At 39.6% G+C, this 72,089-nt stretch overlaps 1 protein-coding gene, 3 long non-coding RNA genes and 2 pseudogenes across 7 annotated transcripts in view; 5 read left to right on the top strand and 1 right to left on the bottom strand.

Annotated features, from left to right (window-relative positions):
* LOC103407227 (probable LRR receptor-like serine/threonine-protein kinase At3g47570) overlaps positions 1–3,013 on the top strand; it is a 3,379-nt gene extending 366 nt beyond the window's left edge. Inside the window, exons 1-6 of the mRNA XM_070820251.1 lie at positions 1–85; positions 242–327; positions 849–907; positions 972–2,402; positions 2,460–2,581; positions 2,778–3,013. The exon at positions 1–85 is cut by the window's left edge and continues 366 nt beyond it. Coding sequence (XP_070676352.1) covers positions 1–85; positions 242–327; positions 849–907; positions 972–2,402; positions 2,460–2,581; positions 2,778–3,013 — 2,019 coding nt within the window. The remainder of the gene's footprint in view (positions 86–241; positions 328–848; positions 908–971; positions 2,403–2,459; positions 2,582–2,777) is intronic.
* A 16,384-nt stretch (positions 3,014–19,397) lies between these two features.
* Positions 19,398–21,929, top strand: LOC103427622 (probable LRR receptor-like serine/threonine-protein kinase At3g47570; annotated as a pseudogene).
* Positions 21,930–23,824: 1,895 nt separating this feature from the next.
* On the top strand, positions 23,825–31,705 carry LOC139195324 (uncharacterized). Its single transcript, XR_011580139.1, has 4 exons — positions 23,825–23,900; positions 31,206–31,281; positions 31,358–31,493; positions 31,652–31,705. It is a non-coding gene; the product is annotated as an uncharacterized lncRNA (long non-coding RNA).
* Positions 31,706–34,244: 2,539 nt separating this feature from the next.
* Positions 34,245–49,469, bottom strand: LOC139195323 (uncharacterized). The gene is made up of 2 exons (XR_011580138.1): positions 49,338–49,469; positions 34,245–35,200 (listed from the first exon to the last, which is right to left on the bottom strand). It is a non-coding gene; the product is annotated as an uncharacterized lncRNA (long non-coding RNA).
* A 1,107-nt stretch (positions 49,470–50,576) lies between these two features.
* Positions 50,577–53,505, top strand: LOC103408477 (probable LRR receptor-like serine/threonine-protein kinase At3g47570; annotated as a pseudogene).
* Positions 53,506–54,997: 1,492 nt separating this feature from the next.
* LOC103408452 (uncharacterized) lies at positions 54,998–59,483 on the top strand. Of its 4 annotated transcripts, XR_003772706.2 has the most exons (9): positions 55,123–55,241; positions 55,606–55,714; positions 55,811–55,883; positions 55,972–56,065; positions 56,171–56,245; positions 56,679–56,745; positions 56,859–57,010; positions 58,244–58,651; positions 58,740–59,483. It is a non-coding gene; the product is annotated as an uncharacterized lncRNA (long non-coding RNA). The 4 variants fall into 4 exon arrangements; XR_011580143.1 differs by lacking the exon at positions 55,606–55,714 and having other exon boundaries at positions 55,117–55,241; XR_524955.4 differs by lacking the exons at positions 58,244–58,651; positions 58,740–59,483 and having other exon boundaries at positions 54,998–55,241; positions 56,859–57,123.
* Positions 59,484–72,089: the final 12,606 nt, after the last annotated feature.

Below are 72,089 nucleotides of genomic sequence, written 5' to 3'. Positions count from 1 at the left end.
GGAAATATTCCTATATCATTGTCAAATGCTTCTAGACTTCAGGTGCTTGAACTTTCTGAAAATGGCTTCTCTGGGACATTCCTTGGTGAGAGTCTAGGAAACTTGAGAAGCTTAATTTGGCTAAACATACATGACAATCGGTTAGGAAATAGAAAAGTTGGTGACTTGAATTTTCTTAGTTTCTTGGCTAATTGCACTAGTTCGGAGTTTTTGAGTCTAATCTATAATAATTTTGGAGTAGAAATTCCGGGATCCATGTTGGAAATTTTGAGTAGAATTTCATTGTCCCACATTGCTCACCACCACAATGTTTCCTCACTTTATAAGGTTTTGTCCCTTGTAGAAAGTGATTGGAGTGATAGACCTTGGAAAATAAAATTGGGCTCACCCTTGAGGTTGGGCTTTGAGATGTGCTAATTAATATAATATAATATAATTAATTATCAAAAGATGGACTCTAATAATTAAATACTCTAATTAATTATTTTTGGATTTAATTAATTATTTTTAATTAATTTCGAATTTAATTATTTTTATTATTATTATCTTATCAACAGACTCATCCACTCATCTTTTCAGATGAAGTCTGAAGTGTGAAAGTACGCAAAAAGAAAACACACATATGATGAGATGTCTCCCAACAGTCACATCTCATTCTCATACATGCTGCGAACAGGAATAATCACTCTATATATACATCCATCTGCATGATATTTAGAACACAGAAAACATAAATCTCCTTCTATAATCCATATCATTCTTATTGAAAGTACCACAAAGAAATTCGCCAGAAGTTAAGTTTTCCGGTGCTGGAATTCTAGCTTAATCGTTGAATCCTGGTGAAACAGACGTCCGGAGAACTACAAGTACTGAGTGGGGGCGGAATTTCTGTTTCAAGGACATTACGGTACGCAAGCCTCGATCTTCAATATTACACTGTTTATTTATTAGCATATATCAATTTATCACAGATTGTTGACATATATCCAACAATCCATAGCCAACCTTTCGACCCAACCTAATGTTCTTAGTTTGGGGGGAAATTTTATACATGGAAACCTTCATAGGGGAATTGGAAACCTTATAAACTTGACTGCTTTAGAATTAGAAGATAACCATTTGAGTGGCAATGTCTCGCATGAAATTGGGAAGCTAGAAAAGTTAAAGGAACTGTATTTGGATGTTAACCAATTTTCTGGGTCAATCCCATCATCCCTTGGTAATATGACTTCATTGTTATACATGAACATAGACTCAAACAGGTTTGAGGGTAGTATACCTCCAAGTCTTGGAAATTGTCACTACCTATTAGATCTTTACCTTTCCAGTAACAACCTTACGGGAACCATACCTAAAATGCTTATGGAGCTTTCAACCCTTTCAATTTCTCTAGACCTGTCTGACAATTATTTGACTAGTCTGATGCCCTTTGAGGTGGGTAATTTAGTGCATCTCACGGAGCTAAATGTATTAAGAAACAATTTATTAGGTGAAATCCCACGCACCCTCGACTGTTGTACTAGTTTGGAGTGCTTGTATTTGCAAAGTAATAAGTTTGAAGGAACAATTCCTCAATCTCTTAAGAATTTGAAAGGCTTGGAAAAACTTGATATTTCAAGCAACGACTTGTCTGGGCCAATTCCTGAATTCATAGGCAAGCTTGGTGCTCTCAAGTATCTCAATCTTTCGTATAATGATTTTGAGGCCAAGTTGCCTAAAGATGGTATTTTTGCAAATGCTAGTGGTGTTTCTGTTCTTGGAAATCATAGGCTTTGTAGTGGCATCCCACAATTACATCTACCTCCATGCCCCCCAAAAAAACACCATTCATCTCGAGGACTACACTCCCCAAAAGTAGTCATCCCCATAGCATGTGTACTTGGAATCATAATTGCTCTATCATGCTTCTGTGGTGCTTGTTCAATGCTAGAAAAGTCAAGAGATAGACTTGTAACTTCACATTCTTATCAGGATTGGAAATCAAGTGTCTCCTCCTTACAACTCGCTGAATCAACTAACAAGTTCTCTGTGGATAATCTTATTGGTTTCAGAAGTTTTGGTTATGTTTATAAAGGGATAATTCCTAATGATGGAACAGTAGTTGCGGTTAAGGTACTAAACCTTCAACAACAAGGAGCTTCCAAAAGTTTCATAAATGAATGCAAAGCTTTAAGGAGTATAAGGCACCAGAATCTTCTCAAGATCATAACTGCGTGCTCGAGCATTGATAATCAGGGCAGGGACTTCAAAAGTCTAGTTTTCGAGTTCATGGCAAAGGGAAGTTTAGACTCAACGTTGTATCCAAGATACAAGGAGGAATCTCCAAGCAAAAGAATGAGTTTTATGCAAAGATTGAACATTGCCATTGATGTTGCTTCTGCATTAGATTATCTCCACCACTTGTGAAACGGCCATTGTTCATTGTGATCTAAAGCCGAGCAACGTACTTCTTGATGAAGATATGGTAGCCCATGTTGGGATTTTGGTTTAGCAAGGTTCCTCTTTGAAACATCAAATGATTCATCCTTCAGTCAAACACTGTCATCTCAGCTAAAGGGTTCTATAGGCTACATTCCTCCAGGTATGAGTTTCTATCATTCTAACTTCCTTTTTATGTTCTTAGTAAATTATTACAAAAAACCAACTAATTAATTTCTATTTATGAAAAATACATTACTTCCTCTTTTTTTCTTGGAAAATAAGTATCATATAAATCTAAAAAAGATATTGTTCTAATAGTAAATTGCATACGACATATTGTATGTATGTCCTGACAGAGTACGACATAGGAGGCCAAGTTTCCATACTTGGAGATGTTTACAGCTATGGGATACTATTGTGTGAAATGTTCACAGGAAAAAGACCTATTAATGACATGTTCAAGGGCGGTTTAACCATTTACCAATTTGTAGCCTTGGCTTTGCCAGACCATGTCATGGATGTTATTGACCATTCAATTATTCTCAACCTCGAAACAGATGGTGGCGTCAACAATGACATAGTGCGAGAATGAACTCCATCCAGACGTAACAATGGTGGCTCGATGAAAGCAAATAAATTAAAGGAATGTTTGGTCCCATTGATGCAGATAAGACTCTCTTGATGTGCAATGTCACAAAGGGAATGGATGCTGATGGACGCGGTTGTCAGAAAAATGAGCGCAATCAAGGACTCTTACCTCAGAGTTTAAGAAAACTTGAGAAGGACAAAGCATGCTGCTCAAAGGAGAAAAGACATGATCACTCATCAATAATATTTTCCACTCTCTACTCACCAAAGTTTTCTCTCTGTTTTTGCTTTCTTTCTCTTGCTACTGCCTTGGATTTTGTCTCGTTGATGTTTGTGGTGTGTTTTGCTTATATGACTTGAAGTTTTCGAATTTTAATTTGTGTGGTATTTTTTAGAATTTTAATGATTAGTGGTTTTTGTTGGATCAATTTTTATTTTTTTATTTATTTATTTATTTTTATGTTCTTTGTTGAATGGCTAACTCTACAAAAAGTAGTCCCAAACTGCTATCATTTTTTATAGAATTTGCAAATGGTGTTAGGAGTGTGAAAGAGAAGGTGGATTGTAACAACATTGCTAGTTACATTTTTATTTAATCCCAGTGTTTGTTGTTATCGGTGTTCTAAAAATGTTATTTTGCCATATTCATAAGTGAAAACATAAAACAGATTCACTTGTAAACGAGAAGCAGAAAGTTGCATGATGGTAAGAGCTTAACATTAAGGTTTAGTGCAAAGGGTGGTTTGGAGTGAAAGGGACGCTCAAGTTAGGAGCATTTTTCCGTTGTAGTTGAAGGCCTGGGATTGATTTCCCACTCCATAAAATCGCTTGTGTAAAACAAAACATTAAATTTAATATGAATATTGCTAACATTTCTTACAATATGTTTTATTAGAAAAGAACATAATGATTTTTTCTAAAATGTCAATAACAATACTCAAAATATTTAGCATTGTCACTTAACTTCATAGTTAGTAAATTTGCGTATAATATCCTTATTATATATGTACATACGTATTTTAACAAGTTTTGTTTTCCATACACGTATAAATGATTTGTTAAATTGTACGCTTTTTAAAACTCCAACGTACTATACATATTTTTCAGGTTTAAAACACGTTTTTTTTAATACATAGATATTTTTGCACTAAAACTTCTCACTTCCAAGTGAAGAGAAAGATTTAAAACACGTTATTTTCACACGTTTTTCAATTCACACATTTTACCCATAGTTTAAACTTATTATTGATTAATAAATATTAAAATTTTAACCAAATTTTCAAAGTATTATTTTAGTAAAATTGTACACCGTGCGTATTTTTCACATACCATACCTTTCACTAACTACGCTTAGATCATCCCTAACATTTGGAGTAAAACTCAAATGTTAGGTTTTAAACTTACTCCAACTTGCTCCAACCCTTGGGGCAAATATTAGTTTTTACCCAAACCTCATTTATAGGGCAAATTTAGCCTAGGATTTCTTCGGGTTAGTGGGGCTGACCCCACCCTATATGTGTACTTTTTTTAATTTTATATTTATAAATTCATTGAATTCAACGGCTAAGATATAATATGATCAAAACCAACGGTACAACAACAACAAAACATTTTCTTACTAAGTGAGGTCAAATATATGAATCCTAGAATGACATTGCGTTCGGTTCTATGTCACGTCTTCCTTTAGATCTAAGTACTCTAAGTATTTTCTTAGAGTCTCATCCAAAGTCTTCCTCTACCCCTTTGGCCCTGAACCTTTGTCTTGTAATCGCATCTTTTAATCGGAGCGTCAGTAGGTTTTCGTTTCACATGTCTAAACTACCGTAATTGATTTTCTCTCATCTTTCCTTCAATTTCGGGTATTCCTACCGTACCTCGGATATCCTCATTCCAAATCTTATCTTTTCTCGTGTGCCCACACATCCAACGAAGCATCCTCATCTCTGCTACACCTATTTATGTACGTGTTGATGCTTCACCGCCCAACATTCTGTTCCATAAAGCATTGTCGGCCTTATTGTTGTACAATAAAATTTTTCATTGAGCTTCAATGGCATACGATGATCACACAACACGCCGAATGCACTCTTCCACTTCATCCGTCTAGCTTGTATTCTATAGTTGAGGTTTCCATCCAACTCTCTACTCTTTTGCAAGATAGATCTTAGGTAGCGAAAGCCGTCACTCTTTGGTACTTCTTAATCAAATCCAACGGTAAAAAAAAAAAAGGTTAAATTACATAGTAGCCCCTCAGATTTGAACTCTATTACAACCTCATACAACATCTTTAAAACATTTCACTTTCATATCTCACGTTCTATTTTATTTCAAAATAATACATCCGTTACAATTTCATCCATTGATTCGTTAAGTGCTGAAGTGGCTGCCACATTTGTGCCATGTGGCTGCCAAATGTGTGCCACGTGGCAAATTTATTTATTTATTTTTAATTTAAAAAAAAAAACCTTAATCTTCTAAATTAAAAAAAAAAACCAAAATACTTGATTATCCCCTCCCCCCTCCCTGCAAAACTCATATCCCATTATCCCCCCAACCCATTATTCCCCAGATCTCATTATCCACCCCCAACCCATTATTCCCCAGATCTCATTATCCACCCCCATCCCATAAGACCCTCGTACCTGCAACGCATCCCATTTCCCCGCAATCCCCCCTTCCCAGATCTTCATCTTCTTCCGCAACCCAGAAAAAAAAAAAAAAAAAAAAAAACCCCTTTCAGTTCGTCTTTCCCCGTCCTCATCCCCTCTCTTCTCCCCTACCTTCATCTTCTTCCCCTGACCCCTATCTGCAACCCTAGAAAAAAAATAAAAAATTCAGATCCCGACCGCCTCGTGAGGTGAAAATGGGAGGAATGGGTGTAGATTTAAAGAGTGAGGTGTGTAGAGGAGGGATGAGGGTGGGATGAGGGCTTATGGGATCTGGGTTATGGGTTGCAGGTATGAGGGGCTTATGGGATTTGGGTTCGCGCGGGCGGGGGAGGGGGGTGGTGTTTGGGGTGGATAATGGGATTTGGGGAATAATGGGTTGGGGGGATAATGGGATATGGGTTTCACAGGGGGATAATCAAGTTTTTTGGTTTTTTTTTTTACTTCTTCTTCCAAGGTTCAGGGGTTGGGGGGATTCGCAGGGTTCAGGGGATAATGGGTTTCAAGTTTTCTGGTTTTTTTTTTTTTAATTTAGAAGATTAAGGAAATTTGCCACGTGTCACACATTTGGCAGACACATGGCACAAATGTGGTAGCCACGTCAACACTTAACAAATCAATGGATGAAAAATGTAAGGGATGTATTATTTTGAAATAAAATAGAACGTGAGGTATGAAAGTGAAATGTTTTAAAGATGTTGTATGAGGTTGTAATAGAGCTCAAACCTAAGGGCTACTATGTAATTTATCCAAAAATAAAAAAAAAATCTAAAAGTCCAAATTTAAATCCAACTGCTAAAGTAATTAAAAAAAATCTTTTATGTGTTTTATATTCTTTCATAATTTTTCACAAGTTTCAGGATGTCGGTTTAGTGATTTTTCAATATTTATCGGAATTCATAAAATTAAATTAGGATAGTCTATATAATTTTTTTTAAATGTTATTTTAAGAAAAAATTATCCTAAATTCATTCTTTAATAATCTCAAACTAAAAGTTTTATCCATAAGAGTGGAAAGAAAAAAACTATTTATGAGTTAAAACATAAATTTTTTGGATTAAAATTGAAAGAGTAACTAGAAATTAAAATTGGAAAATTTTGGAATTTTGTGGGTTTTTCTGTTTTTCTGCTTTTGGGGCAAGGAACTGCTTTTCAGTGATGATGAACTTTCGCATTTTCTTGAAATTACATTCTCTGTTAGTTCTTACTCTGATGAATTGGTGTTACAAAAGTAAACCGCTTCTATTATTTTCGTGCATAGTTGTTAAAGAATTTACAAATATTTGTAGCTGATATATTTGGCGTAAGTTTCGCGATTTGCGAATATAAACACCCTGCAATTTGGCATGAAATTGTTGAAATTATGCAGATTTGCAATTGGGTTAGTCTTGAAATGTTTGAATTTGTAGCAGCGTTATCCGTTGATGCAGGAGCATCTAAGGGGCTCTCGAAAGCTGAGTCCGCTAGCCAGATAGCTGGCTAGGGTTGTAGTTAATTTGGGAGTTTTAGAGACCGTTTGGTACTCTATTTGAGTTCAAGGTTTTAAACTCAAAAACTGTTTATCAATTCCCCACTCATAAACTTGTTTAGTAAGCCTCTATTGTGTGCAACCAATTCATCCAGCATCATCTCTAACAATAAGTTATATTAATTATAGATTAATCCCCCTCTATATATAAGGATAATACTTGCATCCCCTTTGGGGGATGAGCTCATTTCTCCAATTGCAAATTTGCCTTTGGCGAAAATCGAACATAAGACCTCTCACTTACCAGTGAAGAGGAATACCACTAGACCGCAATACTAAATGACGACCGAGGATTGAACTTTTAAATTTTTGAGAAATTACAATTTCTCAATAAGTAGGGCAAAGTCTTCAAAGTCAACACATCAACCAGTCAACCCAAAATGAAATCTCAAAACTTCAATTTCCACAATGTGACTTAAGTAAGGTTTTAATCATCGGTTTTTCTTTCAAAATTTCCTCAAAAAGGAATTTCTTTTGTTTAGTAATTACTAATTCAATAGTGTCCTTTACACAATTCCCATTTTCTGAACAATGAATGACAAGAACTTAAACTTTTGCATATGTTTTTATTTGAGTAACAACTTACATGAAAGAGCGTTATTAATTTGAAATACTGCACATAGTAGCGTCCCAAATCAAGTATTATATATCTCATGGGTATTAGGATGGGAAAGGCACCCAAGAGCACTAAGGTAGTGGCCTAGTGGGGTGTGAGTGAATGCGACCCATCGTCTCCGCTTTCTTCCACTTCGCTATGTTTTTCCACTTGCCCCTGCCGCCAGTGTTGCATACCAAACCACACTTAGCCGAGAAAAACATGAACATGCATTCATAATAATGGAGAACAAGTGACTAATTTTATTATGCATCCACTTCCACTACTTCTCAAGAAAAATTCCGAGTTGATGATTGCTTTATTCCAAGTCCTCGGCCACCCCTCTTTGAATATGGCTCGCTTAGTGCCTAGACTTAGATTGGGTTGGTTAACTCGTAAAACTAAAGGTATATTAAAGGAAAAGTCTTTTGTTACTTAGTAATATTGTTCAGAGATATTTCTCTTACAAGAGGTCTTAGGTTCCAATATTAGGAGTGACTTAGCTAGTAAAAAACATATGCCACGCTTGTTTGAAAAGTTTATGGTGAACCACTAAAAAGGTACATTAGGCTCACTAAGATAGAATTTAACTAATTACAAGTTTTGAGAATTTGATGTGGTCAATCATATCCATTAAAAAAATGGTTGAAATGTCCAAAATAACATTAAAATGTCCAAAATAATATTCAAGGAGATAAAAAACTTAACGGAGTTAGGATGAGATAACAAATTAATGATTTTCAAAACTTAATAGAGTAATGCTACACTTACCACATTTTGCATGCTACATTTGTATCATCTCTCTAATTTAGGTAGGACCCACCAATCATGTGTTAGGATTTTGGCCATATCGCTTGAGCGAGAGATTGGGGTCTTCGGCGAGGTTGAAGTCGAGATCGAAGCTGCGGGAGATCATGGAATGGAAGAAGCTGGAGTGAGAGGACTGAAGAGAGTGTAGAGAGTGGTAGTCGAGGAGCACCAAGAGGCGGCGATGGGTTAGGGATTCCAGAAAGAACGAGAGGCAGACAAAGGGGAGAAGTGTGAGGATGGTGACCAAGACGGAGAGGCTCGTCATTGTTGGTCTTCCTTCTTCTTCTTCTTCGATCTCTATGTGGTTAGGGTTTTGCAGAGATGGTGATGGAAGGATTAGGGGAGGGATGGGTATGGAGGGACTAGGGGAGGGAGGCAAATTGTCTGCCCTCCTGTTTGGGTGTCCTTCCTATCCCCTCCTATTTGTGCGGTCACGGTTAAGCCACGTCAATATTTTATATTCTTATTGTTTTTTATCTTATTATATATATAAAAACATTAATATAAAATATTAACGTGGTTTAACCGTGACCGCACAAAATAGGATGGGATGAGAAGGGCACCCAAACAGGAGGGCAAACAATCTGCCTCCCTAGAGAGGGATGGGTTTCAGATTTAGGTTTACTTTTTACTTTTTTAATTTTTAATTTTTAATTTGTTTTAAGTTTTTAATTTTTTAAATTTTTATTATTTACGTGGACCCATATTGACACGTGATGCGAAATATATATGCACACAAATTAAACCCTCTTTTTATCAAATTAGTAAAGTATGTAAGTAGGGATCGTTCTAGGCCGGGGATTAGGAGGGATTGCTAAATCACTTGGAAACTGACTTGAAAACGTAAAAACAAAGTTTAAAACACTAAACTAGACTCAAAAAATGCAAAATTATACTTTAAAATACTAAGATAAACAAAAAGATTCAAAACAGCAAATAAACACTCAAAACTGCCTTAAAAACATTTTCTGGACAGTTTTGAACACCTAACACAAAATTGGACGAATTTTGGTTTTCTAATGGACTAAAACACTTAAAAACATAATCTAAGACAAGTTCTAATTAATATGACTCAAAGAAATAAGATGGGGTTGATTTTGGACGAAAATAATTAAATTAAGACAAGAACAAAGTAAACAGATTCTTAGACAAATTTGGGTGAATCAAAACAGATTGTAAATGAATTTGAATGAAACTTATGGATGGAAGGCTAGCTAGGAGGTTCTTCTCCACACATGTCACACTTGCATACAAAACGATTTCCAGTTGCTTTTCGATAAACTATGAATACTTAACGCCCCAAATTAACCGTGAATTGCACTAATTAACCCTCAGTTTTTCCACAAGTTATTAGGTTGGATGATTGCATACGACAACCCAAAACATTCCCTACAAGTTCCCTACATGAATTGCATAATAGAGATACAAGCAAGAATCATTAAGTTCTATGAAAAACATAAGCATTGACAAGGCACTCGTTACTATGATTTGCATGAAACTTATGCCAAGAATTTACTTAACGTGATTGTGACTAGCAACCTTCACTACTTGTGAATATAAGTTCATAACGATTAGGTGAAACTCCCTTATATTCTAGCGTCAAATTCATGCATGAAAATTAAGCGTGCACTCTCAACCAACATACACAAATCAGTTTTTATACGAACGGATAAGTAAATTGAATTCACAACTTATGAATCACAACTGGATGTAATCAAATCATATTGCAAGCATGAACATAGTTTCGAATCACCCCCTAACTAAGAGGGGTTTAGTTCCTCATACTTACAAAGCAAAGATGCATAAATTTAGACATTAAAAACAAAGATAGAAAATACCTAGAAACGCTCCAACACTCCCAAGGCTTGGGCATAGGCACGGCACAAGATGTTCCTTCTCTTTCCTTCCTTGCAAGCAGCGGCACTAGAGGTTTTGGACAGTTTTGGGTGGTTTTTATGGTGTAGAATGGATGGGGAATGGTATGGAAAGGTTTAGGATTGATGGGTGGTGTGGCTAGGGGTGGTTTTTGGCTGAAATTAGAGAGAATGGTGGTGGGAAGTTTCGGCTAAGATGGATCAAAATCAGTTTTGTTGATGAATATGGGAGGTGGTATTTATAGGCTTGAGAGAGAACCACTCCATTTCCTTTGCATGTGCAGCTTGTGTGAGTGTGTGTTGTCACGTTTCCCCTTTACATTTACACACACATGCTTCATCATTTCAACCACCAAACACACACATTTTCTGCCATATTTTCCTTTACATTTACACACACATGCTTCATCATTTCAACCACAAAACACACACAATTCCTACCCATGTGTGTGTGTTTCCTTTGCCCATGTGTGTGTGTTTTTCCTTTGCATTTGTAGACACATGTTCTTCATTATTTCAGCCAACAATCCACCCATTTTATGCCCATGTGAGTGTGTTTCCTTTGCCCATGTGTTGCCTTTCTCTTTTTATTAGCCAAATCTGCTTAGCCCTTTTCTGACCTTTCAGTGTTACAATGCCCATAACTTCTTCTAGAAAAATGAGATTAACAATCCGTAAATTGCTCCAGAAAATAGACATCCGTAGCTTTCCAAGCATATAAGGCTCATTCTCTCATTCATTCTGAGCTGTTTGTAACATGCTTCCAAAGTCAGAAAATCTGCACAGGCAGTTTTGACGAATTTGTTACTTAATAATTCACTTGTGCTACTTTTCTTTTCTTTGCTTGATAAATCACACAAAACACAAAAACATAGTAAATAGCTCAAAAATATAAGGAACTAACTAAGAAAAGACAAGTGAATTTTATGTAAAATATATATAAATATGAGCTTATCAACACGTGGCACCCACTCATTGTCCACATATGCGCCACATCATCAATTAACGGCTGACTTAACAGTCAACTTAATGGAGGTACGAAACTGTCCCAAAATTAAGACTTGAGGTATGACTCTAGAATGAAAAAAACTTCATATACCAAATATTGAAAATCAAGAAATTTCAGGATAGTAAATTGAGATTAACTCTAATATTTAATAAACAACTTATTGAATCACATTATTGCTAGCTCATTATGAGGCTAAGCCTACCCACTCCCCCTTAGTGTAGATAATATCGTTTGTTAAAAAAAAATTATTTGACAACTAATTTAATTATATTATTATTCATGAAAGACATTTTTTTATAATCGGCATTACACGCATGTTAAGATGTTTTGAATGTGTTTAAAAATAGAGAAATTGAATCACATTTTTTATAGCCTATTGTGAGGCACTAATTAAAAAAAACACAAAAAAAATTAATTATTAAAAAAATACTGTTAAAATGATGAAAATACCTCTTCCTTATTTGATGCATTATTTTGGGATGTTTTTGAAGTTTTTTGTCTTGGGGGCGTTTTTGTCTAAATATTTTTGTTGAAGCTTGGAGACACCAAAATACTATTTACCTTTTCCATTCTCTTAAAAAAACATAAAAAAAAAAAACTATTAAAATGATGAAAATACCCCTATCTTATTCATTATTTTGATATGCCTTTGAAGTTTTTTTATTTTAGGAATATTTTTGTTAAAGTTACTGACACCAAATCACTATTCACATTTTCATTGGTTTTATATGTAATAGAATAGATATTAAATATTAATATTATATTATATTATATAGATAGATGTGCAGGGAAGACTTCCAGTCAAAAATTCAATTCATAAACCAATCTTATAATTCCAAAGTGTTAACTTATATCAAATGCCACGAGTTTAATGAATTGTTCGTGGGTTTTATGTCACATCCCCCTAGGTCCCCATCACATTCCGGGCTTGACTTCACCGTAACACGATATTATCCGCTTTGAGGCCCAACCACGCTCTCATGGTTTTGTTTCTAGGAACTCACTCGAAAACTTCCCAGTGGGTCACCCATCATGGGATTGCTCTCGCGCGAACTCGCTTAACTTCGGAGTTCCGATGGAACCCGAAGCTAGTGAGCTCTCAAAAGACTTTGTGCTAGGTAGAGATTGGAATATACATATAAGGCTTATAGGATCCACTCCCTGGATGATGTGAGATGTTACATTTTAACTCTCTACCATTTTTCTACATATTACAGGAATCGGATCCCCTCCGGATCCACCAAAATTGAGCTCACTAATCAATGAATTCGAACTGTTGAAATTTGATGCAACGGCTATAATTATTATAAATTTTAGGGGGGCTTCTTGTTTGTAGTCGTTGGATCAAATTCCAACGGCTCAAATTCATTGATTAGTGGACTCAGTTTTAAAGGATCCGGAAAGAATCCGGTTCCCATATTACATATATATTGCTGGTTTGGTGTCCATAATTTATTGAATTATATACGTTCACCAAAAAAAAAAAAAAGAATTTATTGAATTATATACTTATTATAAAATTTAAGGTAAATTGAAAAGAAAAGTTTTGTATTTTAAAAGGACAAGAAGCAGTATTGGAGAAAAATTGGGTGCAGCTAGCGTATTAGTACCAGACAATGTCATTTTTATCCCCATTAATTATCACACTAGACCCAGTAAGTTGTGGATTATGTTGGTCTAACTCTTCCATTTTTTCTTAAATATAAGACAGGCGGAGGAAAAGATGTTTGCCACTTAGTAATATTGTTTAGTGATATTTTTCTTATAAGAGATTTTAAGTTCGAATCTCAAGAGTGACAAGTTCACAACCAATTATTCTCTCCTCCTTAGTGTGTAAATATATTGTTATATAAAAAATATTTGTTTTTGAGAGCAACGATAACCAATTATTCTCCCCTCCTTAGTGTGTAAATATATTGTTGTATAAAAAGTATTTTTTTTTTGAGAGAAACGATAGCTTTAATAGGTTATATTGTTCAATATTAGGGGGAGATGAAGATTTAACCCGTATCAAGATGTATAAGTATTATTACTTTCCGCCAGTGGAATTAAGAAAAAATGTGAGTGCATTTGACCCCAATAATGACATTTTTCTCTCCACTAATTACCATCTATTGCCGCTCTTGCTTTTTCTTACTCTTCTTACTCTGCCCTCACATTTAAACCCCATCTCTCTCTCCCTTTGTGCATATTCTTTTGCTTTCCACTTGCCCCTCCCTCAAGAACTCCAGGGGCGTTTGTTTACCCTTCTTAGCCTTCACTGGATTGGATTGGATTGTAGTCTTGTGTTTGGTGGCTTGCGGGACTAGAGTTAATGAGATTAACTGGGACTTGCTTTCACTAGAGGTGTCGCTAGCCGGTCTTCACGAGTCCCCCCCCCCCAAAACCACAGGATTATCTAGGAACTTCGTTTCGTTCTGCTTGATTCACCTCCTCGACCTCAATTTCGACGGCATCTCACTTTGTCCTGCTTGATTCACCTCCTCGACCTCGATTTTGATGGCAAGGACTTCGGGCATGACTTCATCTCTGACGCCGAACTCGTCAACTGCAATTCATTTTTCTAGATAAAAAAGAAACAAAATCTGCAAATTCCCGACGAGCCCACATCTCAGATTTCCCGACGAACCCACAACCTTGATTTCCTGACGAACCCACGAAAGAACACTTGGTCGATATGCAGAAATGGGTTCTCCATTTTCTTCGATTGAACTTGAATCAAACCCAGAAAACAGAGAGATCGATCTCCGCCTGAAGAACTTAAGATCTGAGAACGATCTTCGCAATTTGAGATCTCTCCGCTTACCTACAACTCCAGCTCCCACGTCAAGCGTTTCATATTAGGTGAAACAAAATAAATACAAACGGAGAGAGGGGAGAGAGGATAGTGGTACAAAGGTGAAACAGGAAAAAGGAAAGGGGCGGCGTAGAAAAAGGAGGGAAATGGGAGAGTGGAGGGCGACACTGGCGGAGTAAACAATGAGAAAAAAAAATTGAGATGTATAAAGATTAGAGAAGAAGATGACTCTAGAAAAATGGAAAATGATAAAAGGTCGTACCCAGTGCACAAGGCTCCCGCTTTACGCAGGGTTTGGGAGAGGTGAATGTCGGCTAGCCTTTCCCCCATTTATGGAGAGGCTGCTCCCAAGTCTCGAACCCGAGACCTACCGCTCATGGAAAATGATAAAGAAATAATAAATATTAATTGATATAAGATTAAATTACTAATAAAATATCAATAGATATAGATTAAATAATATAATATTATAATCCGGCTTCCTAGTCCGATATTGCAACAAACGCTTCACTAAGCTAGTCCAGCTTAGTCTAGTCTAAGCCAGTCCAGCTTAGTCCCTGCAGCTAATCCAGTCCGAGACAGTCCGGTGCAACAAACCCACCCTCAAAGTGTTAAAAGGACTAGAAACAGTATCAGAGAAAACGTGAGAGCATTTGGTGTAGTAGTACCAAACAATGTCATTTTCGTCTCCACAAATTATCACTCTCCAGATCCCATATATTGTGGACATTTGTTGGTCTAACTCTTCCATTATTCCTTAAGTATAAGACACGCGGTAAATGAAAAGATGTTTGTCACTTAGTAATACTGTTTAGTAATATTTTTTTTACAAGAGGTCTTGAGTTCGAATTTTAGGAGTGACGAGTTCACTACTAATTTATTCATTCCCCTTTAGTACTATGATGCATAGACTTTATTGTTTTCTACCACTAAAATTAAGAGAAAATGTGAGTGCATTTGACACCAACAATGATATTTTTCACTCCACTAATTACCATTGATAACCACTCTTGTTTTTGCTTCCTCTCCTTTCGTACTCTGCCCTCATATTTAAACCCCATCTCTCTCTCTCTCTCTCCCTGCGTATTCTTTTCCTTTCCCTTTCCAGTTGATAGTTCACAGTCCACACACACCAACATTTCTAGCTTTTGCCTTCAAAGCCTTTTCTTATTCAAAATTTCTCAATCTCTTTTTTCTGAATGTAACGAACTGCAATTAATCGTGACAAAGAGGCAACAGTTATGTCAGCATCCCCTTATTCGTAACTGCACGGTGACTAAAGCCATTAGTGACCGAGTAGGCACCCAGAAACGTTACTGTACCGGCCAAAGGTTACGAAAACAAAAAGGTAACTACTGCTTGTTTTGTTTTTATTTGTTTGTTTGATATGTTTGTTTTGTATGTATGATTTGGGAGAACTTCTGAAGATAGGTTGAGTGCTCTTTCATGATATTGTTTGAACGATTTTCATGATGCTATTCAACACGTAATCTGCCTCTCTCTTTCTCATACATTAAGCTTCAACTTTATATGAATCTTTTTTGTAAGTAATTAAATAAAACATGATTCTTTCTGAGAAAATATAGTCCCCAAGTCAAATGGATATTACTAAATACGAATACGTGATATAAGTTTAAGATAAAAGGTATTCATTGAGTTCTACAAATATAACCAATACATGCGTCATCCAACTGTTGATTAAGATTGTCAAACTTTATCTAGTATATTAAGACAGAAACAAAACCCAAACAGATACCGAAAGCCCAATTTTATAGGTTTTGCTTTGCTTTTAGCAACCCGACAACAAATAAGGATTCACGGTGAAACGCAAAATATCCGGAGCCAAAAACTCAGTAAAAAAGCAAGGAATCGATAACCCATTAAGAAAAAACAACAAAGAAAGCCATTAGGTTACCATAGTCGAGCGTTCTCGTTTGCCTTGAAATGGGGGTACCACCTTACACATGTATGTATCCAAACCAGACGCAACGGCTCGTATTCTAGCACTGACTTATCAAACACAAAACACACAGCCCTAAGATCCTGTATTACAATTTGGATTTTTCTTACGCATGCATACGCTACAAAAGTAGTATAGTTATTTAAAACAATATCGAAAACCCTTACTGAAGCACATTAATAATATAACTAATGAATGTGATTCGAGAAACAAACCCTGTTCGACCGATCAGATCTCGCCCCAACACATCACCCGGTACACAAAATCCACCCCCCCAAAAAAAAAAATTGATAAGTTACCTACTTAATAGATTAATGTAGACGGACATGAATTTGATTAGTAATTAATAATCTTTATTTAACCGGTATTTTTATTCCTACTAACCAATTTGAATAGCTTAAAATAATTTTTCAGAAAAGTTTCGGTCAGACGACCTTATTTCAAACACATTGCTCTGTTCTTCCTGAGGCTGCGGCACAACACCTCCACCAACATTGATTTATAGAATCTGTTGTCCAGTGTGGCTTATCAAGCAGATGAAATAGACTTGAGTTTTTTAGCCCCACAGACCCCTAAATTAACTTGAGTATTTCAGTTTTTTAACCCCACAAACTGAAATAGACTTCAGTTTTGTTCGGGCAGAATTCAAAACTAGAAATTTAATCTAAGAATAATTTTTTTTTTTCAAATTCGAATTTGGCTTATCACTACCAATCCATAATTCAATATATGAAAAATGAGAAATTAGATCGATCAGAGAGGATTATAACCGATCTCATTCTTTACTTCCCACATTCCCAAAAACTTCTATAATTTTTTCATTTGGTACAAATTATGCAGCTCTTTACTTACTTCTGGTAAACTAGGAAGCCAATGCAAGTGGGACTTAAACCTTCAAAAGCTTTACTTACTTCTCTGGTTAATAATTTATCCAATTTCTCTAAATTTCTCTCAACTCGTCCTTTCTAATATGATTTAAACGGGATTAAACATCTAATAGTAATTAATAATTAGGCAATGGCCTTCTTCTGTGCATGATAATCATTTTCTTAAGTGAATATGTTCATTTCTTGCCTAAACAATCAATCACAAGGATTTGAAGTGCGCATGTCTCTCTTTAAGAGGACTTAAGTTTGCTTAGAATGTTGTCGTGGCGGTATTGAAACTAAAATTATACAACGGTGCGTAATTTATTTGAGATACCATGCATACCGACGTCCCTTTTCTTATTCACTCATCCGTCAGCCGCTTTCTTCTGCTTTCCACTAGACAAAGAGCAGCAATAAAGATTTTTTATTAAAGTGCTTTCACCTTGATTAAACCTTATAATCCAGGTATATTCTTAACTTAAATGTTTTTTAAATTCATTTTAAATTAATTTTCATATCACAAATGTACCCAATAATATTAATTAATTTATTGCTATTTTTATGAAATCTCATCCCTTCCCCAATTTATGGATTCAATTATATCTAGTGGGATGAAGATTAATTGGATGGAATATAATTTTTTAGTTTTCAACTCAACATTTTATACATATAAAAAAATAAGAATTCTTTTATAATTAAAATAAGGATAACAAAATGTACCAATAACTTGGTGCGTATCAATTAAGGTTAACACAAAGCACTAATAACTTGGTATGTACGAAATAAATAATTGCATAATGTACCAAAAGTAATAATTTATAACTTACCAAACTATTAATACGTACCCTAATGAAATTTATATAACGTACCAATAATGTAATAAATGATTGGTACATTATATTTAATATATGTGCATCCTATATCTCATAAATGTATGTTAATAGGATATTTGATGTATTAGGAGAATGAAAAAAAAAGTTTAGTTGAGCTGTAAAAAAATTATTTTCAAACGAATTATAATACATAAGATAGGATATTTGTTGCGGTTTTAGGAGATTTGTGATATTAATTTGTGAACTAATTGGTAAATTAAATCTCATAAAAATCATAATTTTTTAATTAAAAATTAGTAGAAAAATGTATGATCAAAATTTTAAAAGCTATAGATGTTTGATTCAAAATATTTAAAATTGAGGCACTTATATCAAAACCCCTTTTATAAAACTCAAGGTATGTTATGGGGAATAATTTTTCATTTTGAAGAGACTATAAACAGTTGTGGAGAAAAAGCGGGTGCATTAGTACCAAACAATGTCTTTTTTCTCTCAACGATTATCTTTTGTGAACTATGTTGATCTGACTCTTCTGTTATTCCTTAATTATAAAACACGGCGGGAGCTTTATCATTTTTGGTCGTCATAGCTGCTATCTCAATTGAAAAAAGGGTTCTGATTAATTTCCTCTGTGCAATTTAGAGCAAACATGGAGCATTCACGTACCAATGGAAAGCTTGTTTTATTGAAATTCCTACATGGTTTCATTCTTTTATGGATGATCACATGTCCAGAATCTGCAGCACTTCACCACCCTACTCTGCTTGGAAATGAATCTGACTGCTTGGCTTTGCTTGATTTCAAGAAAAGAATAACCGGAGATCCTCTCAATGTCATGAGCTCATGGAATCATTCCATCGATATCTGTTGTTGGGTTGGGGTTTCTTGCCACCATTCCACCAAAAGAGTCTTAAAACGTTGAACCTAGAAGCTCAAAAATTGGTAGGCTCCCTACCACCTTCCATTGGAAATCTTACTTACATCACAGGACTCAACTTGGGAAAAAACATATTTCATGGTGAAATTCCTCAAGAAATAGGTCGTCTAAGAAGCTTGCAATACCTCAACCTGTCTCGCAATTCTTTCAGCGGGAAAATTCCAACTAATATATCGCACTGTGCACGACTAAGAATGCTTAATCTTGAAGTCAATGGGATTATTGGGTCATTTCCAATCCAGCTTATTTCATTGTTGCGTTTAACACATTTGAGGCTTTCAAGTAACAATCTCACTGGAACCATCCGACCTTGGATGGGAAACTTTTCTTTGTTGAGTAGTCTTCACCTTGGCGAGAACAGATTTCAAGGAAGCATACCCAATGAGCTTGGGCACATAACAAGCTTGGAGGAGTTCGTAGTTGAGGTGAATGATCTATCTGGTATGGTCCCTTCCACAATCTATAATATTTCTTCCATATACCTTTTTAGTGTTGCTGAGAACCAATTGCATGGAGAGCTACCACCAAATCTCGGCACAATGCTTCCTAATCTCGTACAACTATACCGATTTGAACAAATTCCGAGGAAATATTCCTATATCATTGTCAAATGCTTCTAGACTTCAGACCCTTGAACTTGGTGAAAATGGCCTCTCTGGGACAGTCCCTGGTGAAAGTCTAGGAAGCTTGCGAAGCTTAGTTTGGCTAAACATTTATGGCAATCAATTAGGAAATAGAAAAGTTGGTGACTTGAATTTTCTTAGTTTCTTGGCTAATTGCACTAGATGGGAGATTTTGGCTCTTGACGGTAATAATTTTGGAGGAGGAATCCCGGGATCCATAGCCAACTTGTCGACCCAACTTAATATTCTTGGTCTAGGGTTAAACTTGATACATGGAAGCCTCCCTAACGGCATTGGAAACCTTATAAACTTGAATATTCTAGCATTAGACGATAACCATTTGGGTGGTAGTGTCCCGCTTGAAATTGGGAAGCTAAAGAAGTTAGAGTAACTGTATTTGGATGCTAATGAATTTTCTGGGTCAATCCTGTCTTCCCTTGGTAACATGACTTCATTGTTAAACCTTTACATGGAGTTCAATAGGTTTGAGGGCAGTATACCTCCATGTCTGGGAAATTACCATAACCTATTAGATCTTTCCCTTTCCAGTAACAACCTTACGGGCACCATACCTAAAATGCTTATGGAGCTTTCAACTCTTTCAATTTCTTTAGACCTGTCTGATAATTATTTGACGGGTCTGATGCCCTTTGAGGTGGGTGATTTAGTGCATCTCACGGAGCTAAATGTATCAAGAAACAATTTATTAGGTGAAATCCCGCGCACCCTCGGCAGTTGTACTAGTTTGGAGCGCTTGTCTTTGCAAGGTAATAAGTTTGAAGGAACCATTCCACAATCTCTTAAGAATTTGAAAGGCTTGGAAAAACTTGATATTTCAAGCAACAACTTGTATGGGCCGATTCCTGAATTCATAGGCAAGCTTGGTGCTCTCAAGTATCTCAATCTTTCGTATAATGATTTTGAGGGCGAGCTGCCTAAATATGGTATTTTTGCAAATGCTAGTGGGGTTTTTGTTCTTGGAAATCATAGGCTCTGTGGTGGCATCCCACAATTACATCTACCTTCATGGCCCCCCCCCCCCCAAAACACCATTCATCTCGAGGACTACATTCCCCAAAAGTAGTCATCCCCATTGCCTGTGTATTTGGAATCATAATTGTTCTATCATGCTTCTGTGTCGCTTGTTCAATGCTGAAAAAGTCAAGAGATAGACTTGCAACTTCACGTTCATATAAGGATTGGAAATCAGGTGTCTCCTACTCACAACTCGTTGAATCAACTAACGGGTTCTCTGCGGATAATCTTATTGGTTTGGGAAGTTTTGGTTCAGTTTATAAAGGGGTAATTCCTAGTGATGGAACAATAGTTGCTGTTAAGGTACTAAACCTTCAACAACAAGGAGCTTCCAAGAGTTTCATAGATGAATGCAAAGCTTTAAGGAGTATAAGGCATCGTAATCTTCTCAAGATCATAACTGCATGCTCGAGCTTTGATAACCAGGGCAAGGACTTCAAAAGTCTAGTTTTCAAGTTCATGGCAAATGGAAGTCTAGACTCAATGTTGTATCCAAGATATGAGGAGGAATCTCCAAGCAAAAGAATGAGTTTTATGCAAAGATTGAACATCGCCATTGATGTTGCTTCTGCGTTAGATTATCTCCACCACCATTGTGAAACGGCCATTGTTCATTGTGATCTAAAGCCGAGCAACGTACTACTTGATGAAGATATGGTAGCCCATGTTGGGGATTTTGGTTTGGCAAGGTTCCTTTTCGAAACATCAAATGATCCCTCATTCAGTCAAACAATGTCATCTCAGCTAAAGGGTTCTATAGGCTACATTCCTCCAGGTATGAGTTTCTGTCATTCTAACTTCCTTTTTATGTTCTTAGTAAATTATTACAAAAAAACAACTAATTAATCTCTATTTATGAAAAATATAGTACTGCCTCTTTTTTTCTTGGAAAATAAATAACATATAAATCTAAAGAATATGTTGTTCTAATAGTCAATTGCATACGACATATTGTATGTCTGTCCTGGCAGAGTACGGCACAGGAGGCCAAGTTTCCATACTTGGAGATGTTTACAGCTATGGGATACTATTGCTGGAAATGTTCACAAGAAAAAGACCTACCGTTGACATGTTTAAAGGCGGTCTAAGCATTTACCAATTTGTAGCCATGGCTTTGCCTGACCATTTCATGGACGTTGTTGACAATTCAATTATCCTCGACCTCGAAACAGATGGTGATATCAACAATGACATAGTGCGAGAATGAACTCCATCCAGATGTAACAATGGTGGCTTAGTGAAAGCAAAGAAATTAAAGGAATGCTTGGTTTCAGTGATGCAGATAGGACTCTCTTGTTGTGCAACATCACCAAGGGAGCGGATGTTGATGGACGTGGTTATTAGAAAAATGAGCGCAATCAGAGACACGTACCTTAAAGTTTAAAAAGACTTGACAAGGACAAAGCATGTTACCCAAAGGAGAAAGGTCATGATCACTCATTAATAATATTTTCCACTATCTACTCACCAAAATTTTCTTCTATTTTTGCTTTCTTTCTCTTGCTATCGCTTTGAATTTTTTCTCGTTGATGTTTGTGGTGTGTTTTACTTATATGACTTGAAGCTTTTGAATTTTAATTTGTGTGGTGTTTTTAGAATTTTAATGATTAGTGGTTTTTGTTGGATAAATATTTTTTATGTTCTTTGTTGAATGGCTAACTCTGCAAAAAAGTAGTCACAAACTGCTATCAGCTTTGATAGAATTTTCAAATGGTGTTTGGAGTGTGAGAGAGAAGGTGGATAATGCTGAAATGTCCCACATCGATTGTATCAATGAGAAAATAAGAGTTTAAATATCTTAAACTCACTCCAACTAATACCGGGGCCTTTTGTGATAAAATCATACACCTGACGGATTGTGCAGGTGGTAATTATCAAGTTGGGGACAATATCGGTGTTGTTGGAAGTGGACCCTTGGCCCGTCTCTCTGATAATTCTACAGATACTAAGAAGCAGAAAGTTACGTCAACTTTCTCAAATTCTTTAAAATTAATTTCTAATTGAATACACATGTAATGTTATAAACTTCTTTAAAATCCTAATTGAAGACATCCGGATCTCTAAGGATTTTAATAAACTATCTTAAAATTCTAATTGAATACATCTTGAATTTCAAAGAATCACTTAAAATCTTGATTGAATACCCCTAGATTCATTACAAGAATTAAAATCCCTCAAAATCCTAATTGAATACACCCCCCTAAAACTCCAATGCACAATACATTTTTTTTTTCACGTTTAAAACACGTTATTTTCACATCTCTTTCAATAATACATATAAAATTCATGCATTTTATTCATATTTTTAACATATTATCAATTAAATAAATATTAAAATTAAAAAAATGCCTAAATTTTCAAAGTATTATTTTAGTAAAGTTATACACTTGCTTCACTTACTATACCTTTTACTAATTATGCTTAACTTTTGACTTTTTTATTTTTACCACTTTTGTTACATCCCTACTCGGGTTTCATCACATCTCGAGCTCGACTCCGTTGTAGTACGATATTGTTCACTTTGGGTTCCAACCACGCCCTCACAGTTTTGTTTCTAGAAATTCACACGAGAACTCCTCAGTGGATCATCTATCCTGGGAGAACTCGCTTAACTTCGGAGTTCCTTCGGAATCCGAAGCCAGTGAGCTCCCAAAAGACCTCGTGCTAAAGGAGGTGGACATGTACATATAATGTATAGAGGATCCATTCCCTTGGACGATGTAGGATCGAACAACTTTCACTTTAGTTTTGAGTCCTATTTAAGCATGCCAATTTACCCTCCCACCACAAAAATAAAAAATTATAAGACTAATGAAAAATGCCTCACCAACTTATTTTTATCCAATAATATCTAATGAACGTTTTTTTATTTGTAAGGACAATTACAAATTTTATGAAGAAATAGCTTTAACTTATTTACTATATAGTTACCGCGGTCAAACTAAATTCATTTACGATACTATCACCACAGCTATCTTGATTTTGTTATTATTATTTATAGTAATTCATTAAGCGTTTTTTATTAAATTATATAAAGCCATTTTGATAAAAGTGAAGTAATAAACATAAACACTTTTTAATTTTTACACTACTTGTTAAATTTTGTCAATTGTTCTTGTTTGCTTTATTAATCTGATTATTAAAATTAAAAATAGTGAGAAGTCAGGGTAGGTGAAAATCATCTACCCAATAATAAATAAGAAAAAAAATAACAAAAATGAAATTGTTGTATGAATTTTTAATTGAAACTTAAAAGAAAACAAAACATTAGCCCTATTCGATTCTTTGTGTCATTTGTGCTCTCCTCTCTCATACAGTAGCAGCCCTTCATCCGAGTCCTCTCCAGCTATATTCAGTAAGCATTGGTCCTTTAGCTACTCGTTCTTCCTCTCTTGCTTTCGCGTATGTAGAAACTGCTGCTCAATTTTGAATTTTTTCCGTCTGAAATTTAAATTTCTAGCCGAATGCGCATTCGATTAGCCGTTTTAGGGGCTCCTTTTCTGTTCAATTCATGAATTGTTTCATCTATTTACACAGCCTTTTTAAATATCACAATTTGTTTTCTGTGATGGGAATTGGGCAAAATCGCAAGCGCCCAGAAGCTGAAAGAATAATTAGAAATTAAAAAAGGAAAAAAATATGGATTTTTGTGGGTTTTTCTGTTTTTGTACTAATGGGGCAATGAACTGCTTTTCATTGATGATGAACTTGCACATTTTCTTGAAATTACATTCTTTGTTAGTTCGTAATCTGATGAATTGTTTACAAAAGTAACCCACTTTTATTATTTGGTGTAAGTTTCATGATTTGTGAATATAAACACCCTGCAATTTGATGAAATTGTTGAAATTATGCAGATTTGCATATTGGGTTGGCCTTGAAATTTTTGAATTTGTAGTAGCGTTATCAGTTGATGCAGGAGCATCAAAGGGGTTCTCGAAGCTAAGTGAGTCCGCGAGCCAGATAGTTGGCTAGGGTTGTAGTTAATTTGGGAGTTTTAGAACCCGTTTGGTACTTTATTTGAATCCAAGGTTAAACTCAAAACTATTTATCAAATTCCAACTCAAAAACTTGTTTGGTAAGCCTGTTTTGCAAACAACTACAACAACAACAAAGCCTTTTCCCACTAAGTGGGGTCGGCTATATGAATCCTAGAACGCCATTGCGCTCGGTTTTGTGTCATGTCCTCCGTTAGATCCAAGTACTCAAGTCTTTTCTTAGGGTCTCTTCCAAAGTTTTCCTAGGTCTTCCTCTACCCCTTCGACCCTGAACCTCTGTCCCGTAGTCACATTTTCGAACCGGAGCGTCAGTAGGCCTTCTTTGCACATGTCCAAACCACCGGAACCGATTTTCTCACATATTTCCTTCAATTTTGGCTACTCCTCTTTTACCTCGGATATCCTCATTCCCCATCTTATCCTTTCTCGTGTGCCCATACATCCCACGAAGCATCCTCATCTCCGCTACACCCATTTTATGTACGTGTTGATGCTTCACCGCCCAACATTCTGTGCCATACAACATCGCTGGCCTTATTGTCGTCCTATAAAATTTTCCCTTGAGCTTCAGTGGCCTACGACGGTCACCCAACACGCCGGATACACTCTTACACTCCATCCATCCAGCATTCTATGGTTGAGATCTTCATCTAATTCTCCGTTCTCTTGCAAGATAGATCCTAGGTAGCGAAAACGGTCACTTTTTGTGATATTCGCTAGATTGCTCCGGTCATTAGTGTGGATAAGTATATAAATGGATAGAGATAGGAAAGCAAACATAAGCTGTACGTGGTTCACCCAGATTGGCTACGTCCACGGAATAGAGGAGTTCTCATTAATTGTGAAGGGTTTACACAAGTACATAGGTTCAAGCTCTCCTTTAAGGAGTACAAGTGAATGATTTAGTACAAATGACATTAGGAAATATTGTGGGAAAATGATCTCGTAACCACGAAACTTCTAAGTACCGGAGTGTGGTATCGTCTTAACTTTCCTTATCTGTCTCATAGGTAGATGTGGCATCTTCTCTAGAAGTACTCTTCCTTCATCCAGGGGTGGTATCTGTAACTGGTGGAGATGCACAAGGTAATGTATCAATGTCACTTGAAGCTTACTTGTAGTTTCAGGCTTGGTCAAGCGCGATACAAACCATGTAGTAGGAGTCCCCCAAGTCGCCGAGCTAGGGGATCTGCTGAAAGAGGTAACAGACAAGGTAAGCAATCAGAGCTCCGACTGATTGTTCACATTCTCCCTATCTTGCAGGCAGCATGAAGGATAAAGAGAAGAAAAATGAGAAGAGATGATATGGGATACTTTTGCTTTTGAAGAAGTAACTTTCCACAGGCTTATTCTTGAACTGGGCTGGAGGGTTTTCTGGTTTCCTCCAGAGTATAAGGCCGACTGAAGAATTTGAGGGTCAAAACAAGTCCATCAAATCTAGAGTACGTTCGACCCTGTTGATATGGGATACTTTTGCTTTTGACAGAGTAGTGGATGTATCGGCACGTGTGCTGTTACGCTTGTCTCCACATGCTTCCTTGTATCCTTCTCCCTTGCCCTATCTGTTCCTCAGGCAGATGCGGTATCTTCCCTGGAAGCATAAGATGTTGAAGATGAGTACTCGAGAGCAATGCCAAGTAAGTAATCAGGTAAGGGGTTCCAGGCAGTCAGTTCCTGGCTGGAAGCTTGATTCCAAGTGCTGACTGATTGCTCTCTTTCTCCTTGTCTTGCAGGTAAGAACAAGGCCAAACGAAAAGACAGGGAAAAAGCATGATATGGGATACTCTTGCTTTTAACCCTGATGATATGAGATATTCTTGATCTAGTATAGCTTGTTTACAGAAGTATTATCGGGGGGAAAGAAAGCTGAATATTTCGAAAGGCTTCGTTGGGAGTGCCCTCTCAGATAAGAGGAAGGGTTGAGCATTTTTGCAGGTCTGCCTGTCCGTTGGGGATGGAGGTCGACATATATAGGAGTCTCCCTAACATCAAGTAATAATGCTATTCCTTTACCCTGCTTGGTCATAGCACGGTAGTGGGAACTGCCAGCTTCACAAGTTTTAACTCTGTCAGAGCACTTTGAAAAAGTGGTCTGTGGTATCTGGAAAGCTGATGTTGCGTGTGAAGATTACAGACAAGCTTTATCCCAGGAGATCCGGCTCTTGAAGTTGGGAAAGTGGTGCCTCTTCGGTTTTTGAACAAGCAATCCTGTCGGGGATCTGGCTCTCGAGATTCGGAGAACGATGCCTCTTCGATTTTTGAGAAAGCAATCCTGCTGGGGGTCTGGCTCTCGAGATTCGGAGAGCGGTGTCTTCGATTTTTGAGAAAGTAATCATGTTGGGAGTCTGGCTCTCGAGATTCGGAGGGCGGTGCCTCTTCGATTTTGGAGCAAGCAATCTTGTTGGGAGTGTTTTCTCGAATGTGAGTAAAGGTTGGGCATGTTTGCTAGTCTACCTTGCCACGAAGCACAGAGGTTGACACAATGGGACTTTCCAATTATCCAGCAGTGGTACTGTTCCTTTACCCTCTCTTCAATTTTTGAGAAAGTAATCATGTTAGGAGTCTGGCTCTCGAGATTCGGAGGGCGGTGCCTCTTCAATTTTGGAGCAAGCAATCTTGTTGGGGGTGTTTTCTCGAATGTGAGTAAAGGTTGGGCATGTTTGCTAGTCTACCTTGCCACGAAGCACAGAGGTTGACACACAGGGACTTTCCAATTATCCAACAGTGGTACTGTTCCTTTACCCTCTCTTCGATTTTTGAGAAAGTAATCATGTTGGGAGTCTGGCTCTCGAGATTCGGAGGGCGATGCCTCTTCGATTTTGGTGCAAGCAATCTTGTTGGGAGTGTTTTCTCAAATGTGAGTAAAGGTTGGGCATGTTTGCTAGTCTACCTTGCCACGAAGCACAGAGGTTGACACACCGGGACTTTCCAATTATCCAGCAGTGGTACTGTTCCTTTACCCTTGTGGGTAATAATATGGTAGCTAGGCCTTCAAAATTTATGTGTCTAAACTTTGTTAGTGTTGTTTCTTTGCTATTCTTTTACCCTTCTTGGTCAGAGCGATGTAGTGAGAGCTGCAAGCTTCACGTGTCTCAACTTTGTCAGAGAACTTTGGCAAAGTTATATGTGATACCCATGAGCTACTGTTGCGTGTGGGAAGTGGGTGATTGAACAGTACGATTCATGTACTTTCTACTTCGCCAGAAATCTTCGACAGAATGCCCATAATTTCCGCAAAGCTGAGTGTGCGTGTGACAGGTGCTGACAAGGCTGGAAAAGTAGTCTCAACTTTGTCAGAGAACTTTGGCAAAGTTATATGTGGTACCCATGAGCTACTGTTGCGTGTGGGAAGTGGGTGATTGAACAGTACGATTCATGTGCTTTCTACTTCGCCAGAAATCTTCGACAGAATGCCCATAATTTCCGCAAAGCTGAGTGCGTGTGACAGGTGCTGACAAGGCTGGAAAAGTAGGTGCCTCTTCGATTTCTGAGATCGGCGCTCGTGGTCTCTGAGCAGCCCAGCTTTTGAGAAAGCAAACCTCTTCGATTTCTGAGATCGGCCCTCGTGGTCTCTGAGCAGCCCAGCTTTTGAGAAAGCAAACCTCTTCGATTTCTGAGATCGGCCTTCGTGGTCTTTGAGCAACCCAGCTTTTGAGAAAGCAAACGCCTCTTCGATTTCTGAGCAGGCGCCTCTTCGATTTCTGAAGCTTCGTCGAGTGCAGATTTTTATAGGGGCTGACATTAAGTTCCAAAGCACACTTGAATATCCACCAGTAGAAGCTCCATTCTTGCACTTCTAAGATCTTGATTTGTCCGACCTCTTCTCTCTTCAACACCTTTGAAAATGTCTGGCCCCTCCGACCGTCGTTTTGACTTGAACCTTGTTGAAGAGGCAGCCCCGCCTTCTCCAGACAACATATGGCGCCCATCCTTCGTCTCCCCTACTGGTCCTCTTACCGTTGGGGATTCCGTGATGAAGAATGATATGACCGCTGCGGTAGTGGCCAGGAACCTTCTCACTCCCAAAGATAACAGACTACTTTCCAAACGGTCTGATGAGTTGGCTGTTAAGGATTCTCTGACTCTTAGTGTTCAGTGTGCAGGTTCTGTGTCTAATATGGCCCAACGCCTATTTGCTCGAACCCGCCAAGTTGAATCATTGGCTGCTGAAGTGATGAGTCTCAAACAGGAGATTAGAGGGCTCAAGCATGAGAATAAACAGTTGCACCGGCTCGCACATGACTATGCTACAAACATGAAGAGGAAGCTTGACCAGATGAAGGAATATGATGGTCAGGTTTTACTTGATCATCAGAGATTTGTGGGTTTGTTCCAAAGGCATTTATTGCCTTCGTCTTCTGGGGCTGTACCCCGTAATGAAGCTCTAAATGATCAACCTCTGATGCCTCCTCCTTCTAGGGTTCTGTCCAGTACTGAGGCTCCGAATGATCCCCCTCCTGTGCCTTCTCTTTCTGGGGCTCTACCGACTGCTGAGACTTCTCCTAAGCAACCTTTGTGAAGGCTCCCTCTTGTTTGTTTATTTTGACTCAAGTATATGTACATATTTGTAACTTATCGGGGACATCAATAAATAAGCTTTCCTTCATTTCAACGTATTGTGTTAAATCACCAAAGCCTTCTTCGCTAAGTTCTTTGAATTTTCTTTTGTTGAAGCTTGTATGTTGAAGCTTTGTGAGTGGAGCATGTAGGTTGAGGTAGTGTTCCCTTAATTTCCCGAGCAAGGACAACTTCTCGGTTGGAGACTTGGAAAATCCAAGTCACTGAGTGGGATCGGCTATATGAATCTTAGAACGCCATTGTGTTCTGTCCTGTGTCATGTCCTCCGTTAGATCCAAGTACTCTAAGTCTTTTCTTAGGGTCTCTCTCAAAGTTTTCCTAGGTCTTCCTCTACCCCTTCGGCCTTGAACCTCTGTCCCATAGTCGCATCTTCTAATCGGAGCGTCAGTAGGCCTTCTTTGCACATGTCCAAACCACCGTAACCGATTTTCTCTCATCTTTCCTTCAATTTCGGCTACTCCTACTTTACCCCGGATATTCTCATTCCTAATCTTATCCTGTCTCGTGTGCCCACACATCCAACGAAGCATCCTCATCTCCGCTACACCCATTTTGTGTACGTGTTGATGCTTCACCGCCCAACATTCTGTGCCATACAGCATCGCCGGCCTTATTGCCGTCCTATAAAATTTTCCCTTGAGCTTCAGTGGCATACGGCGGTCACACAACACGCCGGATGCACTCTTCCACTTCATTCATCCAGCTTGTATTCTATGGTTGAGATCTCCATCTAATTCTCCGTTCTTTTGCAAGATAGATCCTAGATAACGAAAACGGTCGCTCTTTGGTATTTCTTGATCTCCGATCCTCACCTCTAACTTGTTTTGGCCTCCATTTGCACTGAACTTGCACTCCATATATTCTGTCTTTGATCGGCTTAGGCGAATACCTTTAGATTCCAACACTTCTTTCCAAAGGTTAAGCTTTGCATTTACCCCTTCCTGAGTTTCATCTATCAACACTATATCGTCTGCGAAAAGCATACACCAAGGAATATCATCTTGAATATGTCCTGTTAACTCATCCATTACCAACGCAAAAAGGTAAGGACTTAAGGATGAGCCTTGATGTAATCCTACAGTTATGGGAAAGCTTTCGGTTTGTCCTTCATGAGTTCTTACGGCAGTCTTTGCTCCTTCATACATATCCTGTATAGCTTGGATATATGCTACTCGTACTCCTTTCTTCTCTAAAATCCTCCAAAGAATGTCTCTTGGGATCCTATCATACGCTTTTTCCAAATCTATAAAGACCATGTGTAAATCCTTTTTCCCATCTCTATATCTTTCCATCAATCTTCGTAAGAGATAGATTGCCTCCATGGTTGAGCGCCCTGGCATGAACCCGAATTGGTTGTCCGAAACCCGTGTCTCTTGCATCAATCTATGCTCAATGACTCTCTCCCAAAGCTTCATTGTATGACTCATTAGCTTAATACCCCTATAGTTCATGCAATTTTGTACATCGCCCTTATTCTTGTAGATAGGCACCAAACTTCGACTGTGAGTAACCGCTGATGATGTTGCCGAGATTTGTTAATACTTACACTTTTTAGTTACAATCTTACGAGAAGAATACCTTACTAAGCTTTCATATCTTTGAATTTCTTTGGACATTGCCGACAATTATTTGACTGGTTCACTGCCAAGTGAAGTAGGTGATTTTGTACATCTCGCAATGCTAGATATATCGAACAATAAGTTATCAGTGAAATCTCCAGCAGCCTCGGCAGATGTGATAGTTTGGAGCGCCTGTACTTGGAACACAATAAATTAAATTCCCCACATATATTTCTTTACATCAGTTTTGAGTGCCTAACTGGATTTGGGAGAAGAGACAGAGTGGGTGGCGCTGTGGTGGACTGGTGGGAGTTGAAAAGAGGGGGGAGAGACAAGGGAGAAGAGAGGAGGCAATTTAGAAATTTTACATGGATTTATGGTTAAATTTGTAAGAATTGTAAAAGGTATGTTGGCTATTCTACATCGGTGGTGAAGGAAAAAAGGATGAGTTTAAATATGATGACCTCACTCTAACTAATATTGGGGTCTTTTGTGATAAAACCCCACACATAGTGGATTGGGCAGATGATAATTTTCAAGTCGGGGACAATGCCAATGTTATTGAAGTGGGGCCCTCGGTCAGTTGACTTGTTCCGAAAAGGTATGCTAAAATTTCCCTTTTCTGAACAGGTAATTTTCTCTTTCAACTAAATTAAGATTCTACTCCTCTCTATCAGAATTTAGATGTGTAGGTTCCCGGTGCTGGAGTGGAAGACGATGCAGCATCTCGATTCACAACATGTTGGCTGCAGCACAAATCTGTTGCAGCCTCACGTTGCCCTGTTTTGTCGATTTGGCCCTCATTGTAGATTTGTGCTTTCTTAATCTGTTGCTCAATTTTTGTTTTTAATTAATCTTGTTTAGGGATTAAGCTGACATTCAATAATTCAAGCTCTCTTGATTTTCATTAGATTAAATTACGGGTTTAATTCGTATTTTCTTAATTTGTTCATATGGGTTTGCACTTGCAGTTTTAATCACGAGGCTCTTCGGGAGAGCAAGAGAGAAATGGTTAATGCTACCAGTGACTTAACTAGTAAAAAAAATATGCCATGCTCATTTGAAAAACTTACGGTGAACTACTAAAAAGTTACTTTAGGAACATGACTTATTTTGGAGGGAATCGAGTGAGAAATTGAACGACTAAAAAGGTACATTAGGCACGAGTAAAAAAAGGGTTGAAATGTCTTAAACAACCTTAAAATGTCCAAAATAATCCTGAACGGATCGAGTGGGAAGCTGAAATATCCGAAATACTCTTGAAAACAAGTCATGTGCAAGACACGACTTGTTTTGGATGGAAAGTTTAACGGAATTAGGGTGATATGACAACTTAATGATTTTCATAACTTAATAGAGTAATGCTACACTTACCACATTTTGCATACCACATTTGTACCATCTATCCAATATGGTAGGACCCACCAATCATGCGTTAGGATTTTGGCTCGTCAAAGTTAATGTCCTATTTTATTTAGGATTGTATTAGGGAAATTAATGGTACACCGATTCTTCTCCTAAAAGGGAATAACCAAAGTTTACTTGTACAATTAGATTGGAATCCTGGAAGATATCTTGGAAAAGGAAAGAAAGTGTCCTTTCGTATTCCATATAGAACAGGAAACGTAATAAAAAAAAAAAAAAAGGGGCATGTAAACCACACCGTATATTTATAAACAGGGTGCGGCAGCCACTGAAAAGCCAAAAACAGTCGATGGCAGAGGAGAGAAAAGCTAGAAATAGCCGTTGGTAAGGGAGAGAAAAGCTAGAAAAAGAGAAAAAAGAGACTGGAAAGAGAGGGATTAGTTCAGGGTTTGCAAAAGTACAATATACTCTATTATTAATCAAAAGAAGCTGTGATTTCTACCCAGGATTAGTTTAGTGTATTGCCGGATACATGAAAGAGCAAGATCCAGAGGGAGTCAAAATTTTAACATTATGTGGATCTCATCTCTATCAAAGATGTGGTACAAACATGATATGATAAAAATAGTATTTTTAAACTTAATACAACAAATTGCATAAAATTTTAGTTCATATAACAAATTAAAAAAAACATATAAGTTTTTATCACATTTCAAAAAAGTTCTTATTTATTTGAGATACTATACATAGTTATATTTCAGATACCGCCAAGTGCTTCTCTTTGGCAGGCAACAATCTTATCCTATTTCTTATTTTCAATTCAAAATTTTAGTAGGCAGCGAATGTGACCCGTCGTCATCTGCTTTCTTCTACAATGTGCAGGGGAGACTTCCAATCTCATAATTCCAAAGTGTTAACTTATCTCAAATGCCACGAGTTTAATGGATAGTTACTGGGTTTTAACTCTGCCATTTTTCTACATATTACATATATATATTACTGGTTTGGTGTCTAGAATTTATTGAATTATATACTTATTACAAAATTTAAAGTACATTGAAAAGAATTGTATTTGAAAGGACAAAAAGCAGTACCGGAGACAAAGTGGGTGCAACTGGTTTATTAGTACCAAACAATGTCATTTTTATCTCCATTAATTATCACTCTAGACCTAATAAGTTGTGGATTATGTTGGTCTGACTCTTCCATTTTTTTTTTCTTAAATACAAGACAGGAGGCAAAGGAAAAAAGATGTTTGCCACTTAGTAATATTGTTTAATGATATTTCTTTTATAAGGTCTTAAATTCAAATCTCACGAGTAACAAGTTCGCAACCAATTATTCTCCCCTTCTTAGTGTGTAGATATATTGTTGTATATTAAAAAAATTGAGAGAAACGATAGCTTTAGTGAATTAAATTGTTCAATATTAGAGGGAGAGGAAGATCAAACCCGCATTAGGGTGTATAAGTATTATTACTATCTGCCAGTGGATTTAAGAGAAAATATGAGTGCATTTGACCCCAGCAATGACATTTTTCTCTCCACTAATTACCATTGATTACCGCTCTTGCTTTTTCTTCCTCTCCTTACTCTGCCTTAATATATATATATATATATATCTCTCTGTTAAAAGGACTAGAAACAGTAGCGGTGAAAAAGAGAGAGCATTTGGTATTTTAGTACCAAACAATGTCACTTTCGTCTCCACTAATTATCACTCTAGATCCCATGTATTGTGGACATAGGTTGGTTCTAACTCTTCCATTATTCCGTATGCATAAGACACGGCGGTAAAGGAAAAGATGTTTGTCACTTACTAATACTGTTCAGTAATATTTTTCTTACAAGAGGTCTTAGATTCGAATTTTAAGAATGCTAAGTTCGCGACGAATTTATTCGCTCCCCTTTAGTGTGTAAATATATTGTTGTATAATTCTTTTTTTTTTAGACAAACGATAACGTTAATAGGTTAAATTGTTAAATATTAGAGGAAGAAGGGAATCAGTGGAGATCGAACCAGTACAATGATGCATAGACATTATTATTTTGTGGCACTGAAATTAAAAGAAAATGTGAGTGCATTTGACCGCACCAATGACATTTTTCACTACACTAATGATTGATTACCACTCTTGCTTTTTCTTCCTCTCCTTACTCTGCCCTCATATTTAAACCCCTTCTCACTCTGTCTCTACGTATTCTTTTGCTTTCCCTCTCCAGTTGATAGTTCACAAAACCACACACACCTCCATTTCTAGCCTTTGCCTTCAAAGCCTTTTATTCTCCTTCAAAATTTATCAATCTTTTTTTTTATTTTTTTTCTGTAGAACTGCAAATAATCGTGACAAAGAGACAACAGTTATGTCACCATCCCCTTATTCGTAACTGCACGGTGAGTAAAGCGATTAGTGACGGAGTAGGCACCCAGAAACGTTACAGTAGCGGCCAAGGGTTACAAAAACAAAAAGGTGACTACTGCTTGTTTTGTTTTTGTTTTGTTTGTTTGATATTTTTGTTTTGTATGTATGATTTGGAAGTACTTCGGAAGACATGTTGAGTGCTCTTTTAGCAACCCAACAACAAATAAAGAATCATTGTGAAACACAAAATATCCAGAGCCAAAATGTCCAGCGTTCTCATTTGCCTTGAAGTACCACCTTAGACACACATCCAAACCAGACACAACGGCTCGTATGCACTGACTTATTAAACACAAAACACACAGCCCTAAGATCCTGTATTACAATTTGGATTTTTCTTACGCTTGCAAAGGGGAAATTAAAAAATCATATTGAAAACCCCTACCGAAGCACATTAATAATATTGCTAATGAATGTGGTTCGAGAAACAAACCTTGTTCGAGTGTGACCGATTGGTTACAACACATCACTCTGTACACAAGATCGCCCCCAAAAAATTTGACAAGTTACCTACTTAATAGATTAATGTAGACAAATGTGAATTTGGTTAGTAATTAGTAATCTTTGTTTAACCGGTATTTTTATTCCTACTTAACAAACCAATTTGAATGGCTTAAAACTAAAAAAATGTGAAATTTAATAGAAAAGTTTCAGTTAGACCTTATTTCAAACACATGCTCTGTTCTCCTTGAGGCTGCGGAACAACACATCCACCAACATTGATTTACAGAATCTGTTTCAATCACTTTCTCATCAACCCAATAGAGCACAGTGTTCAAAAGTTACTATTTACAAAATCTATCAATTACTTATATACATTGTATTATTTATATATTTGTTTGGGCCCAAAATAATAGTTTGGGCCGAAGGTAGGATCATCCTCGGCCCGGGAGGCCGTGCGGCGAGAGGGCCATGGATCGTTCAACCCGTGGGCTTCCAAGCCTAGGTCGGATAGATCATAACGCAAGTCGAGTCCTAATACAATGAGGAGTCTCGGCGGGATCAGTAACCCAGAAAGCGAATCCGGCTCAGTTAAGGACTAGGTTCACAATCCTAGTGAAGATAGGACTGGTCGAGGTGGTGTTGATCCGGAAAGGAAGACCTAGTCCGAGTAGGATTTTAACTTGGATTCAAGATACAGCGCTATAAATAGGGGAAGCTGTGCGTCAGAGAGAGCCCCCTGCAAATCAATACAAAATTGCCCTGCGCAAACTCTCAACAACTTGAGATCTTTTTCGTTTTTCTTTTTCGCTGACACATCTTCCGTTGGCATCAACAGCACTGTGGAAGCAACCGGTGATACCTTAAGTCGGCATAGATAACTCTGTCACTGTAGAATTAGTCGTTCTCGCAGTATCTTCCGTTGGCATCAACAGCACTGCGGCGAGAGCGGTTGATTACCTATCCAAGTCTCGGTCGAGAAGGGTTTCTAAATCTTTATTGGTCGAGGTCATCTCATTAGTCTTCTTGGCGAAGTGAGGTGTTACAGTTATTACATTCGGCACATTGAAAGCCGAATTTGATATTGAACTTCGTAAGAATAATAACCTTGTCTTCAGGTTCGAGAGCCCAAGAGGCCGAGACGTGTTCCTTTCTCGGCCGCAATCGCAAGACGCAGAAGTCAGCCGCGCACCCAACGCAACATCAACAAAATTTACTCCTCGGCCGAGCTCGGCCGACGAGTTGGCACGCCCCGCAATCACCGAATGACGTAGTTAGCCTTTAGATTACTCGGCTTGCGCGCCACGTAGGCTTTGTAGTTTCTAGGGTCAACATTTTGGGACACCCAGTGGGACCCAGTGCTAGACTACGAAGTTCATGCCAATTGAAACACGATCGGTAAAAAAGAAAACAGCTATGGGAAAGTCGACAGCCGATTTGCCGAATCAGAGCATAGGACAAAGTGTGCCACAGGCGCAGAATCCCCTTAGCGCTGTGACACCTGAGTCCACGAGCGCGACTCGCCGAGAGAGAGAAGTTAATCTCGGCGGTCAACTACGCGGTCTAGAAATCCCTAACAGAAACACCTGCGTTCTTAATGAAGGGATAGTAGAAGAGTGCGATAAGGATGGTGGTGAAGGATCTGATCCGCCAACAAGGTCGTTTCTTCGAAAGCGACTAGACGAGCAGTCTCGGTCAGTCGAGCAGACGTTTAGTCGAGGCATTGACAAGCTGCATGACGTGATACTCAGTTCCAATGAGCGACAAACCAGATTGCTCGAAATGCTGGTTAGTAAAGTCAGTGACAGCAGGCCTTTCGATCTTCTACAGCACTTACCACCAGGAAACAATCCGTTACCAATTGTACCGGCCGAGCCTATTCCTGCTCGGCTCAAACAAGTTGACTTGGAAAAAGGAGGAGGGTCGAACAGCAGGTTAGACGGAACCGACCAGAGGGTCGAAGCAACACCTGTTGACATGACCGAAGTTCAGCGGATGATCGACTCGGCCATGAAGAAAGGGCCGAAGTTTCCTAAGTTTATCCATCCGTACCCGGCCTACGTGGAAACGTTCGGATACCCGAAGGGTTTCAAAATCCCAGATTTTAGCCTTTTTACCGGTGAATCGTCTCTGTCTTCGTTGGAGCACGTGGCTCGTTTCACCGCGCAATGCGGGGATGTTAATAGTGATTTCCATAAGTTACGGTTGTTCAACTTCTCATTGACCGGTTCAGCATTTGCCTGGTATATCAATCTCCCTCCTAATTCCGTCCAAAACTGGGAGGGGTTGGTCGAGAAATTCCACGAGCAGTTTTATCGCCAGGGATGGAGATGTCAGTTTCCTCATTAGCAAGGATGGCTCAAGCATCTGATGAGTCACCAATGGATTATCTTACCATGTTCAAATCAGCCAGGAATTGGTGCCGAGTGCCTTTACCTGAAGTCGAATTTGTCAGGCTTGCTTTGAACGGCCTCGACGTCGAATACAAAAAAAAATTCTTGGGGGCAAACTTTCGGGATATGTACGAATTAGCCCAGCATGTCGAGGAAAAGATTTCGAAGGTTCCAACTCGGGGGACGATTTACAAGAATCCTACTGTCAATTATGCATCAACTGAGGATGAATGCGTTAGTGTGGATGCAGCTGAGATAGTGATAGATAAGCCATACGTCTGTAAGGCATTGACTCAAGTTGACTCTAGGGAAGTCAAAAGCCGTTCGGCCACTGAGGGAACGTTGAAACCGTCAAAAGTTTATACTTTTGATATTACAAAGGCTGACGCAATTTTTGACCAACTGTTATCAGCAAGAATCATCAAGCTTCGGCCTGGTCACAACATCCCCAAGGCCGAAGAGCTTAAAGGAAAGGTATATTGTAAATATCACAATTCAAGCAAACATACGACAAACAATTGTGTCGTGTTTCGAGACAACGTCCAAAGCTGGATTGATAATGGCAAACTGAAATTTCCAGAGAAGAAGATGAGTGTTGATACCGACCCGTTCCCCACGGCAACATTAAATATGGTTGATGCATGCCTCCCTAAAGACAAAGGGAAAGGGAAGGTCGAAGATGTTGCGACGCAATGCTTTCGGAATCAGAATTCTCGGCCACGTTTCATAGCCGATTTTCGTTCAAACAAACCACCTACAGCTTTAACGGGACCCGCTATTGTCAAACCTATAGTAGATTATACCACCGATGAAGACAGTGGGACAGCGGTTTTGTGCAGCAAATGCAGAGCCAAGGTCGGTAGTGAGCCAGAAGAGAAGCCCTCTTCGCTTATAACGGAACGACCTACGGCTGCAACCCAGCAGAAGGTTGCCGAAGTAGGCCAACATCAAGGGGTTTTTGATAGGCTCGGTCCTAAAGTACGGATGGAAGAGACACCCCCGGTCAGGCGGCGCCTCGATTTTGATGCTTCATTCTATGACGATGATTACTATAAACGTAATTCTAGCAGTTCAGAATCATCGCGGAGCCAAAAAACCTTCAAACCTCCCGAGCTTAGAGATCAACGTTGGTATACATATCATTCTTCGAAAGACGTCTACACCGCGTTGTCCAAATCCCAGAAACGCCGGCATCAAAGGATAGATTGCATGGCCCGCCGACGGGCAGCCCAAGAAACTTCGGTCCTTAAATGGCGGCCGAAGGACACCATTGCTACTGATGGTGAACGACCACCTCCAGCCATTATGACAGAGTTGGCTCAAGGGAGACGGCTGGTGGACCAAGATGTCGAAACCACGTTTGAAGAGGCCGATAAACGAATCAAACTTCTTCTTCGACCAGGGGAGATGAAGGCGCGCCTTGAACATTTCAGGCAAGAGGCCAAAAGCAAATTAGCCCCGCCGGCTGTACAAGGACCTTTGATCAAGATCCGACGGAATTTGCACCCCCCGTTCCTTGGGGAGGCTTTGGAGTGCATGCGAGAATTCCATAAGAAACATTCGGCCAATGATCTGTATGGCTTGCCAAAGGCATGCCAGGACACCATTGATCTAGTCCTGACTTGTCCTGATGCCGAGCGAATCATCCAGAAAACCTCAGACCCAGGATTGAAAGCAAGGTTCCAGCACATACGAGAAGCTCGTGTCCTTGGATTTGAAGTCGACCCATACACTGATATTGATGCAGCCGACCTTCCTTTCTCAATGGAGGACCTTCAGTATTTACGATATCACTTCGAAGTATTCTCGGCTGTTTCGCTCTTCGGCCTTACGACCGATAAAATAGCACTTGTTGCACGTCTGGATGCTTATCTTGACACTAGGGATGCCTGGCTACACTACCAGGAGCAGGTCCTGACCCCGAGCACACTGTCGATCTCAACCTCACATGAGGTAGGTACGCAGAACCAACAAGTTGTTGAAGCAGCACCACAGGATCAAACCATCGAAGAAGGAACAGAAGAGGCTCGTTGTCCAACCTTGACAGCAGAGTCCGCGGTTGCCGACCAGACAAGAGATGAAGCTAGTGAGGAGGGTCCTAACCTGATGGGCCCGTCAGTCCTGGATAACATGGAAATCAGTATGGTCCATGTGTTACCCGCTGATTTTCAATCAAACACGACCCAACCGAACTTCCTCGATGGTGACGTAGTCGTCGAATAAGCCGGCCATGTTGATTTTGTATCTGTTGCTGAAGTTGAGTCAACGACAAAAGATGACAGTCTAAAGGCGGCTTTGGCCGAATTGTTTCCTCGTTCATCATCGGCCAAACTTCGCCATTTAAAGCCTTTGTATGTGACGGCCCATATCGAGGGGTATCCAGTTTCTAAAGTTTTCGTCGACTGTGGAGCTACCGTCAATATCATGCCTCTAAACACCATGAAGGCCTTACGTCGCTCGAATGACGAACTTATTCCGTCAGGGATCACAATGAGTAGTTTCGTCGGCGACAAATCCCAAACCAAAGGTGTACTTCCGTTAACTGTACACATTGCTGGTCGCACTCACATGACCGCCTTTTTCGTGGTTGATTCCAAAACCGAGTATAATGCACTGCTCGGTCGGGACTGGATTCATCAGACCAGCTGTATTCCTTCATCATTGTATCAAGTGCTTGTATTTTGGGATGGCAACTTGGTCACTGTTCACCTGGCCGATAGCCAGCCCTTCGAAGCTAACATGATCCAAGCACGGTATTATGATGACCACGTCGGCTACATTACATTGCAAGGCTTCAATGAAGAAGGACGGCCGACTCGGATTTCGATTCAGAAAGCTATCGAGGTTGGCGCCGAGACTGTCCAGCAGGATTCGACGAGACTCGGATTAGCCAATTTCCTCCCCGCAGCTGATGTTTGACACCGATCGGGAAACACGTAGGGCCGCGGTTTCATCTACTATGGAACGACTGCTGGCCCATTGGTATACTATATCTAAACAACCAAATTTGGGCGTTAACCTCGTCGAGTTCCTTGCCGAAGGAGATAATGGTCCTGTCTTGTCTCTTGATAAAATTCAAGCCGCCCCGACCGAACTCGAAGATCATCGGCCCCAAGTTAAGGACCCCTTGGAAGAGATTAATGTTGGGACGGCCGATGACCCACGGCCTTTGTTTGTTAGTGCGTTACTTCCCCAACAAATGAAGGACGAGTTTCGTGCTTTGCTTACGGAGTTCAAAGATTGCTTTGCTTGGAGCTATCATGAAATGCCCGGCTTAGAGCGTACTCTGGTCGAGCATGAATTACGTATTAAGCCCAGATGCAAACCTTTCCGTCAGCCACCTCGTCGATTCTCGACCGAAGTGCAACTCGGCATCAATGACGAATTGGTTCGGCTTTTGAAAGCCGGGTTCATTCGGACAGCTCGATATGTTGAATGGTTGGCAAATATCGTGCCTGTTTTAAAGAAAAATGGTGCACTACGCATCTGTATCGATTTCAGAAATCTGAATTTGGCAACTCCCAAAGATGAGTATTCAATGCCGATCTCAGACCTGTTAATCGATGCTGCGGCAAATCATGCAATCTTATCTTTTATGGATGGACACGCCGGGTACAACCAAATATTCATTGCCAAAGCCGATGTGCACAAAACTGCTTTCCGTTGCCCGGGGGCACTCGGTACTTACGAATGGGTTGTTATGCCATTCGGCCTCAAGAATGCCGGCGCCACATACCAGCGGGCGATGAATACCATCTTCCAGATTTAATTGGAACCATCGTCGAAGTTTACATCGACGATGTTGTCATCAAATCTAAACGCTGACAGACACATCTGGACGATCTCTGACAGGCTTTCCTCCGCATGCGTCGGCACAACCTCAAGATGAATTCTGCCAAGTGTGCCTTCGGCGTATCGGCCGGGAATTTTCTTGGCTTCCTCATGCATCACCGTGGGATTGAAGTCGATGAGAATATGGCCCGCGCAATTATCAATGCCCCACCCCCAACGACGAAGAAACAACTCCAGTCCTTACTTGGACATATCAATTTCCTCCGCCGATTTATTGCCAACTCAGCAGGTAAAATGAAAGCGTTCTCCACGCTTTTGAAACTCAAGGACTCAGATAAATTTGTGTGGGACGACGAGCATCAGGCGGTGTTTACGAAAATCAAAGTCTCTCTCACGAACCCACCTGTCCTGGTTCCTCCTCGGCGCGGTAAGCCTCTTAAGCTCTATATCTCGGCGGCCGAAGAGTCCATCGGGTGCTTCCTTGCGCAAGATAACGACGCCGGACGAGAGCAGGCTATTTTTTATCTCAGCCGCAATCTCAGTCAACCGGAGATCAATTATCCAGCCGTCGAGAAGCTATGCCTGGCCGTGTTTTTCACCGCTTCCAAGCTTCGACATTATATGCTCCCATCAGTTACCCAAGTCATTGCTCAGACCGACGTCATCCGCTATATGCTCACCCGACCAATCGTAAAGGGCCGCATTGGGAAATGGACCATGGCACTGTCCGAATTTAGCTTGCAGTACATAGCCCAGAAAGTTGTCAAGGGCCAGGCACTGGCTGATTTCCTTGCTCAACATCCCTCCCCATATGGTTTTGGGGGTAACGACGTTGAAATCGGCATGGTTCAAACGCGCGACAACCACTGGACGATGTACTTTGACGGCTCCAGTACGTCATCTTCGGTGGGCGTGGGAATTGTCATTCAATCCCCGAACCACGATCGCTGGTTATTTTCGCTTAAGTTGGATTTCGAATGCACCAACAATCAGGCCGAATACGAAGCCCTAATCGTCGACCTTGGAATTCTTCATGACCTGCGGGCAACCCGCGCCCTCGTCCTCGGCGACTCCGAACTTGTGATTAACCAACTCAATGGTTCCTTTCGTTGCATGAGTTGTACCCTGGCGCCTTACCACATGATCGCCAGCTATTTGGCCGAGTCCTTCGACGGTATTACATTTAAACATATTTCCCGGAGTCATAATACCGACGCAGACGAATTGGCTCAAATTGCCTCCAGCGTACAACTCTTGGGGGGTAAGCTAGGCCGAGAAATACCCGTGTTGCGACAGCTATACCCGGCCTTGGTTAACCAACAAGTCCTCCAGCGCGACAACGTGATACGTACAAGAGTCATGTCCTTACCTTCGTTGTTAGATCGAGACGACCCTGTGGACGTTTGTGCCGTCGAGGCAGTACCAGATGATTGGAGAAAGCCCATTATGCAGTACCTCGATAATCCCAATGGTAAACACGATCGCAAGACAAGAGTTCACGCCACGAACTATGTCATGTATCAGAATGAGTTATACCGAAAAGGCGAAGATGGTTTGTTATTACTATGCCTCGGCCCCCAAGAGAGTGCTCGGGCGATTACAGAAGTCCATGAAGGGGTATGCGGAGCTCATCAATCCGGACGGAAAATGCGATGGCTACTTCGACGGCACGGCTATTTTTGGCCAAGGATACTAAAGGATTGTATCGAGTTTGCACGAGGATGCGTACAGTGCCAAATCCACGGGCCTATACAAAGGGTCCCGGCCGAATCATTGCATTCGGTCATAAAGCCATGGCCGTTTAGAGGATGGGCCATGGACGTCATCGGTAAAATCACGCCATCTTCAGGAGCTGCTAAGCACGCATGGATAATAGTCGCAACCGATTACTTTACTAAGTGGGTCGAAGCAAAATCATATGCCGAACTAACATCTAAAGAAGTTTGCGACTTCGTGGAGGAACACATCGTGACCAGATTTGGCGTACCAGAAACGATCATAACTGACAACGGAACAATCTTCACAGCCGAGAGGTTTAAAGAGTATACGGCAAATTTGAAAATTCGGCTCGAACAGTCTACACCGTATTATCCACAGGCGAATGGGCAGGCCGAGGCAAGTGATAAAGTGTTGATCGGCATCCTCGAAAAAATGATAAAAGGAAGGCCTGACATGTGGCATTTGAAGTTGAACGAGGCATTATGGGCATATCGAACATCGCCCCGATCGGCGATTGCGACAACCCCGTACGCATTAACCTACGGACACGATGCAATGTTACCAGTCGAGTTAAGCATAAATTCGTTGTGATTAATCGAACAAAGTAGTTTATTTAGCGCCGAATATAATCAGTCCATGAGACAGGAACTCGAAGATTTGGAAGAATCACGACTTGACGCTTATAACTTACTGGTGGCACAAAAACGGATTGCCGAGCGAGCCTATAATCAAAAGGTACGACAGAAAACATTCAGCGAGGGTGAATTAGTGTGGCAAACGGTGTTACCCGTAGGACTAAAAGACCCTAGATTCGGCAAGTGGTCGCCAAATTGGGAAGGACCGTTCGTTGTGCATAAAGTATACGGAAAAGGGGCGTATCATCTTAAAGACCAGATCGGTTTGGTTCACAGATTGTCGATCAACGGGAAGTTTTTAAAAAAATACTACCCGGTCACGTGGGAAATGCGGGAATAGAAAATCAATTCATTAATATTGGTAAGCATGTACAAGACGACTGAATTGATCGTTTTTACATCCAAGTGCCTTTAAGGCTAAGAGGGTAGGAGGGTGCCGAGCAGGGCCTTCAACTCCAACCACCGCACCTCGGCCATGATAACTTCAGCTTACCGATTCCTCTTGTCCAGCTTCAACCGCTCGACCCGTTTTGTGGTCGCCACGTACTCAGTTAGGCAATCCTTTCCGCCTGATTCGAAGTCTTTAGCAAGCTCGGAAGCAATGGCCGACCGACGTTTTGCTAGTTCGGCCATCTGACGGTCGAGCTCGGCTAAAGCGTTTCCTTTTACCCTTAGATCGTCGATTTTCAGACGGAGAGTGTCTTGAACGGCCGTGGCAGCTTGCAGGTCGTGTTCAGCCTTTAGAGCGGTCTGGAAGACACTAAATGTCTCTCGAACCCGCTCCAAGGCAGACGACGCCCGAACGATGGCATCTCCGCTCAGGCGACCGTGGGCTCCAAGGTCGTTCAGACATACGCCAAGCAGATCAAGACCGTTGCGCTCGAGTACTTGCGACGTTGAAAGCGACATGACTTCTTGCAACTGAGTCAGAGCGCTTGGATCGGCAGCTTCAGTAGTAGCGGCCGAAGGACCGGACTCTGCAGTTGTGCTGGAGATGAGGGCTTTTAATTCGACCTCCCACGAAGCCTGCACATACAAATCAGGTTAAGCTTAAAAGAAGTCATGACAAGAATAGCAAGAAGGTTTCGTTTTTTAACCTGCCGAGAGGAGACCTCGGCCATATCTCCAGGATCGTTGCTCGAACCTAAAAAACTCAATGGCCGAGCCCAGTGTCTTAGGGTGCTTCTCAGTTCACGCGGCCGATGGAGGTTATCTACGTTTGATGGCCACTGAGGCGGCCAAGAAATATAGATAATGCCCTTCGGCGCGTAGAATTTTCGGTGAAAAGAGTGTACAGGCACCTGACATTTAGTATTTTCTTCGTTTAGAATTCTAAAGTAGAAAAGCAATCAAGGAAAGACGGTAGAAGGTACTTACGAAGGCCGAAGTAACCTCATGCGGAGGAATGTAGAAGCCCTGGTCTTGAGGATGAACGGGCGACTCCGTCGTTGCCTCGGGTTCCTCGGCCGGTCGTTTGCCACGGTCGGCTATGGATGGGCTGATCGGGACAGCCGCTCCGGATGAGGGAGGGACATCCTGGTCCTGAGAAGGAGCAAGGGGTTCGGCCGCCGCTGTTGGTTCCTCAACCGGACGCTTGCCACGATCAGCCGTGGAGGAGCCGGCTTGAACCGCCATCTCGGACACTGGAGGAGGTTGTCAGCGAGTATGAGGACGATTTGCCAGCGGGACCTCGTCGCTCCCCTCACCCTCTTCCAGAATGAAGACCGGGGGCTTTGGATTTTTAGGGGAAGTTCCCTCGGTCGCAGGAACCGCCCTTTTTGGAACAGGTGCCTCCTCGACAGAAGGAGGCACAACTGGTGTACCGGCCCCAGAAACAGGCCGCGTTTGAACTGTCCCTGCGGCCGGAGCTAGCTGTTTCTCGACCAAGGGTTGGCCGACGGCAGGAGAAGGGGAAACCCTGGGAGTCGTCGCCCCTGAAGTTTGACTGGAGATGACGTGGATCTCCCGTGCGCCCTTCTTTGCCAGCTTTTTTACCCGCTTGGCAGGCGGTGGAGGTTCGACACCCGGCTCGGCCTCTTGGCGAGGCCGTTTGGTCAGCACGGCCCGACCAGCAGTTTTATCCTTCTCAGCCACGACCGATTTTTTCTTGGTCGTAGCCGCGGCAACTGCCTCCACTTTTCTCAGTGGTTGACTACCTGAGAAGAAAAAAACAAATCAGTAAGGCAAATCAATATGCAAAGTTGAAGAAAAAGAAGGGAAATGAACAGTTACCTTGAGTTTGGGGGGCCGAGGCCTTCTTAGGTCGGTCACCGAAGAGTTTGTTCAGCACATCTTCGACCGGAGCACCAAAGAACTCCTAGGTGTAATCTTCCCACCAATCACCGAAGGTGTCAGTGCAAAGGGTTTCTAGGGTGGCCGGTCGAATGCGGAATTTCTGGCAATGCTCTTGGAACTCCCTCGCGGCGGTTTTGCACTCATTTTCCGAGGAATGGGGTTCACGTCCACGGCTTAGGACTGTCCGGGAGGAGAGAAGGGGGACCGGGCAGCCTTGGAGATAGCCGAGCTGTCGAGCAAGAAAGTTAGGATGGTACACTTCCTAACCCGCTCGTTTCCCATCGCAGCCGAGAGGAAGGTCGCGAGTGAGCAAAAACGACCCCCAGGACTGACGAAGGTCAGCATCTTCCCCCGCGCCCCACATGGATGTGGGTAGTCTGATGGAGGAGGGATAGTCTCGACGACGACATATCAGGAATTCGTCGTTGGAGAGGTCATTAAGAGCGAAGAGGTACCTAAATACCTCTTCGGCTTGGTGAGAAGGTGTCGGTCGGGAGGCTAGCTGAGGTCCAAGCGCCCCCGTTGGTGAGAAGTCGGCTATGGCCGGCCGAAGGGAGGCGAAGTAAACTTGTACCCAGAGTTAGAAGACCCAGAGGGGACCATTCTGGTGTGGGTCGATCTTGTGAAGGGTTGCCTCGGCCAGGCAGCGGAAGAGATAGGCGAGAATGTTGGAGCTCAGTGACAGGACGTGACCACTAGCCAGGGCCTCGGCTACCGGCATGTTCTCGACCAAGCATTTGTTCGACTTGGTACAACAAATGTACTTGTTGTACCAATAGAAGAGGAAAGTTTCATGTTCTCCTTCTAGCAGGTCCTCCTCTCCTTGGCCGACGAAATGGAGATAGAGGGTGTTATAATTGAAGAAGTTCTTGTGGAACTTCTGAATGTCTTCCTTCGACGGGATTTGACCTTCACGGTTCAACGTCTCGAAAACCCGTCGGTCAAAAAGCATCTTCAGGTCAATATTCGACGGGTACCCAGAGAAGGCCGCGTCGATAGGGATCCCGGTTGTTGAAGTGCCCAAAATGGCGGTGACATCAAGAATGGTGGGGCCGATGGGACCAAGAGGAAGAACCATGGTGTTGGTGGCTGAGCACCAGAAGCACAAGGCGGCTAGGAGAAGCTCCTTGTCGGGAACGACATCCATTGACGAGAGGAGGATGGCGTCGTAGAGGCCGATGGCCTTCCATTGCTCGCCGAAGAGCCTTTCCATTCGAACAACCCAGGCTGCCCAGGTTGTGGTCGTCGAGGGCCAGGAACCTTGAGGTTTCGCCGCATCCCATCTCGACCATTCGAACCCTTGGAGCAAGGGTGTTAGGCAGTGCTCCTGGAGGAGGCCAGTAATGGTTGACGGAACTGCCGCCTTGAAAAGAGGGCCCAAGATTTGGTGGGGAGTGCTCATGTCACTTTCAAATCGTATGGTTTTGATCGAGCTCTGATCAAGAATTTTCTGATGCTGTTCACATTCCCTGGAAAGTTTAGAGATGAAGGACGCCATTATAGGAAGGAAGCATGGCGTAAGAAGTTTTCTGGGTTGGGGGATTTGAAGACGAAGACCTGGGAAAGAGAAATGTGCTGAAGAATAAGGGCGAGAAATTTCGGAGTGATTTTGGAAGCGTAAAGTATGAATGAGGGATTTCCGTATTTATAGGATTTTGGCAGGAAGAGCAATCGTTTGAAATTCAAAACAAAGGGCAAAATCGACCGAAGGAATTGCTGATCATGATGAATGTTCGGGAAATGCGGTTGAGAAGACCGAAGGTCTCAGGTTTTGGGGGCGCACGATTGCGTGTGACGGCGAAATTAATGGCGGAAGACGTTTCGACGCCTGCACGATGACAAGTGACTCACGGATTGAGGTAGTGGCTCGCGGATTGAGGTAGTGGTTAAGTTCAGCCATAAGATCATGATGGCAGGACGGTTCAGGCAGTCGCACGCCTTAGACGTCATTATTGGGGTTTGGCCGTGTTGGAGGACGCCACGTGGCGAGTTTGGTTAGCAGGATCAAGATTGTGCAATCATGTTTAATAAACGCGCCTTGGAACTCGGGCACTAGGGTTCTGAGTGGTAGATTCGCTTCTTCAAGGCCGAAACTCGACCGAAGAATTCAGGCTGAGGACCTCAGAAGCGAGGGGGCAATGTTTGGGCCCAAAATAATAGTTTAGGCCAAAGGTAGGATCATCCTCGGCCCGGGAGGCCGTGCGGCGAGAGGGCCATGGATCGTTCAACCCGTGGGCTTCCAAGCCTAGGTCGGATAGATCATAACGCAAGTCGAGTCCTAGTACAATGAGGAGTCTCGGCGGGATCAGTAACCCAGAAAGCGAATCCGGCTCAGTTAAGGACTAGGTTCACAATCCTAGTGAAGATAGGACTGGTCGAGGTGGTGTTGATCCGGAAAGGAAGACCTAGTCCGAGTAGGATTTTAACTCGGATTCAAGATACAGCGCTATAAATAAGGGAAGCTGTGCGTCAGAGAGAGCCCCCTGCAAATCAATACAAAATTGCCCTGCGCAAACTCTCAACAACTTGAGATATTTTTCCTTTTTCTTTTTCGCTGACACATCTTCCGTTGGCATCAACAGCACTGTGGAAGCAACCGGTGATACCTTAAGTCGGCATAGATAGCTCTGTCACCGTAGAATTAGTCGTTCTCGCAGTATCTTTCGTTGGCATCAACAACACTGCGGCGAGAGCGGTTGATTACCTATCCAAGTCTCGGTCGAGAAGGGTTTCTAAATCCTTATTGGTCGAGGTCATCTTATTAGCCTTCTCGGCGAAGTGAGGTGTTACAATTATTACATTCGGCACATTGAAAGCCGAATTTGATATTGACCTTCGTAAGAATAGTAACCTTGTCTTCAGGTTCGAGAGCCTAAAAGGCCGAGACGTGTTCCTTTCTCGGCTGCAATCGCAAGACGCAGAAGTCAGCCGCGCACCCAACGCAACATCAACAAAATTTACTCCTCGGCCGACGAGTTGGCACGCCCCGCAATCACCGAAGGACGTAGTTAGCCTTTAGATTACTCGGCCTGTGCGCCACGTAGGCTTTGTAGTTTCTAGGGTCAACAATATTATAATACAGTATGAGCACCAGCCTGTAAGAAACCATAGTCAGAAAATTAACCAACATAAACATGCATTCCAACATACTTATATACATCTTTGTAAGAACCCCAGAGACAAAATCAGCAAAACAGAAGAAAAGATGACTTACACTTTTAAGGTCTACTGCAAGTCTGGGACTTCCCCTTTGTTTATCCTCATTTGCTCATCCAAAACCAAATTTTAGAAAACAAACAGTCTGTAAAATTCAAATTCAAACTCAGCACAAACAGTCTGTAAACACCCTCAATCCCCTAAAATCCCACCATATTTTCAGGTCGACTCTACAAATTCAAAAACCCTCCACATGCAATCCCTAAAACAGATTAAATTGGTTCAAAAGAACCGGTTCTCACAACCACTTCCAAAATCAGCAAAAACAAAATCCAGAAATTGAGAGTTGTTCATCAAAACATTAACTCCCAAAATTTCAAATTATTCTGAGCCGACAAACTTTCCAGAACACTAAGAATCACAGATCGGAGGTACTTACGCGTCATAGGATTTAAGCAAACCCGAATTGAACCATCAAGGAGAGAGCAGCGGAGAGGAATTTTCGAGAGAGAGAGGGGGGGCTTTTAGAGAGGAACCGAAAACACCAATCGAGGGCTTTTTTTTGGTCGGTTGGTCGTCGTCGCCAGCTGAGTCGATGAGAAGAGTGAGAAGGGAGAACGAAGAAACAGAAAATATAAAATAAATACAGTACATATATGATGGGTATATCAGGACATAATAGGAATTAGAGCAAAACTGGGAGGGTAATATCCGTAGAAAACTGGGAGAAAATTTCTCTTTCAAGATTCTCTTTTTTTTTTTTTTTACCGAGCACTACAAATTAAGCAGCAGTTCATGCCTTGGCAAAAGTAGAAACCAATGGAAGTGAGACTTTGTCAAAACTCTCTGGTTAATAATCAAAATATCCTTTAAACTTTTCTTTCTAAATATTACTCGTAAGCGATTGCATCGATCAGACCCTTGTGTGGTCAAAAGATTAATTAAGAATTGACAAGGTTCTCCTCCCATTTGAAAAATCTCCTCCATTCCTTGTAAGATGTGCGGCATGACGGAGCTCTATTATTTTTTGTCGTTACAGTTGCCATCTCATTTTTGGTAAAAATATTGAATAAAGTTTTTCTTCTATGTGGTCGCATTTCTTCTCTTTTATGCATTTGTGCAAATTCAATTTCGTTAATTAACCTGTTTTGCTCTCTGTCTTAGAACAATGATGGAGCATTCACGTAACAACCGTAAGCTGGTTTTGTTCAAATTCCTGCATGGGTTCATTCTTTTATGCATGAGCACATGCCTCGAATCTACAACACTTCGCAGCCTTACTCTCCTTGGAAATGAATCTGATCGCTTGGCACTGCTAGACTTCAAGAAAAGAATAACAGTTGATCCTTTCAATGTCATGAGCTCGTGGAATCATTCCATCCATTTCTGCAATTGGGTTGGAGTTTCATGCCACCATTCCACCAAAAGAGTCTTGATGTTGAACCTGAAATCAAAAAAGTTGGTAGGCTCCATTTCACCTTTAGTTGGAAATCTTACTTATCTTACTGGAATCAATTTGAGAGACAACAACTTTCATGGGGAAATTCCTCCAGAAATGGGTCGTCTACAAAGCCTACAATATCTCAACCTCTCTCATAATTCCTTTGGTGGGAAAATTCCAACTAATTTGTCGCAATGCATACAACTAAAATTGCTTAATCTGCAAGCCAATCGGATGATGGAGTCCATTCCAAACCAACTCAGTTCATTGTTGAATTTAAAATATCTACGGCTTGATGGTAACAATCTCACTGGAACTATCCCACCTTGGATAGGAAACTTTTCCTTGTTGAGTAGTCTAATACTTGGCAAGAACAATTTTCAAGGAAGCATACCCAATGAGCTTGGGCATATAGCAGGCTTGGAGGTGTTCGTAGTTGAGAAGAATGATCTATCTGGTATGATCCCATCCCCAATCTATAATATTTCTTCCATATCCACTTTTAGTGTTGCTGTCAACCAGTTGAATGGAGAGCTACCAACAAATCTCGGCACTATGCTTCCTAATCTCGTAGACCTTTACTGCGATGTGAACAAATTCACAGGAAATATTCCCATATCATTGTCAAATGCTTCAAGACTTCAGATGCTTGAACTTTCTCAAAATGGTTTCTCTGGGACAGTCCCTGGTGAGAGTCTAGGAAACTTGCATAGCTTAGTTTGGCTAAACTTTTATCGCAATCAGTTAGGAAATAGAAAAGTTGGTGACTTGAATTTTCTTAGTTTCTTGGCTAACTACACTAGTTTGCAGTATTTGAGTCTTTTCGATAATAATTTTGGAGGAGAAATTCCTGGATCCATAGCCAACCTTTCGACCCAACTTAATGTTCTTAGTCTGGGGGAAAATTTTATACATGGGATGGAAACCTTCCTAAGGGAATTGGAAACCTTATAAACTTGACTGCTTTAGTATTAGAAGATAACCAGTTGAGTGGCAGTGTCCCGCATGAAATTGGGAAGCTAGAGAAGTTAGAGGAACTGTATTTGGATTTTAACCAATTTTCTGGGCAGTATACCTCCAAGTCTTGGAAACTGCCAATACCTATTAGACCTTAACCTTTCCAGTAACAACCTTACGGGCACCATACCTAAAATGCTTATGGAGCTTTCAACCCTTTCAAGTTCTCTAGACCTGTCTGACAATTATTTGACTGGTCCGATGCCCTTTGAGGTGGGTGATTTAGTGCATCTTACGGAGCTAAATGTATTAAGAAACAATTTATTAGGTGAAATCCCGAGCACCCTCGGCAGTTGTACTAGTTTGGAACGCTTGTGTTTGCAAGGTAATAAGTTTGAAGGAACAATTCCTCAATCTCTTAAGAATTTGAAAGGCTTGGAAAAACTTGATATTTCAAGCAACAACTTGTCTGGGCCGATTCCTGAATTCATAGGCAAGCTTGGTGCTCTCAAGTATCTCAATCTTTCGTATAATGATTTTGAGGGCGAGTTGCCTAAAGATGGTATTTTTGCAAATGCTAGTGGTGTTTCTATTCTTGGAAATCATAGGCTCTGTGGTGGAATCCCATAATTATATCTACCTTCATGCCCCCCAAAAAAACACCATTCATCTCGAGGACTACATTCCCCAAAAGTAGTCATCCCCATAACCTGTGTATTTGGAATCATAATTGCTCTATCATGTTGCTGTGGTGCTTGTTCAATGCTGAAAAAGTCAAGAGATAGACTTGCAACTTCACGTTCTTATAAGGATTGGAAATCAGGTGTCTCCTACTCACAACTCGTTCAATCAACTAACGGGTTCTCTACGGATAATCTTATTGGTTCGGGACGTTTTGGTTCTGTTTATAAAGGGGTAATTCCTAGTGATGGAACAATAGTTGCTGTTAAGGTACTAAACCTTCAACAACAAGGAGCTTCCAAGAGTTTCATAGATGAATGCAAAGCTTTAAGGAGTATAAGGCATCGTAATCTTCTCAATATCATAACTGCATGTTCGAGCTTTGATAATCAGGGCAAGGACTTCAAAAGTCTAGTTTTCGAGTTCATGGCAAATGGAAGTCTAGACTCAATGTTGTATCCAAGATGTGAGGAGGAATCTCCAAGCAAAAGAATGAGTTTTATGCAAAGATTGAACATCGCCATTGATGTTGCTTCTGCCTTAGATTATCTCCACCACCATTGTGAAACGGCCATTGTTCATTGTGATCTAAAGCTGAGCAATGTACTTCTTGATGAAGATATGGTAGCCCATGTTGGGGATTTTGGTTTAGCAAGGTTCCTCTTCGAAACATTAAATGATCCCACCTTCAGTCAAACAATGTCATCTCAGCTAAAGGGTTCTATAGGCTACATTCTTCCAGGTATGAGTTTCTGTCATTCTAACTTCCTTTTTATGTTCTTAGTAAATTATTACAAAAAAAAACCAACTGATTAATCTCTATTTATGAAAAATACATTACTGCCTCTTTTTTTCTTGAAAATAAGTAACATATAAATCTAAAGAAGATATTGTTCTAATAGTCAATTGCATACAACATATTGTATGTATGTCTTGGTAGAATATGGCACAGGAGGCCAAGTTTCCATTGTTGGAGATGTTTACAGCTATGGGATACTATTGTTGGAAATGTTCATAGGAAAAAGACCTACCGATGACATGTTCAAAGATGGTCTAAGCATTTACCAATTTGTAGCCATGTCTTTGCCTGACCATGTTATGGACGTCGTTGACCATTCAATTATCATCGACCTCGAAGCAAATGGTAATGTCAACAATGACATAGTGCGAGAACGAACTCCATCCAGACGTAACAATCGTGGCTCAGTGAAAGAAAAAAAAATAAAGGAATGTTTGGTTTCAGTAATGCAGATAGGACTCTCTTGTTGTGCAATGTCACCAAAGGAGCGGATGCTAATGGACTCAGTTGTTAGAAAAATGAGCACAATCAAAGACTCGTACCTCAAAGTTTAAGAAGACTTGAGAAGGACAAAGCATGCTGCTCAAAGGAGAAAGGACATGATCATTCATCAATAATATTTTCCACTCTCTACTCACCAAAATTTTCTTTCTGTTTTTGTTTTCTTTCTCTTGCTATCGCGTTTAATTTTGTCTTGTTGATGTTTGCGGTGTGTTTTACTTACATGACTTAGAGCTTTCAAATTTTGATTTGTATGGTACTTTTTAGAATTTTATTGATTAGTGGTTTTTTTTGGATAAAATTTATTTCTTATGTTCTTTGTTGATCAATGGCTAACACTGCAAAAAGTAGTCACAAACTGCTATTAGGTTTGATAGAATTTGCAAATGGTGCAAGGAGTGTGGATAGTAAGAACATTGCTAGTTACATTTTTCTTTAATCTCGGTATTTATTGTTATCGCTGCTCTAAAAGTGTTATTTTGCCATATTCATAAGTGAAAACATAAAACAGATTTTCACTTGTAAAGGAGAGAAGCAGAAAGTTGCATGATGGTGAGACCTTAACATTAAGGTTTAGAGCAAAAGGTCTGGAACGAAAGAGACGCTCAAGTTAGGAGCATTTTTTTGTTGTAGTTGAAGTTCTAGGTTCAATTTCCAACTCCATAAAATTGCTTGTATAAAACAAAACATTAAATTTAATATGAAAATTGCTAACATTTCTTACAATATGTTTTATTAGAAAAGAACATAATGATTTTTTCTGAAGTGTCAATAACAATTCTCAAAATATGTAGAATTGTCACTTAACTTCATAGTTAATAAATTTGCGTATAATATCCTTATTATATATGTATGTACATATTTTAACAAGTTTTATTTTCCGTACACGTATTAATGATTCGTTAAATTGTACGCTTTTTAAAGCTCCAACATACGATACCTATTTTTCACGTTTAAAACACGTTATTTTTACACGTTTTTCAATAATACATATAAAATTCACGCATTTTACCTATATTTTTAGTATATTATTGATTAAATAAATATTAAAAATTTATAAAAAAATATAGCCCAAATTTGTGAAGTATTATTTTAGTAAAGTTATACACGTCCGTATTTTTCACATACTATGCATTTTACTAACTATGCTTAGCTTTTGATCTTCTTTCTATTTTTACCACTTTCATTTTAGTTTTTGAGTCTTATCAAAACGTGGCAATTTACCCTCCCACCATAAAAATAAAAAATTATAAGATTAATGAAAAATGCCTCACGAACTTATTTTTATCCAGAAATATCTAATGAACTTTTTTTAATCATAAAGACAATTAAAAATTGTAAGAAGAAATAGTTGTTGATGACCCTAAACTATAACTTATTTACAATAAGGCTACCGCACCCAAACTAAACTCATTGATGATACTATCACCACTCTCCTCTTATTTTTGTCATTATCACTTATAGTAATTCATTAAGTGTTTTTTTTTTTTAAATTATATAAAGCCATTTTCATGAAAGTGAAGTTATAAAAATAAGATGTGCTATCCACACATCCTATTTTATTTCTCACATATTCCTTGATAATTTCTGTTCGTTGATCTTCTTCAATTCATCCGATCCAATAGCTAAAAATTAAAAAGATTTATGAGAAATAAAATGAAATATGTGAATATGATACCCCATAAAAATAAACACTTTTTAATCTCTTCACACGATTATCAATTGTTTTCGTTTGATTTATTAATCTGACTATCAAAATTAAAAAGAGTGAGAAGTCAGGTGAAAATCATCTACCCAATAATAAATAAGAAAAAAATTTGAAATTGTTGTGAATTTTTAATTGAACTTACAAGAAAACAAAACATTAACCATATCCGATTCTCTCTGTCAGCCAATCCCCCATTTGTGCTCTCATCTCTCATACAGTAGCAGCCCTTCATCCGAGTCCTCTCCAGCTATCTTCGGTAAGCTTTGGTCCTTTAGCTACTCGTTCTTCCTCTCTAGCTTTCGCGTATGTAGAAACTGCGCATTCGATTACCAGTTTTAGGGTTCCTTTTCTGTTCAATTCATGAATCGTTTCATCTATTTACACAGCCTTTTAAAATCCCACAATTTGTTTTCTGTGATGCGAATTAGGCAATATCGCAAGCGCCCAGAAGTTGAAAGAGTAACTAGAAATGAAAATTGGAAAAAATTGGATTTTTGTGGGTTTTTTGTGTTTTTGTACTAATGGGGCAATGAACTGCTTTTCATTGTGTTTTTGTGTTTTTGTACTAGAAATGAATTGGTGTTAAAAAAGTAAACCACTTTTACTTCTTTATTTTGTAGAGTTACCTAGCTCAAAAGTCTCTAGATGCACAGTTACAGAGAACTGGAGTGCTGGATTCTTCTGAAAGCATTTACATGTTTGCTGAAGATTATCAAACATTTAGAGCATGTATGAAATTCTTCATGTCATGTATCCCATTTTCATAAATGATCAGATGATGTCTGTAATGAAATTTTATCCTTACTCTGAACTCTGTTGCTTCAGTGTGGGCTGAGCAAGGTGATGAGATAAGCCTCGAGTATGCTGGCAATTATGCCCTGAAAGGGGACCTGGTTAGGTAAATTCAACCTAAAATATGACTTGATTCATGGCCAACATGTACTTATCCTTTTTTCAAATCATATTTTGGACCCATTTTACCGCAGATATGGGAAGCAGACATTTTGAGGAATAATCAAAGATGGGATTAGTGCTCTTTCAAGATACTATTTGAATAACTTTCAGGATGGCATTCGGCAGGTAATCTGCTCCTCTTTCTCAAATATTGAGTATTACTCATCTGCATGAAGGCGAGTGACGTCTAGTTGTTTATAGTTGCTTAAATTAAGTCTCAAATTTGTTCAGGATGCTATGGATCTTATCATTGGCTGCTATACAGTCAGAAGGGACACTTCAACATTCCGGGCTGAATCTTTTTCTGTAAGTATAATGAATCTTTCTGAGAAATTGAAGTGCCTGAATTCCATGTCTGCTTTTATCCTGCTGTTATAAGTTATTCAGATCCTGTTACAGTTGGTAGGACAAGAAAATCTTTTTTGGTTCATCTTCAAGGAACCTCAATATTTTAGTTTAAGATGGTTTGGGGAGTACTCTGACGGTTCAGTTGCATCTCTTGAAAGTAAATTTAGTAAGAAATCATGCCTACTCTAGCAAATACGAGCGCTATTAAATGGATATATTTTTAGTAACGAAAGGAAAAATAAAATTCAGTTCTGGCAAACTTGATGTTTCGTTGGCCAGCTTGGCATGTAATCATTGTTAGGTGGCTGAGAATGAAAGTAACTTGTGCCACTTTTAAAATGATACCACTGAAGCTATAGTCAAGTTTTAAACGTGAGAACAAACATTGCAGTTTCTACCGGTGGCATCAGCTTTGCTAATTGGAGGGTTGACACTGACATCTGTCACACTTCAGCAAGGTATTACTGTTATTTTGTTTTGCCTGAAGTCTTGTAATCCATGGAATTTTGTTCTCAATTGTGAGTTCTACTCGATCCACTAAGACATGATAAATTTTAAATCCTACTTGCAGCTGGTCGAAATGCCCAGCAATATATGTCTTCTGTCCTTTTGGCTCGTGTGACTGCTGGAGTAGCGGCAGTGGTGAAAGTTAACGGAAGGCAATTCTGTTCGAGACCTCGCTTGTGCAGAGTTGTGTAACATTATTCTGAACTCGTTCAAACGGTATTTTTCGAAAACTGCAAAATGTATTACTATGACGTTACTGTTGTTGCAAGCCTTGTAATTTATCAGATAAAAGACAATTTTTATGAGCGATTTATGGTTAAAATGGTAAACTTAAGTGCTGTTTCCGATTGCAGCCTCTATACTAACTGCTGTTTCCGATAGTATGGGTGTGTTTTGTTGGAAAATATTAGTATTTAGGTTTATTTTAGTATTTGGGTTTTGCTTATTAGTTTAGGATTTGGGCTTAGCCCATCCGAGTTAGGGTTTCGTAGGTTTAGTTCTCTATAAATATTGCTTGTAATTTAGTTTGAGAAAAAAATTAGTCACAATATAGTCTCTTAGGGTTTTGTAGCCGTTTCGGCATTCTCAGTTTGTTTAATAATATTCTTATTTTGTTAGTTTTGTTCATCGGGCACTCTGATATTCAACTTGGTATCAGAGCGGGTTCAATCCGTTCTCATTGGTATCAATTTGTTTGCCTTTGACGTCGTTCGTTTTAGATTTGTTAGTTGGTATTGATTGTTTGCAAGGAAAAGAAAAATGAAAGAAAAAAAAAAAGTTTTGCTTGCAGAGGAGAAGATCCCCCAAGCAAATAAAAAAAGGGGACGAAGGAGAAAAAAGAAAAGAAAAAAAGAACCACTGAGAGGAAGAAGGAAGAAAAAAATGGGAAAAAAAAGGAAGGAAAAAAATATGGTTGTTTTGTGGCCCATGTATTCTTGCATTGGGCATGATAACTTAAACTTGGAATGAAAATCTGGCATCGGCATCGATATTGGCATCGGCACTGGAATTTGGAGTTTTGCATCCACATCTACTTTGGCAAACCCATATTGTGTACCGCCATGAGTTTGATGGGGGGTGTTGGCCGGCATCGGCATCGGAATTTGGAGGTTTGCATCCACATCTGCTTGTTGGCAAACTCATGTCGTGTACCGTCATGAATTTGACGGGGGGGTGTTGGAAAATATTAGTATTTAGGTTTATTTTAGTATTTGAGTTTTGCTTGTTAGTTTAGGATTTGGGCTTAGCCCATCCAAGTTAGGGTTTCGTAGGTTTAGTTCTCTATAAATATTGCTTGTAATTTAGTTTGAGAAAAAAACTAGTCACAATGTAGCCTCTTAGGGTTTTGTAGCTGTTTCGGCATTCTTAGTTTGTTTAATAATATTCTTATTTTGTTAGTTTTGTTCATCGCGCACTCTGATATTCAACTTATCTAACAGATTAAAACAGTGTTTGTTAGGATCCGCGCAGAAGTCCTTGCGAGGGTGCCCATGAAATCGCTGTTCTGTGTGCCAAGTGTCTCTAAGATCCCGTCTTTAGCCGCCATGCATTTCCAAAACAAGAACCAAAAGCAGTTGATGGACCTCCCCGAAGGATGCCTCCTCGAAACCCTTTCGAGAATGCCCACAAAATCACTATTCCGTGCGTCATGTGTGTCTAAGACCTTGTGCGACCTAGTCCAGCGCCCGTTTTATGCTGCCATGCATGCGCAAAATGCTGCTACTACCATCGTTGAAGAGCCTCAAGTTGTGGTTCTTACCCATTCTAACGGTCTTTATAGGTTGATTACCTTGCCAATCAAGGCTAATAACTAGAAGGCAATGGTCTTTCTTTCTGGCTTTTCGTCAGCAAGCCAAGGTGACGACGAATTTGCTTCTGAAATCTTGACTTCCATTCGACCTTGAAGCGAGCTAATGTTTTTCTTGTTGCGGTTTGTTTTGTTTAGTCAATCCGCTTACAGGGGACTCTAACTGTTCCAGCTCCGCTGCCATGTAAAGTAGATGATGAAGAGCTCAAGCATGAGTGGTATGGTATGGGATTCGATCCCATTATATATTATCACCCACAAGATTGTATGTGTATCTCGATGAAGATTGAAATCAAAATCTGAATCTGAACCAGAACTGGACCGCCTTGTGACGCAAATTTATGTGTTGGGGTTGACAAGGAGAGAGATACCCTCAATTCCTCCTTGTCACAGTAAGAGTTGTGTATCTGCATATGGAAACGTGCATGGCTGCTTGGTTTCTCTTCTGAACATGACATGCATATATACAAAAACTTCATCCTTTATTTTGACTTCCGAAACGAACTCCTCATCCTCCCAACTTGCCAAACTGCGAAGATAGTATTCTTCACTTGATCAATTTGAGCGGACCTTCGGCCACCGTTGATGTTTCTTCAATAACAAATGATAACCGATATGATATATGGGTGTTGAAAAATTAGTATGATGATACGAAGAGACTCTTGTGGGAAAAAGAGTACAACATGTAAAGGGACACCTCACTCTTAGATATTTTCTGTTATGTAACAGCTGTCAATTAGTCACATGTGTTTTGTTGTTAATCACACTGTTAGTGATTAATTTGGGGTCATTAGTAACTAAGCTTATTTGGCAAAGTGTATATAAACTCTCATGTATTACTTCCTGATTAAGAAATGAAATATACAGAAAGTATTCTTTCTATCTTGGTATCACTCGCCTCTCTGCTTCACCGCCTCTCGATCCTCTCACCTCCTTTCTGAGCGATTCACGATCTCTCTCTCAATCTTCAAGCTCTCTCTTGATTCTGCAACCATGGCGTCGTCCACTTCTTCTCCTGATATTGTTCCTCCGAATCCTGCACCGACTGAGTTCGTCGCCCCCAATTTCTCTGCGATGAACCCTAATTTCTCAAATTCGTCAATTTCTTCGATCACGATCCAGAATATCAGCTGTATGGTGCCTACGAAGCTGAAACGTGACAATTACCTAGTTTGGAAAACTCTCTTTGCTCCTATCTTCCGGCACTATAAACTCACTGGCATCGTTGATGGCTTTGAGCCTTGTCCACCGCCTTATCTTTTTGATGTGATTGGTCGTTCTACCAGCACTCTTAATCCTGCCTATGAAGCCTGGTATGAGAAGGATCAAAACATATTGATTTGGCTTAATTCTACTCTCTCTGAAGAAATTATTCCCTTTACTGTTGGTGTGACTTCATCACGAGATCTCTGGCTTACTCTTGAGAATCGATTCGGGGGAGTATCTGCGGCTCATATTCATCAACTTCGATCTCGTTTACATTCTATTGCTAAAGGTGATCTCTCGATCTCTGAATATCTGCAGCGCATCAAAGGTATTTCTGATGCTTTAATGGCGGTTGGTTCACCAGTTTCTGATCATGACCTAGTTGATGTCACTCTCAATGGCTTATCTGATGAATATGAATCTTTCATTGATTCTATTATGTTACACATTTCCTCAACTACTCTAGATGAACTTCATGGTCTATTGATTAACAAGGAATTATTCATGAATCGCAAAAAGAAAGGCATTGTCTCTTCCGCTCAAAAACCTTTTCAGGCCTTTGTTGCTCAATCTCAGGGTCCTCTCCTTCCTATACCACTTTCTTTTCCACAAGCTTATGCAGTGCAGTTTAATACTCCTCCCAGATTTCAGAATCATCGTGGAAAATGATCATTTCAGCGTAACTATCATGGTAACTCTTCTAAGTCATTCAACAACTTTCGTGGTAATTTTCATAATCCTAGCAATGGCTCTGGCTCTTTTCGCAATAACTCTGGTAATCGCTCTTAATCTGGTGGATTTTCTCGCAATAACAACTATTATGGTGGTAAAAATCCTTGCCAAATTTGTCATTCCTTTGAGCTTGAAGCCCTTGATTGTTATGAAAGGATGAATCATGCCTTTGCTGGAAAAATACCTCCTGCCAAGTTAGCTGCTATGTGTGCGCACACTACATCTAAAACTACCTCTCCTACTTGGCTTATTGACTCTGGAGCTACATCCCATATCACCACTAATATCTCTGATATTCATTCTCCTATTCCCTATTATGGAGAAGAGAAGGTGTATATTGGTGATGGGCAAGGTATGTCTATTCATCATTCTGGACATTCTGTGCTTAAAACACCATCAGCTACATTTCGTTTGAATAATGTTCTACATGTTCCCATGATGAAGTTCAATCTTCTCTCTGCTTATCAGTTTTTAAAAGATAACAAGTGTGCTTTAACTCTTGATTCTGATGGTTCTCTAATCAAGGATCGCTCTACGGGGAGGATGCTTTTTCAAGGACCAGTTAAAGATGGTTTCTACCCTCTCCAAGGCATTCCCTCCACCTCTCCACACTCAGCATTTTTCAGTACTAAGGCTACACTCCAGACATGGCATAGGAGGCTTGGGCATCCTTCTACAACAATGTTTAGGAAGATTTTAAATAAAGCTTCCCTTCCTTCCAGTGGTGACAAATATGTAAATTTCTTTTGCACAGATTGTGCTATAGGCAAAAATCACAAGTTACCATTTTCTTCTAGTACTAGTGTTGTATCTGGTAGTCTTGAGTTGATTCACTGTGATGTTTGGGGGCCAGCTCCAATGCTTTCTGTTAGTGGTTACAAGTGCTATGTGCTCTTTGTAGATGAGTTTACTAAATACACTTGGTTGTTTCCTCTGAAAGCAAAATTTGAGGTTTTCTCTGTATTTGTCAGTTTCAAAGCATATGTTGAAAATATGGTTGGAAATAAAATAAAAACTTTCCGATCAGATTTTGGTGGTGAATTCACATGTTTTGCATTCAATTATTTTCTTGTTTAGCATGGTATTTCTCACCAATACAGTTGTCCTCACACTCCTGAGCAAAATGGGTGCGTTGAGCGTAAACATCGCCATATCACAGAAACTGCAAGAACTCTTTTAGTAGCTTCAAGTGTTCCTCACAGATACTGGGTTGAAGCTTTCTCTACGGCCTTGTATCTCATTAATAAATTGCCCTTATCAAATTTGGACAAATCTCCTTGGGAGTTACTCTTCAACACGGTCCCAGATTATTCAAAGCTTAAGACTTTTGGTTGCAGTTGTTATCCACGACTCAAACCTTATGTATCATCTAAGCTTGCTGGGAAAAGTACTCTCTGTGTGTTTCTTGGTTATAGTTTGCAGCACAAGGGCTACAGGTGCTTAGATTTTCAAACACACCGTTTGTACATCTCAAGACATGTTCTTTTTAATGAAGATCATTTCCCTTTTCAGCATTCTCCAAGATCTCAGGGTAATGCACCATTGGAATTTGCATCCTCCGCTGCTTCATCCACTTTTACACTACCTTTTCCAGTTTCTCCAACAAGTTCTCCTTTGCCAGCTTCTTCATCCATGGGTAGCCCTGCTAATTCTGTGCCTATTCCAGATCACTCACCAGTATCTTTATCTCCACAATCAAATCCCTCACAAGTACCTGCTGCTTCTCCGACACCAGTTACTTCTCAGCTACCTGTTGCTTCTCAAATACCTGCTGTCTCTGCTAATACCCATCCAATGGTAACACGGTCAAAGGCTGGAATTTTTAAACCCAAGGTATTGGCTGCAACTAAGCATCCAATTGATTCAAGTAGTTTTGTTCCTACAACTTACTTACAGGCTTCCAAACATGATCATTGGATGAAAGCAATGTTTGAAAAGTTTCAAGCCTTACAAACTATTGGTACTTGGACTCTTGTACCTCCCTCTCCTCATCAGAATATTGTCGGGTGCAAATGAGTTTTTCGTATCAAACGAAAACCTGATGGTACCATTGATCGGTACAAAGCTCGCCTTGTCGCTAAGGGATTTCATCAGTAAGAATGAGTTGATTTTCAGGAAACATTCAGTCCTGTTGCAAAGCCAGTCACCATTCGAATTTTGCTAACACTTGCAGTCCAACAAAACTGGTTTCTTAATCAACTGGATATCAGTAATGCCTTTCTTCATGGCACTCTTCAGGAAGAGGTCTTCATGCAGCAACCTCCTGGTTTTATTGATTCGACACAATCATTATATGTCTGCAAGCTTAACAAGTCTCTTTATGGCTTGAAACAGGCTCCTCGGGCCTGGTATGATAAACTTTTTCAGACTCTGATCTTTCTTGCATTTGAAAACTTTAAATTTGATTGCTCTCTCTTTGTTCAACACAAACCCTCTCTGATTATCGTTCTAGTGTATGTTGATGACATCCTAGTGATTGGTCCACATTCATTAGCTTGTCAAGCATTTATTCATCAGCTCAGCAGCCAATTTCCTGTTAAAGATTTGGGCCCTCTTCATTTTTTCCTTGGTCTCGAAGTTCAAAGAACTACTGAGGGTCTCTTTTTATCTCAAGGGAAATATGCTCATGATTTGCTTGTTAAAACTCATATGGATGGTTGCAAACCATGTTCTACTCCACTTGGAATAACTAAGTTGGATCACACTGGTCCCTTACTTGATAATCTATCCGAGTACAGATTTATTGTGGGTGCTTTACAGTATCTCACTTGGACCCGACCAGATATTTCATTTGCTGTAAACCAAGTGTGTCAATTCCTTTAGTGTCCAAGAGAATCACATTTTCAAGCAATCAAACGAATTTTACGTTTTCTGAAAGGTTCAGTTCATCAAGGTCTATGGTTCAAGAAAGGTTCCTTACATCTCACAGCCCTTTCAGATGCCGATTGGGCTGGTTGCATCTTTGATAGACGATCCACCAGTGGTTATTGTGTGTATTTTATGCCTAACTTGATTAGCTGGAGTGCAAAGAAGCAACATACCGTTGCTTGATCGTCCACAGAAGCTGAATATCGTTCTCTTGCCCACACAGCTACAGAATTGACATGGATCTGCAAAATTCTTCACGATCTCAACTTCCCACTTCGACAGGTGCCTCACCTTTGGTGTGACAATGTCTCTGCCATTTCTCTGGCATCCTATCCCGTGTTTTATGCTCGAACGAAACATGTCGAGATTGATTACCATTATATAAGAGAACTTGTTTTAGCCAATTTGGTTAAAGTGCAACATGTCAGTACTCATCATCAAATTGCCGATATTCACACCAAGGCACTTCCCAAAGCCAGATTCAAGTTGTTACAGTCCAAGCTTTCTCTCGGGTCTCCTCTGTTTAGCTTGAGGGAGGGTAAAGGGACACCTCACTCTTAGATATTTTCTGTTATGTAACAGCTGTCAATTAGTCACATGTGTTTTGTTGTTAATCACACTGTTAGTGATTAATCTGGGGTCATTAGTAACTAAGCTTATTTGACAAAGTGTATATAAACTCTCATGTATTACTTCCTGATTAAGAAATGAAATATACAGAAAATATTCTTTCTATCTGCATGCACATCAAGGTGAGTCCTAGTATCGAAAAAAAGGTGCACACTCGTCTTTGTTTTGTGGGTGTACATGTTCGGCATGGTTCTGTGTCATGGGTGCTTGGGAGCATGATGTTGTTGATAATTGCAAGTGTACAATATCGTCCAAGTAATATAGTGATAAGTAGAGTGTCGTTCAAACAAGGATCGGATTAACCTAAATTTACTATTGAGATTGACTTCAAACTAAACTTAAATAAAAGATGGATTACAATGACAAATTCAAATATGCAAAGAACCCAAACGAAAGTGAAAATATCAATTGAACAAACACGAAGTAAAAGTGAATGAATTATGAAAAATTAATATATTGAAGCACTAGGACATCAGGTTCCTCATTCTCAATCCCATCTAATCCCGTTATTCATATTAAACTCAAATTATTCCCATGTTGCTAGCAATTATCTCTTGATTCGTCAATATTTCCTTTCAGAATATACTAACTATGTTTCTAACTATCTACCCATGCTATGTCTAGCCACAGAAGTAGATAATCGAAACCCTTTACGCTAAATGGATAATTTCACAATACTACACAAGTCATAACCAGTATGTCTACTCAATTATGTAATTCATGGTAATTGTTATGAGAAGCAATCTACTAAACTCAACCTGTTAGTCCCAATTTAGTTCTTCACACAAATAATGGCCAGTTATTTGATAACGATAAAGCATAATAACAATTACTCAACATGGAAAACAACCGAGATCAATATGAAATAATAAGAATTAGATGTTCATGATAAGAGTACACCCTAATCCTAGCAAAAGGACTTAGTTCATGATTAAACTAATGACAAACATGGATGAATTCGATGACATAAAGAAACCCAAAACCCCAATTCTGGAACCGTGTGCGATAAACCCCAAAACTGCCACCTTCTGTCAAGAGTCCCCCCACTGGAAGGCTGGAGTATCCGTTATATCTCCCCCCCTTGCGGCTGCTAAAAACCTTTTTCTTTCTATGCCTTTCCTTTTGGTTGCCTAATCCACATGCCGTTTGGACTCTCAAACCTAATTCTTTTTGGGAAAACACATCACCGCATGCTTGCACCGCCTAATTTTATTGGGCTTGCTTTAATGATCCAATTTCCTATATGATGTATTGTTCCATTCTTTGCTCCAGCCCATCAGTCACATCCCATTCGATAATTCTTTGAGTTTCTCTAATTTAAGCTTCCAATTCCCTGCTTTATTCACGAATTATGTTCTCTACAAAAATCGCACAAAAACACATCAAACTCACCAATTTACTATAAAATCATGACTAAGTTATAGGTAAAAGAGTTATCAAATATATATAAAATATCACCCTAACAAATACCCCCAAACCTATCTTTTGCTAGTCCTCGAGCAAAATATAAAACAAAAATAAGAAACTGACTAAAACAAGTCTAACTAAACCCACTTTCGCTGGCAAAACGATTGCACTGAGCATGTGCAACAAGCCTTTAAACCCCTAGGTGTCCCTAGTCGGATGAGTTGTGTCTCCTGAGGGTTTACCAATTACGCTACCCACAAACGCTTTACTGAAAAGCAAAGGTGTTACAGTTATCACTTCCATCAATTAATGAAAACCAATGCATGCCAATCATACTTCCAAAACTAAAGTTATGCCCTCATAAATCAATGCATCACAATGGAAAGTATGAAGCCAACATCCCAAGAACTCGGGCTTAAAAACATCCATACTTGGCGTGTGTACAAATTCGCCTCGACTCTAAGCCTCACTAGATATCACTCTATTTTCTCATAGAACCTAGGCTTTCTCTCTTAACAGGCATATGTGATGATTTTATTCAAAAGGAATCAATATATAATCACATATGATCAACATTGGAAAACAGCCATTTCTGAAAATAGATCTCATGAAAAGAATCGAATACTAAGAACATTGTTATCAACCTTCACCAAAAAAGCTAGACTTCCCCATAAATCCGTTAGGTCTTTGAAACGGTTGTAACGTAAGGCTAGGTATTTGGGCTAAAAAAAGAAAGGATAAGGAAAAACAAGAACTTGAGAGACACTACGACTTCTTTGTATATACGTAGGCTGGCACCCCTTTGAAATTTGATGTGATTCATGGCGTCCAGGACTCATGTTATACTGAATCGTACAATTTCTCTTCTTTTTCTTTTTCTTTTTCTTGATTTTTTTTTTCAATAACTACAAGAAATAAAAATAAGCCACATGGTACCTCGGTACACGCCACTACTTTGATGTAGAATTCAACCTTGATTTCTTTTGGTATCACCTTGGTATCTCTCAAGCTATATGGTATGGCTAATATAGGGTAGAGTGGATAAGATTTTATGTGAGTGATGAAAGAAAAGGCTAAGTGTTTGGCTTCAATGGGGTTAATGGAGCACACAAAAGGGTAGGGAATAGGTCTTTTAGTGGTGGAAAACATGCATAGCCTAACTTCGTTTCTATAGTTCCGTCTAACCCAATGGCAAGAATGCCCAACATATATTAAAGTTCTTTAGTACCCAATGCAAAATAATGTTAATGAGATCATAAAAATTAAAGAAAGAAATTGAAAAGTGTTTAGGAGTAGAAACAAATTAACCCTCTCAAGAAAAGCTTAGGCTCAACAACTCACATGGGTAGTCTCCACTATTTCTCCACATCATCCAAACATGGACAATTTCTCCACCAAAGTACTTGAGACATGGCAAAATGAATGGTAAAAAAAAAAGTGATGCAAAAACCTTCTAGGCAACCCTTTAGCAAAGGAAAAATTCTTAGCAAGACATATACATCGCCATTAATATGCTAAAGTGATAACCTTAACAACTTATGCTTCCAAGCTCTTATTGTTTCCAACAAATTCTAACACCCAATCCCAAAATTTTAATTCCTACCTCATCCTATAAATTTTAACAAAACAATTCATCACATAAGGATGTATAAATATAAGCATGAAAGAAAGTAAGAGAATAGGAAGAGAATACACCTATTTTTGGGCATCATGGAAGATGGAATGGCTTTAAAAATAATGAATTCCGAGCCAAAATTGTTGCCTTCATCATAGGATAAAAATCTGCCAACAATCAGCAAAACTGACTTTTAGTGACAAAAAAAATTCCCAAAAACCGTCGCTAAAAGTATGAACAAGCCTTTTGTGACAGAGAAAATCTTTGAAGGTCGTCACTAAAGCTTTTTTATGACAGAAAATCTGCAAAAATTATGCTGCAATTTACATGTTTATTTTCACTTTTTGAGCTTCTAAACCTCCCAATTCACAATGTAGGTCGAATTTTTGTCCCAAACCTATTCCAACACATCATATTAGCCATTCTAAACATGTTAGCATCACCAAATTAACTTGAAAAGCATCCAAAATTAATTTAGGTAGATAAGTTGATTATGACCAAAATATGAACTCAAAGTGCAATTTTGCTATTTCTTTGGCACATAATCACAAAACCACTCCAAACACATTTGAAATGACAAACTAAACATGTTCAAATCATCATGTGGGTGAAGAAATCAATATTATTAAACTTGGAACATAAAAACCTTAGCTGTTGACCTTAAAAACAAAAATTCAAATGAATCAACCAAACTAACAAAAAAAACTAGGCTCTCCCCCCAAACCTAAACTAAACATTGTCCTCAATGCAAAATCACAACAAAAAGATGCACAATGAGTAGTATGGAACAGAAAGGAAGAAAATGCAAAACTAATAAACAAGGAAAGGAACGAATGAACCTGGTTGGGTTGCCTCCCAACAAGCGCTTAGTTTAAAGTCCTCAGCCCGACTTGGCATTGCAATCAATCGGGAGAAGCAAGGGTCACAACATTCGTGTTTCACTCAAAACTGGAAGCAAGATATGGCTTCAATCGTTGTCCATTAACTTTGAATGTAGCATCCGTTGTATGATCACGAATTTGAATTGTTCCATATGGAAAAACTTGAACAACTGTAAAAGGACCAGACCATCGTGTTCGCAACTTCCCAGGGAAAAGTTTCAGCCGAGAATTAAACAAAAGAACTTGCTGGCCAATATAAAACTCACGACGAAGAATATGTTGATCATGCCACTTTTTGGTACGTTCCTTGTAGATTTTAGCATTTTCATATGCATCATTCCGAAATTCTTCCATCTCGTTCAATTGAAGAACTCTCTTTTCTCCCGTTGCGTCCATCTCAAAATTAAGCTTCTTCACTGCCCAAAATGCTTTATGTTCTAGTTCCACAGGTAGATGACATGCTTTTCCAAACACCAATCGATATGGAGACATGCCAATTGGAGTCTTGAATGCAGTCCGATACGCTCATAGCGCATCATCCAACTTTGCAGCCCAATCTTTGCGTGAAAGTCCCACGGTCTTCTCTAAAATATTCTTGATCTCTCGATTGGAAATCTCAACCTACCCACTAGTTTGTGGATGATAAGGTGTAGCAACCTTATGTGTGATTCCATATTTCGCCAAAAGAGCATTGAAGTGACGATTACAAAAGTGCTTGCCTCCATCACTAATAATGGCGCGCGGGGTGCCAAAGTGAGTGAAAATATGCTTCCGGAGAAAATGAACAACAACCTTAACATCATTAGTAGGTAAAGCAATTGCTTCAACCCATTTTGAAACATAATCCATAGCTACCAAGATGTATTGATTGCCATAAGATGATGGAAATGGTCCCATGAAGTCAATACCCCAAACATCAAAAAGTTCGACTTTTAGAATATTATTCAACGGCATTTGATGTCTACTTGAGATATTTCCAACACGTTGGCAACGATCACATGTAGAAACAAAAGTATGAGCATCCTTAAACAATGTAGGCCACCAAAAACCAGATTGTAGTACCTTGGCAGCAGTCTTTGTGGCACCAAAATGACCACCACATGCTAGAAAATGGCAATGTTGTAAGATTTCCTCCATCTCGTCATCAGGAACACACCGTCTTATACGTTGATCTGGACAATGCTTCCACAAGTACAGCTCATCCCAATAGTAATGTCTGACTAACGAAATGAATCTTTTCTTCTGTTGCCAAGTCAAATCAGGAGGCATGATATCACTAACTAAATAATTGACATAATCTGCATACCAAGGAGTGACTGAAGATTTAATGGTAAAGAGCTGCTCGTCAGGGAATGTTTCGGAGATAGGAACTAAGTCATTATCACCTTCATGATGCATAATTCGAGAAAGATGATCCGCCACCACATTTTCAGACCCATTTTTATCCCGTATCTCTAAATCAAACTCTTGTAGTAACAACACCCATCGAATCAACCGAGGCTTTGCATCTTTCTTGGATAATAAATACTTCAAAGCTGAGTGATTGGTGTAGACAATTACCTTTGAACCAATGAGATAAGAACGGAATTTGTCTAAAGCAAAGACAACGGCTAGAAACTCTTTCTCGGTAGTGGCATAATTCAATTGTGTGCCATTGAGAGTTCGACTAGCATAATAAATCACATGCAGTAGCTTATCTCTCCACTGACCCAAAACTGCTCCAATAGCATAGTCACTTGCATCACACATAATCTCAAAAGGTAATTCTCAATCCGGTGCAACTATCACAGGAGCTGTCGTGAGCTTCATTTTCAACACATTGAACGCCTTAAAACATGATGAATCGAATACAAACTCCGCTTCTTTCAGGAGCAAGTTACACAACGGTTTTGTAATCTTAGAGAAATCCTTAATAAAACGTCGATAAAAACCAGCATGACCAAGAAAACTTCGAACTCCTTTGATGGAAGTGGATGGCGGTAACTTTGAAATTGTCTCAATTTTCGCCTTGTCTACCTCAATTTCGTTGACCGAAACTTTATGACCTAAAACAATCCCTTCTTGCACCATAAAGTGACATTTTTCCCAATTAAGAACTAAATTGGTTTCTTCACATCTTTGCAACACCGAGGACAAATTATCCAGACAAGAATCAAACGATGAGCCAAAAACTGAGAAGTCATCCATGAATACCTCAATACAACGCTCTACCAAGTCAGAAAAAATACTCATCATGCACCTTTGAAAAGTAGCAGGCGCGTTACACAACCCAAAAGGCATACGCCTATACGCAAAAGTACTGAAAAGGCATGTGAATGTCGTCTTTTCTTGGTCTTCTGGTGCAATCGGAATCTGATTATAACCAGAGTACCCATCTAAAAAACAATAGTAAGCATATCCAGCAAGTTTATCCAACATCAAATCAATGAATGGAAAAGGAAAATGATCTTTTCGAGTCTCATTGTTCAATTTCCTATAGTCAGTGCATACTCTCCATCCTGTTGTAGTCCTCGTTGGAATTAACTCATTCTTATCATTCTTAACCACTGTAACTCCACCCTTTTTCGGTACCAAATGCAAAGCACTCACCCATTTACTATCCGAAATTGGATATATTATTCCAGCGTCTAATAACTTCAAAATCTCAGCTCGTACCACCTCCTTCATATTTGGATTTAATCTGCATTGATGCTCAACTGAAGGCTTGTAATTGTCTTCCAACAAGATCCGATGCATACAAATAGACGGACTAATTCCTTTGATGTCAGCAATACTCCACCCAATTGCCATTCTATGCCTTCTTAACACTCTCAATAGTTTTTCTTCTTCAACTTCACTCAAATATGCAGAAATTATAACAGGTAAAGTCTCAGCATCTCCCAAGAAAGCATACTTTAAATGTGATGGCAATGGTTTCAAATTTAAGGTAGGTGCGGCTATGATACTTGGCGGCGATTTTGAAGGTACAGATCCAAGGTCTTCGAACTCCAATCGTCCACTCTTTGTAACTGATTTAAAAGCATCCAAATAAAGAGCACATTCCGTTAACAGTTGATTTTCATCTTCTAAAGTAGCAGTATGAACTAGTGCAGCTTCCATAGGATCACTGGGCTTCTCAACTCTGAATTTTTCAGAAATCGCGGTCTCAACTAAATCAATGCGAAAACAATCTTCCGCTTCTCTTGGAAATTTTCCAGCCTCGAACACGTTGAATGTTGCTTTCTCTTCCCCAATTCTCAATGTCAAAACCCCTTGTTCCACATCAATTAAAGTCCTAGCTGTGATAAGAAATGGCCGACCCAAAATCAACTGAGTCTCATAATCTTCTTCCATATCCAACACCAAGAAATCTGCTGGAAAAATCAGCTTGTCAACCTTCACTAACACATCTTCGATAATTCCCTCTGGATATGCAATTGATCTATCTGCCATCTGTAAAGAAACAATAGTGGGTTTAATTTCACCTATTCCAATGTTCTTAGCAACAGATAAAGGTAATAAATTAACACTAGACCCCAAATCACATAATGCTTTTTCAAATAAATTAGTGCCAATAATGCATGGAATTTTGAAACTCCTTCTATCTTTTTGCTTGAGCGGAAGCTTTCTTTGAAGGATTGCACTGCATTCTTCTGTCAACTGAATCTTCTCATGATCGCCAAATTTTCTTTTCTTTGAGATGATATCCTTCATGAATTTAGCATAATTTGGCATCTGCTCCAAAGCATCGGCAAATGGAATATTAATCTCCAGTTTCTTAAACATCTCTAAGAATTTGAAATACTTCTCATCTAACATATTCTTCTTGAGCCGTTGAGGAAAAGGAATAGGGGGCACATATGGCTTCACGGGTTGGACAACAGGCTTAGGGAGTGGCATGGCTGCAATGACTGATTGTGGTGAAGCTTTTGAAGTGGTTCCTAGTATAGCTAGTGGCTGTACAACATCGGACAGTGGCTGCTCCTCTTGTGAAATGGTTTCTACCTTTTCTTCCTCATTGTTTTTCTCAAAATCAGCTGTTGTTTTCACTTGTTTCCCTCTTCGAAGAGTTATTGCTTTAGCTTGCTCATGGTTTCTCGGATTAACTTCAGTTTGGCTTGGAAAAGAACCTTTTTCTCTAACTGCCAAAGAATGAGCTAACTGCCCCAT

Source organism: Malus domestica, chromosome 04 (assembly GCF_042453785.1).
Source record: "Malus domestica chromosome 04, GDT2T_hap1".
Lineage (NCBI taxonomy): Eukaryota > Viridiplantae > Streptophyta > Magnoliopsida > Rosales > Rosaceae > Malus > Malus domestica.
This window is presented reverse-complemented; position numbering and strand designations above follow the sequence as displayed.